The sequence below is a fragment of the Carassius gibelio genome, chromosome B15 (assembly GCF_023724105.1).
Source record: "Carassius gibelio isolate Cgi1373 ecotype wild population from Czech Republic chromosome B15, carGib1.2-hapl.c, whole genome shotgun sequence".
Taxonomy (NCBI): Eukaryota; Metazoa; Chordata; class Actinopteri; order Cypriniformes; family Cyprinidae; genus Carassius; species Carassius gibelio.
In genome coordinates, this window is record NC_068410.1 from 22,347,797 (window position 1) to 22,419,885 (window position 72,089).

Sequence of the window (72,089 nt, forward strand, 5' to 3'; positions counted from 1 at the left end):
GACAATGTTCTTAAAACCAAGGAGATGACTTGATTTGAAAACTTCAGTATAAGAAAACGAGCATGCGTGGGTATTGAGTGTGTTGAACAGTATAAGTATCTGTGTACAGAATAGGATAATAAATGTTATTTTTCTCCAAATACCAGTGTTGAGTAAGAAGGGGCAGCAAAGATCGTACCGTTTGTGGAAACTAAGGTCCGTTAATGTGGACAAAATACTGATGTGCACGTTCTACAGATCCTATATGGAGTCACTTATCTTTTTCACTGTGGTGCTTGTCTAATTCCCGAAATGTGAAAAAGAGTTGTCTTGAGCGGTTTGTAACACAGAAGTAAAATAACACGGAGCAAGCAGAAGCCTACGTTTCTATGAAGTTGTCACATACTAGTAAAGACAAATAAAACTTCTATTTCAATCTGTTTAACTTTAGCTCATTAAACTGGTTAACATGTGTCTACAGTGTAGACAAGGTGACATGCATTGACATTAATTCAGCCTAGTTAAGCTAAATATATATTATTTGCATCTAACTCACAAATTACTCTATTCAAATTTACATTGTTCGAACCATCAACAAGTGAGTCATTATTCCAGAGGATAGTAAAACCATGTTACCACCAATTAAACAATTTAAGCAGCAGTATTTTTCTTAAAAAATATTATTGTACTAGCAAGAACTTCTCTCCGGTGGTATCATGGGACAGTTAAGGGTCCAATTGATACACACTCGAGAATAACTGGAAGTAGTGGACCATCTGGGTACTTTCCACTAAATGTTTTCTAATACCACTGCTCCTACAACTCCTAACTGTTACCATAACTTCACATGGCAGAAATAGTAAGGTTAGTACGTGGTTTCAAATTCACCGGTGTAAAGTGCATTAAAAGTTTTTTTTTTTTTTGTTAGAACCCAGTGATGAAGCGGCCTGATTATTGATGAGCGTTTTAAAATTAAGAGATTAAAAATATATTATCATGAATTTGATTAATGCAATTCATCTGGACTTTAAAAAAAATAAAGTAGTAAATCTATTCGGAGGTTTGGCCTCCATAAATGCATTTTTATTTTTAAACTCCTTGATTAGGCAATTACTTTAAAAACCCCCATCAGAAGCTTGTTCATCTTTCAGCTCAGATCAGCGACAGAGAAGCAGCAGTGTGACACATCTGAATATTTATTTGAATAGGTACAGAGCCTGTAGTCTATGGCCAACAGGATAGGCATACCATCTATTTTCTCTTCTTTTGAAACTACATATTTGCAAACAAGGAATGATGCTAGGGAGGGTGGGCTGTAAATAAAACAATGAGGTTATGCAAAACAGAGAGCTCTACAGTCAACTAAAATTAAGAAACGAAAGGATCGATGGTAAACCTAAACAGCGCTTTCAGACCGTTACCTGTGCGTGCTTTAGGATGAAGGACCGCACAGTCCGCCAGAGACACGCTCAACACTGAACACCAATATCTACAAATGAAGATGGACTCTGTATTTGCACTACAAGTAGGAGTTTGAGTTTTGTCCATCTCGCTAATGTTCACACACCTCCAACGCTGCAATGTGCAAAACGGTGGAGAATTGCTTGTCGGTCAGGAACGGTGAGGGGCAGAAATGAAAAAAAAAAAAGTCACAAACATTACAGTAGGTACTTTAAAAATAAAAGGAGGAAAAACTAATACTTACAAAACTAAAACCCACTAAAAGGAGGTATGCTGCAGTTTAGCACATGCTGTGGATCCGTCTGAAACGCCTCCCCACATGATCACGCACGGCTCAAAGCCATCGCATTTATTCCCCAGAACAGAGAAGCGGGAAACTCATCATGACAGCAGTGCAGTTAATGTACAATAGCCCGGGTCTGTGCAAAGGTACAACAGTGCACTGTGTGTATTACATGTATTTACACCAGCACTGAAAAATAAAAGCTGAAACTGGGAAGGCCAAAAGAAAAAGAAAAAACACTGGGACAACACGCACGTCCTTGAAGACGCAACAGCCAAAGCTCAGTCCAGTGTCATCAACACTAAACAGTTAAAAGAAAAGGGAGAATTAAAGTCATGACATTGTCTTCTTTAGATCACTGATGTCCACTCGTTCCACCGCAGGTGATTTATTTGAATTATTAATTTAGCCTCCTCTTCCAGGCTATTCCACTATTTCCCATTGAATTGGTCACCTTCCACACGCTCTTGACTCGCTGCGTCCGTTACATTCAGTCCTGCGTTTCTTCAGTCAGTCAAGCACACACACACACACACACACACACACACACACAGACAGACCAAAGACTGCGGCGTGAAGGAGAGGGCTCTGGCCTGCTGGGTTTGTTCTCCAGCACATCAGATGAACGCACACACACACTTCAGAAGTGTGTTCCCGTCTCTTGGTTGTTGGTGAGGTTCTCCTTTAGTGTTCTTCCTCTGATTATTCGCGCGAGATGTCTTGGTTATTCCCATTGGTTGGGTTTGGTTGTGTTGAAAAGACACGCGTTGGGTTTAGATGGTGGTGTTTGAAACGCAGTAGTCAGCCACTCACTCTCACTCACATCCACTCAAAGCCGTCTCAAACGCCGTCTGGACGCTTCCTCCAGAAGCAGCTCCACTCAGTTTCTCTCGGATTAGATGCAGCTGGATCCCATCAGCCAAGCACAACGGATCTAATATCTCTCACACTCTCTCGCGCTCTCTCTCGCTCTCTCTAATTATTTTTAATGTTGAACAGAGTGCTGCATCACAAACAAATCTCCAGACTTCCCCGTCGGGTCTAGAACTGGAACCCCTCTGCTGGCACGTTGGTAGAAGAGTTGAAGCTGTACGTTCCTCCTTGGATCGCTTCGGGGACCAGGTTGGAGTCCTCGTCAATCTGAAAGAAAGGAAAGGGCGAGCGGACGCAAGAATGAGAATCAACGAGAGCTGCGTATGACTTCAAGAACAAAATTGAAGAGGTAAAAAAAACTAAACATTGATACACACACACACACACGTACTCATTGCTCAGCAGGAAAAACAAACTTACATCATCAGATGAGAAGAACTGATCGATTATTTCATAAGCCAGTTTGTAGATGTCCTCATTCTCATGGTTCTGCAGTTGCTCGATTTTCTCCAAACCTGAGCAAACAAAAGATAACAATCATCCTCAAATACACTTGTCACAGGAAGATACACAAACAAGGCATAAGAGTTTAGGAGCTCATATTTAACGGTTGCCGTTATACATTTCAACAATGAAATGCCCTCATTAGAGAGCAAAGAAATCAGACTTTAATGGTGAATGTGTGTTCATTATAATCAGTAATGTACCAAGTGAGAGGGGTTTCTGTTTAAATCATTTAGTCCTCTTTAACCTCACCACTTTCATAATTTGATCTCAAGCGCTCATTCAGAACCTCCTCCACTCATTCATCCACTGAAACGTCAAAAATGTGTCACTACACATAAGATTGTGAACCCCTGACATGTCCCAGACATCTAGTGAGTTTAGAGTGTGATGTTGGATTACGGTTCATCACTCAAACACTGGCTCTGCTCACCTCCACACTCCTCGATCAGGTTGGCGATGGTCTCCGCTTCATCATCAGCCATCTTGAGGATATTACTGAGTCCGTCCAGGACCACCTGCACCACCTGAGCGTCTTTGACCGTCAGCAGGTTACAGAAGGGAGGAACCACCTGCTGCTGGATCAGGTACGCCACCTACAGGACCAGAGCAACACCTGAACACTGCCTCTCTTTAACGTGTGTGTGTGTGTGTGTGAGAGTGAATAACGCACCTGCTCCTTTCTGCCGCTGATGGTCAGGTTACTGATGGCCCACGCCGCCTCCTTCTGAGTGCCGAAATCTCCCTGAGAGACACAGCACCGATTTAAACATCAAACCAGTGATTATTCCTCATTCTCTGCCAGTGATTACACAACTACACTGCTACTGGTCTACACTTCCAGTCAAACGCTTTTACAGAAGTCTCTTCTACTCACCACGCCTGCAGTTATTTGAGCCAAAACACAGAAAGAGCTGTAATATTGTGAAATATTTCACTATTTCAAATAACTGCTTTCTGTGTGAATCTCTGTTAAACTCATTTATTCCTGTGATTTCAAAGTTGATATTTTTCTGCATCATTCCTCCAGTCGTCAGTGTCACCTGATCTTCAGAAAGCAGAATAATATGCATTTTCTTTATTATTACCACTTTTTCCCAGGAGTCTTTGTAGAATAATAAGATTCTTAAAGATCAGCATCTATCTGAAAAAGCTTGTTATAAACATTCAAAAGATTGGTTTTGTATTTTTCTTTTTTTGTAGAAAGAAATTATAGAAATGAGAAAGACAATTTATGTTACAAGATGTATAATCCAAATAAATAATGTTCTGAAAATAAATCTACTCCGCTGTTTAACAATCAGAAATGTTTCTTGAGCAGTAAATCATCATATTATTGTGATTTCTGAAGATCATGTGACACTGAAGACCGGAGGAATGATGCTGAAAATACAGGAATAAAATACTTTTTATAACATATGCAAATAGAAAACAGTTATTTTCAATAGTAAAAATAGTTCACAATATTAATGCATTGGCAAATAAGTGCAGACTTGGTAAGCAGAAGAGACTTCTTTAAAACCATTAATCTTTTGACTGGCCGTGTACACGTGATATCATCTGCACCCCGTGTGCTCAAGATGTCACGGTGTTAAATACTCTGAAGTCGCAGAAGAGAGCTCCAGACACGCACCTTATCCAGCAGCAGAATAATCATGGGCACTAGATTGGCATCGATGACGGCCTGAACCTGCTGCTGGTTTCCTGCCGTGATGTTGGACAGGAACCACACGGCCTCCTGCGGGAACAAAACACTCAGACTCATTACTGCAGCACCAGTCTCTGTGTGAGCGGCCTGCTTCACATCATTCATTCCCATCACACACACACACACACACACCCCTAAACATGTTCAGCATTCACTCACGCCAGAGACACACCTCAGCGGTCATCAAATCCAAACTCCTAAGGCTCAAACCAGAACTCATTACAATCTCTCTCTGGGTAAGTCTCACTGACATCTAGTGGTGAGCTGGAGAACTGCACAGAGTGGCTATATTTATAGTATACCCATACGTTGTGAATATTATTGTTACTTTGTTTTATGCACAAGAACAGCAAGATGAAATGCAGTCTGTAGAGCAGTAGGAACATGGCAGGGTAAGACCATGTAAAGGCACCTGTGGTGTATGTAAGAAAGAAACTGCTCATTCTAAAGGTAATAAAACATAACTGTTCATTCTGTAGGGTCTGTAGATTATATTGCATTTATACACTGCATCTTTATAAGTTTACTCAAGACAAACCCATTAGTTAGAGACTGAGGGGTGAAATGTGAGCGGAGGACACTGTGAGGGTCACATGAGCACTGGTTACCTTGTTGATCTTCTCTTTGGGGTGTGTGAGGAGCGCTTGGAAGTGCCCCAGAGCGTCACAGTTGAGCACCACCTGCGTCTGTTCATCTGTGCCCGTCACTATGTTCCCCACCGCTCGCAGAGCAGCCGTCTAGAGACACACAGCTAACATTAGAGAGGCTACACATCACGCTGAACACTTCAATGAGTGCACATCACGCTCCTCTGTACCTGAACTTTGACCTCCTGGTGGCTCAGTAAGGGCACGAGGTACGGCACAATCCCCGAGTCGATGACCATCTGGATCTGCTCATTGCCAGCGTCTGTGAGATAAGACAGCGCCCAGACGGTGTCCACCAGGATCTGCACAGAACACAGGTCAACCCATCCACACGTGTGACACGGAGCGGTGCATGTACACACGGAGCAAGAGCAGCACTTACGTTCACATCAGTGTGGTGGATGAGCACGCACAGCGCAGGGAGAATCTGTGTCAACACACACACACACACACACACACACACCATCACACAAGAGACTGTTAGTGTCTGTGCAGACAGGGCAAGAGGTCACACCGGGTCACATGACTCACAGACGGGTCACTCTCATACCTCCTGGATGGTCTCCATGGGCGGGGGGGGGTCCTTGTGCCGGCACAGGTTCACCATGACCCAAGTGACGTTGCGGAGGAAGGTGATGGGTATGGAGGGGCTGATGAAGGCCAGGAGGGGCTTGACCACCCCCAGGCTGATGACGTAGTCTCTGCACTGAGGACCATCACCTGTAACAGCACAGAGGTCACTCATCTGACAACGAACACCACCAGAGAAACAGGAGCGAGCCACTCACCGATGATGTTCCCTAAAGCCCAGACGGCCTGCTCACACACGTTCTGATGCGGAGAGTGCAGGAGCCGCAGGAACAGAGGAACCGCATCTACACACACACACACACACTGACAGGTCAGACTGATACTTACAGACACACTAAACACATCATCAGGGGTGCACAACCACAACAACACAACACACTTGGGAAGTTGCTCGTCTGCATTCAACAATGCACAATCACATTTTCAACACAGTGTAAGATTTACATTCAAAAGCAAGAATCTAGACTGTGCACTGCTGCTTTCAGTTTGGCCAAAAACACTGTACGGCCAATGTGATGCACTGATATATAAACATTAAATCCCCTAGGAAAACATCCAACTCATATCTATTCATTCAAAAAAAGATTTGAATGTAGTTACAAACCAAGTTAAGTTGATTTTAGTTTACTAATCGGGTGAAATACAGAAATCTTGGGTCCACAGATGTGGTGAAGCTCGTGCATGTGTCCTAAACTCTGCATTTACAGCAGAGACAGTCACAACAGTACAAGAACAACAGATGCTAAAACACTGGTGTGCTACAGCGCATGGACTCGGACTCAGAGCAGAGAGGTGTACGTACTGGACTGCACCACGGCCTGAGTCTGCTCTGATGTGCCTGAAGCGATGTTGGTCAAGGCCCAGGCCGCCTCGAACTGCAGAGAAGGACTACAGCACAGAGACGACAAAACACTGCCATCAGGACAATACAGGAGCATCTAACAATCACATTTCCTAAACTCCATGATGTGATTAACTGCTAAAGCTTTTAAAATCACAGTATCAACAAGAGATTGAAATTTAGTCTATAACAGTACAATAAAGCAAAGCACAATTTACACAGATTAAAGAGCAAAATAATTATAGACCAATAGCATCACTTGACAATAAGACCTCGAGTTAACCGTAGTTAATGCATTAACATTCACAATGAGCAATAGATTCATTCAGTTTAAAAACAAGTCTTTGCTCATGTTAGTTCATTAAATAACGTGATTGCAACATGTTATTAAACACTGAAATAACCTGAGATTACTGAATGTCTCGAAGGAGTTTTCACTGGCAGTTTGTTAACTAATGAATTAACGAATGAGGCCCTAATGTAAAGTGTGTCTAAAGAATGAAGAACCAAAACACTTTAAAAAAATAGCCTATTAAGTCTAAATATTAAGTATTTGTCACTCTGATGAACTCCTTCGAATGTGATGAATAATTATTCTCTGTATTCTGAAGTGCCCACGATAACAATATTGTGCTTTATCGTGATCGATCTCATCCCTGACTAGCAGCACGTCACAGGTCTTACTTGTCGTCTCGGTCCAGACAGTGCACCAGGATGGGCAGGATCCCAGACTTGATCAGGTCGTCTATGGGAGGGTTGCGGTCACTCGACAGCAGCTTCCTGTGAGACGAGGTCAACAGGATGTGTCTCAGGTCACACACACGAGCAGGGAACATCATGATGACTGAGCTGGTACTCACCTGGCGGCCTGGACGGCGCTGAGCTGGACGCCCTGGTTATCACTGGTGGCATTCTACAGCATTCAGACCAGACACCTCGTTAATATACAGACTAACATCGTGTGTCATCAACACTGCTGGAGTGAATCTCATCTCATCAAACACACACGTCAGCGATATAGCATATTCTGATTTCTGAAGATCATGTGACACTGAAGACCGGAGGAATGATGCTGATTCACTTATTAAAAGGATTTTCTACTTTTAAAAAGCATTAGTTGCTTCCTACTTTTATTTAAACAACTTACCTGCACTATTGCTTCAAGAGAAGAGTTTTGCTATTTTTAAAAAAGAGAGAGAGAAGAATTATTAGAGTAAAAAGTGGAAACTCAACTCACTTGCTGAAGCGGTTCATAAACATTAGATTCAAGAGAACAGCTCTTACACTCCTGAGATCTCCGTCTGCGTCAGAGTCCTCACAGATATCCTCATGAGGCACGTTCCTGCGCTTCAGCAGGTGCTCGTCTCTCTTATTCTGCACAACACACCAGTGTTAGAGTACATCAGTGTTACAGAGCTCATCCTGAACCAGTGTGAACGGATCTCACCTTCCTGAGTTCAACCACCACTTCAGTCCGCTGCCTCCTCATCGTCTGCACAGAACAAACCATCATTAATACAGCTCTGGGGTCACACCATCACTGATACAGCTCTGGGGTCACACCATCACTGACACAGCTCTGGGGTCACACCATCACTGACACAGCTCTGGGGTCACACCATCACCTCAAACACATCTGTGTGAGGGGCTTTAGTGACCCACCCAACACACACCTAGACATTAAAGACTTACTGCTGATCATTTGACCCAATTACAATAATGATTAAAAGTGTTACGCATGTATTATATAACACTTAAATTGAGTTGGTGAACGCCTGGAAAATACAAGACTATTAAAACCCACATAACGTTCATTAGCATCATTCTGTCGATCAGTACTCTTGATTATTGAGTCGCACACAGACGTTTAGACGAGAGTCGCGGTGTGTTGCTGTGTGTAAGGCGCTGTTTGGTGTAAAAGTGATGCATCTGAAGTGATCTGGAGACAATCATCACATCAGGAGACACAGAGTTACGCTGTCTGCCACATTAGCACAAACACGATGTCCAGCAGGCCAGCACTGAGCTCATGCTAACACTCACTCGATGGCCACTGCGAGGACTCAGACGCGATAACCACACAAACTGAGTCCAGAATCACACATCACAAGCGACCCGAGTGTTTCCCGGAGCTCGCGCTAATGACTGTTAATGAACAAACACTTTAATGAAGAGCTGCGACGCGCGCTAGCTCGATGCTAACGGCTCGGCTAGCCGCGCGGCTAACACCTTCCCCATCACACATTCGACTGATATATCTGATCTAATGTCGTTTAAATGCTTATATCGGACAGGATACCACTGGTGGCGTGATGTGAGCGCTCGAGAGAGTTTAATCTCTCGGTTATTTGAGAAGCGGCGGTGGATCTGCTCGACGTCACGCGCGCTTTACCTCCAGATCGCGCCCTTTATTCTTGAAGTTCTTCAGCCGCTGCTTGTCCAGCTTCTCGCTGTCGCTCATGTTTGCACTCATGTCTCTGTGCTGATGTCGTGTGAAATCGAGATGTGCTGGTATTTCTCCGGAGCTGAACGTGTTCGCTCGGCTCTTGTAGACACCGGAAAGTGTTATGCTAATGAGGCGCGGTGTATGCTGGGATTGCCGGTGGAGCGGCGCCGCCTCGCGGGGAACTGTAACACATTAGATCATATTTGGCTCGAGAAAGACAATTCGTTGATGATCTTTAAACGTATTTATTATTTTTAATTTTATTATTATTATTATTATTAGAGGTGGTGGAATGTGTCCGGCAGGTGGCGCTCTATCTATCTATCTATCTATCTATCTATCTATCTATCTATCTATCTATCTATCTATCTATCTATCTATCTATCTATCTATCCATTCATCCATCTGCTGTTTCCAGCAAGCAAATCTATAAAATGTAACACTGGAGACAAGGACTTTCATCAATATATATTTTTATTACAGTTTTATGTTTTTGTCTTTCACTAATTACATGTTCCCCTTTCAACAGTTTCATTAACGCAACAAAACAAATACAAACTGTACTTAACCATTCTTCAACATATAACAGCATTTTAAAGAAAAGTATTTTTTCAGTCATGTAGTCATGTAAGAGTAAGATGCATCATTTACATGTTCACCTGGAGTTAATATTTAATATAAACATTCGTATTGTTAGTTTTGTCTCAGAAAGACATCAATCGATTGAGTTTCGATGTGCATATGACACGTGCAGACACTGTAACACAAATGCAGGACAACACAACACTTCTGGCAAATAAATTCATCATAAGAGCATTTTAATTCAAATAAGGCAACATACTTGGATTCAAATCTTCCATTAATCATATTGAATCATAAGACTGTAAATCAGATATACCTGAAATATTATCAAGGTGTTTTTCTGCAGACAATCATCACCATTTAACTTTAGCTCATTATAAATGTATCTGTATTAACAGAAAATAACCGTTTTTGAACAGTTTTTTATGAAAGAGCTGCATAAAGATTAATTTTTATGTTCCATAGGGGAGCTGTTCCTTCAATGAGGAAGTAATTGCTTAGATTTGTAATATTCAATTTAAATACAAATAGTTGCTTCTCCAAAAAATTAAATTTTATCTTATGTTAAACTTATGCATAATGATATTCACTCATTCATTAAAACATGTTTTCATTCCCTAATCACACGTGAGAGCTGATTCTTCTTCACTGGCCGGGGGCCTTGGAGCCTCTCTTACTGAACTTGACCACCATCACGGTGATGTTGTCCGGACAGCCGCGGGAAAACGCCTGAAGGACGATGCTCTTTGCACCGAAGTGCGGTTCATCCAGATGCGCTTTAATGAAATGCACGGCTTCCTCGTTGCTGAAGGCGTCCCAGAGTCCATCTGACGCTAGGATCATGAACTGAGGCTGTAGTTTGTCCAGGTCAAAGGTCAGCACGTCGGGGTCAGGGATCAGCACGTTCAGGTTCTTCAGTGGGTAGTCACCGAGTGACCGTGACATGGCCAGAACGCCCTGCACTCGCCACGAGCCATTAAAACTGATGAAGCCACCTACAGCAGAGAAACTCATTACTTTCAGCAGGACAATCACTTCAAGTCATTTAAGAAATACACTCTTTTCTCTCTTTTCCACACAAACACCCACACAGAAATACAAACACCCACACAAACAAACACCCACACATAAACACAAACACCTACTCACAAACATAAACACAAACACCCACACACAAACACCTACACACACAAACACAAACACCTACACACAAACATAAACACAAACACCCACACAGAAATACAAGCACCCACACATAAACACAAACACCTACACACAAACATAAACACAAACACCCATACAGAAACACAAACACCTACACACAAACATAAACACAAACTCCTACACACAAACACCCACACAGAAATACAAACACCCACACAGAAACGCAAACACCTACACCCACACACACAAACATAAACACCCACACAGAAACACAAACACCTACACACAAACATAAACACCCACACAGAAACACAAACACCTACACACAAACAGAAATACAAACACCCACACAGAAACACAAACACCTACACACAAACATAAACACCCACACAGAAACACAAACACCTACACACAAACATAAACACAAATACAAACAGAAATACAAACACCCACACAGAAACACAAACACCTACACACAAACATAAACACAAACACCCACACAAAAACACAAACACCCACACAGAAATACAAACACCCACAAAGAAATACAAACACACAAACATACACAAATACAGACACAAACACCCACACACAAACACCAACACAGAAATACAAACATACACAAATACAGACACACAAACACCCACACAGAAATACAAACACACAAACACCCACACACAGACATACACACACAAACATACACAAATACAAACACACAAACACCCATACATACACAAATAGAAACACAAACACACACACACAAACACATACAAACACACACACACACACACACACAAAAAACATACAAACACACACACTCTTACATAAACCTGCAAATAATCTTTGTTATAATAATAATCTTAATAATCTTCAGCTTCATCATTCACATCAAAAAAAAAAAAAAAAAAAAAACTATTATTTGCTCATAAAATAAGTTTATGAAAAAAAAGCTGTTTTGACCTATGTAATGTTATTCTAATAAACCAGTGACAATTCTCAGGGTATCTGCAGGATTTTTTAAATCACCTGCACAAATAAAGATGAATACTGTATGAGTGGGGTAAAGCAATGTCTGTGGTAACATACTGAGCTGTAAAATTACTGTAGAAAGCATGAATTACAGATACAGGTTTCACAAGGGCATGTTTCTTAAATGATAAACTTCACACTTCAGACTTTTTTAAGAAAAGGAATGAGTCAAAAGTATCAATTATTATCAATCAATTATTATATTAATTAACATATAAATATATGTTTTTGTTTTGCTCCTTTATATTTGTATAATGTGTTGATTTTCGCTGTGGTCTGAACAAAAAGAGCAGACAGGTTTATTGAAAATACCAGCAGGTGGCACTAGGGATGCACCGAAACTAAAATACTCGCTCGAAGCCGAACAAAATGAAGCACTGGGCCCAAGGACAAACACCCATCAGGGTTTTTGGCATTATTTGCCCACGTATTTTGCCCATTTTTTTCACCGTTGCATAATTTAAACAGCCAATAGTGTACAAATAAATGCATCCTTGCTGAGCAGAAGAGATTGCTTTTAAAAGCATTAGAAAACATTACAGATCCCAATTTGCACACTATCTGTGAATGTTATAATACATGTATTAAAAGAGCTGTTGCAACTATTATTATTATGGTCTTACCTTTTATATTACAACAGGAAAATTACAATACTAACATTTATGAATGTTGATGGAGGTGTTGCTTTTTGTGTTGTGTAGCCGTGGCCTTCATTTTGATCAAACTAATCTTAAGATTAAGACTTAAGTTTTTTAAGTTCCAATTTCAATAGCTCAGCAGCCAAACTAATGTAGGGTTCAAGCTTTAACAATAAGAATAAATACACAAATCGCACTAGCAGAGATGAAACAGACGAGCTGCTCACCTGCTTTCTTGATTCTCCTCCGCTCTTTGAGGTTGTAGGGTTTGTGGTCATGTGACAGCGGGACAACATTACCGTCTTTATCACACAGAACCGCCCTGGAATCCCCAACATTAGCCACAGTCAGCTCCTTCTCAGACAGCAGAGCCACCAGACACGTGGTGCCTGACCGAGACACAAGCCAGCTCAAATCAGTTTAAAACACTCTTAACCAGACCATAGTTACACTTTTACGGATTACTTGATTACATATGATTTACACGACAGCTGTACATCTACTGATTCTCCCTAATTCCTCTTGTAATGTTCCTTTCTAAAATAGTCAACGGTTTATACACACTCAGAAACTCTTCCAGGTTTGTGGAGGTTCACACAGAGATCAGTCAGTAATCATGTGGCTACACTGCATTTGATCACTGGACATACACAAATCATTTCAGGCTTAATAACTGTTCAACATTGCATCGATTAGAAATGAACACATTGTCTTTATTTGAATTAGCAACCAGTAGGTTTTTTAACCACGTCTTTAGAAGGCTTTCAAACACATTAAAATGCACAAATTCATTCAATTAAACTTTTTTAGCATCTGATCTTCTTCTTATATATTTTATTAAGTGGCTTATTTTAATTTAACATTTTTATGATTTAATTAGCTTTTCATTAAACTCATAAACCCCCTGTTCCTTCACAAACCCGTTTGAGAAACCTTGACATTAAATTATGTTTAAATGCACTTAATGTTGTTAATAACAATGAAAGCATATATTTTCTCTATCTATGTATTTTTATATCAATATGGTTCAATATTATTCTATTTAAATCAATGCAATAAACGAGATTTGTCCAAAGTAATCTAAAAGTAGTTTGATTACATTACCTAAAATGTGTATTTTATTACATTACTAGCTGCAGTTTTTGTCATGTGATTTGGAATCAGTAACTGATTACAATTAGTAAGTGTCTGGTTCGAGCAGTGCTGCTCACAGTATGTAGTGAATGGGTGCCGTCAGATTGAGAGTCCAATCAGCAGATAAAAACATCTTGTGAAGCCTAAAGCTGCGTGTTCGTAAGAAACACATCCGTCATTAAGGGTGTGTTTACACTTGGCGTTAAGAAACAGTTGACAAGTGCTTTTTAAGTAAATAAACAAGCTGTCAGTGTGTAGTTACAAAGCCAAGTTGCTATGACAACAGCTGCAACAGTAGCCTAGCGCTGCAGAAATGTCCAGAAGGAGGAAGTTGGCTTTTGAAGTTAAGAGTCTGTAACACACTGGAGGAAGTGTTATTCTGGATTATAGACTCTATGTGTTTGAGTTAAAATCATCTTAATGCTGGATGTGTTTCAGGTTTTGTCTTCTCCAGATGTTCACTGATGGACTGGAGTGCTGTGGATTATTGGGATGTTTTTATCAGCTTTCATTCTGACGGCACCCATTCACTGCAGAGCATCCATTGATGACACACTGATGCAGAGCTACATTTCTACAAATCTGATGAAGAAAAAAATGTTGCAAGGCCCGAGGGTGAGCACATTGTAATGTTCCCTCAGTGTCGTGCTCAGCTCCGAGGTCTAATGCTTGTAGACTAAATAAATCTTCATCAGACCACAGGTTCACTGCTGTGAGCTCTCACCGGCTTCATCGAAGGAGGCCGACAGTTTCTCCAGGATCTCTTTGTCCATGTCCAGTATCTGCTGTTTGAGGATGGACTGGCGGGTCAGAGCGCTGTTCTCCTTCTGCGTCTCGTACCGCTGGAGCTGCTGCTGTAACATGACGGGGAGATGTGCCTTGGCATACTCTGCTGCCGCCTGACACACAAACACACAACAGAGACGTTTATTCAGCCACTCGACAGAGTCTGACTCTTCAGATCATGTGTGTATGTGCTTCACTGACAGGAGCTAGTTCACGTGTCTTGGTGTAAACAGGCCTAAAGGACACAGATGGTTCGAAGAGAAGTATTTTAATCTGGATATAAACTCTGGTAAAAATCAGCGAGTAGCCCGGATGCTTCCTGCGCTCTGACGAACCTCAGAGGAATATTAATTACACGCACATCATTAGTGGCCTTAGAGCGCTAGAGATGATCAGATGAAGAGATGCACATTAGATGCAACCGCTGCACGTTTATCAATCTCCAGTTATAGATGACAGCTGTGTGGAGGTTTTACCATATTTAGCTCACTTCTGGGTACAGATTGGTCTTCGAAGTATGGTTAAACAGACGCACACAAACACAGAGATGAGTCAAAATGTCCTGATAATTTACTGACCCCTTCCCATCTGATGCTCATGTCGTTTAACATACTAAACACCGTCCGATGAGAAGCATTTTTCACACTACACTTGCTTTACACCATCTACCACCAAACGAATGACACAGCAGTCCAAGGACAGACGGAAACCCAGTGAACGAAGAAAATTAACTCGTTTCACTACACTATCAATATTTTACTACATGTTGCTTTGCTGGCCGTGAATGCATGCAATCCACGATGAATCCTAAACCATATATGTGCTTCCTTTAAGTTTCCTCCAGAGAAACTGTAATTGGCACGGTCTGCTTTATTTGTTCCCTTTGCTCTGCTGGAGCTTGAATGCTTCGGTTCTTTATGTGTTTCGTTTACACACGTTTTTAACCAAAATAAAGCCTTATAACGTCAGCTTGTTCAGAAATCGTGACAAAAAAATATTCATATAAAATATTCAAATATAGTTTTTTTTTTTTTATATGAGCCCAAATGTTCGAATGCAATATATTTTTGAAAAATGCACATCCCTAGTGTAAACATATCATCTCGCCTCATTCTCGTGAACCCGAAACCCTTTTACGTAACACCCCAGTTGTTTTTATGAATTGCACAGAATGGTTTACTGGTTATAATGGGACCTGTACTGTTGGTCTCTGCTGGTAATTGTTCTGCAGTCGGTGGCTTGTTTAAACCACAGATTCTTAAAGGAATTGGCCCAAAACACACCGCAGGAAACATCTGTGTGTAAGGTATTTGTAGTGGAAAGCGTCAGGCTTTCTGTGATGCTTTCTATTGTTGTTTTCAGCAGGATAGTTCCTCACACTTGCGTTTAACTCAACTGATTCATCTGGTTTTTAACCTGACAAAAGCATTCATTACTAACGAACCATTCATTACCACATATGAGTAACAGTGAGAGACTTTCTATTTTTGGGTGAACTAACCGCTCAGATGTTTCAAATCACAAAGCACTTCAGCCTTCTGCATGTGTTATGGATTTTGATCAAAGAATGTCAGTCCCCTCTGACTTAACCAAAATATTCTGTCCATATGATCGTGGATCTTAGTCCCGACATGTGCTGAAGGGGGCTTTCCTTTCATCCAATGACAATCTGATTTAAAACGGACCGCACAACTGTCAGCAATCACACACACACACACACACACCTGCAGTGTTTCAGGACATGCATGCATCAGTGCTGTATGGAGTGTGTAACATCAGCTTTATGAGAAAATCACTAGATCTTACTGTAGTGGAAAAGTGCGAGCTGAACTAGACTCTACTCTGATTTGAGTTATTCCCAACTAGGCAACACTTAGCTTGCACACAGATCGAAAGAAGTTCATTAATGTTCTTCAGGTTTATTCCACAGTGTGTGTGTGAGAGCGTTTTATTAAATGGACAGAAACCATCTGCAGCAGTCTGGAGAATAGCATCAGTGTCCAAACATGTGCTGAGCAGAAGCAGTTCTTCACCTTTAGAGGAGCACAGATGTGTGCATGAAAAATACCATCATTCAGTTTGAGAGCAGACGTCTGATGCCACTGGGTGCCACCAACCTGTTACCAGCAACCAGCAGCTGCACTACTTTAACCACAACTAATGTAAGAGCCGTTCAGGAGAGAGACGGAAACTGTGAGCGGAAATCAGTGCATTAAAGAGGAAACTGAGAGAACAGTGAGAGGTCATGTCCAAGGCAAGTTTGAGTGTGCTGTTAACAATCGAGTGCACTCAGATGCACTCTCTCTCGTCTCCTCACATACTGACGCTCGGTCAGGACCCCTTGGACTCGCTTTTTGACCTGCAGGGTCCTTTCATTTGTTTGCCTTGATATAATAGTTTGCATGCATTTGTAAAAAAAACTAAAAAACAAACAAACAGAAGTCATGTTCTATAAAGTTCTACTTTCATTGGAGCACCTAACCTTACCCCTACCCTAAACCTACCCACTTTTTTTTTTGCACAAACTGACCATTAAAAAGCAGTATAAAGGTATTACAAACAAGTCGTGATGCATTCCAAATCTTCTGAAGCCATACGAGTAAAAGATAAGGCTTAACACAATTAATTAGTTAAGAGAAGATAAGGCATTATACTATTTTAACGCAGTTAATGCACTGGCCCCGCCCCCAGACTTTTACATCATCATACAGTTCATACAGTTGATGTTGACAGAGGCTAACAGGCTAACAACCCCATTAATGGAAAGTATTATGCCCTAAAATTCAAGATATTAGGGCTAAAAAAAATTTTGTCTCATAATTATATCATATGATAAGGGTTACTTATCACACAAGCAGCGAGAGCAATATTACGAGTGTTGTTCATGTCTGCAAAAGTGATTTTATAACAGTTCTGTCACAGTGCTTCTGTGTGGAGACGAGGATCGCCGAGACGAAGGAGAACAGTCTTAATTAAGTTAATATTGTTTTATATTTTAAACACAATATTCTTTGGCAACAGAAAACATTACCTAAAGCCACAGCAGAATTGTTGAGCATCTCAGAGCAGTTTCGCATTTTGAACAAATTGGGTGAATCAATTATTCAAAGGTTAATTCATAACGTGAGCCGTTTAACCAGATCTTGAATGAATCAGCTGTTTGAACGATTCAATGAATAACTCATATAGACATTTATTACTGCCACCTGCTTAGTTTCTTATTTAAAAGGGATTAAAAGGGATAGTTCACCCAAAATGTTTTAATTATGTCATAATTTCCTCAAACCTGAAGGACTTACTTTACTTTCTTTTGTGGAACATGAAAGAAGGTATTTTAAAGACTGTTTTGGTTTCCGATGGCTTTCATTGCAAAAACGAAACAATACATTCTCAATTTATCTTCTTTTACGTCTTTTTATGCTGTTGTAACCTAAACATATGTGTGTAAAAGTTTTATGTAGAATCAAATCAAATATTTCTTTCTGAGGCTACTATTTGTAATGTCTATTAATACTTTCTAATTTAAACACAAAATAGCTTTAAATAATCTTTTGAGGGTATAATTTAATAATGAAGATAACATTCCCAGTGCTTTTTGCGTCAGTATATTGATCCCAAAGGTTTCTTATTTAAAGCAATGGAGGACTCTGCGCAATGAAAATGAATACTAAAGGGTCCTGAGTTTGAAGTGAGAATGAAGCTATGTTTCCATCCACCTACTTTTATGCGCATTTTGGATGATCGCATTAACAAAACAACAAAACCGCTGGATGGAAATGTCAAGAAAGTGGCAATTTTGTTCTCTTTGAATCATTGGATTGAGGCTAACACAATAACTTTTGCTATAAAATTAGAAGGACACAATTCCCAAGAATATCATTATATGCTCACACATTAAGATTTGTACTCATGGAAATTACTAAAGTAGGTCATTAGAAGGGGGTGCCAATACTTTTGGCAATATAGGCTAATGTATGTCTAAACAGCCATTTACTAAATAAATTAAGCCAACTTATGATTCATTTGGTTTCTCTAGCCAATGTTTTTTTTTTTATACTTTTTTTTTAATGAAAATACATGTATTAACATATACAAAAGTAAAGGTATCGACAAAAAAACGAAACAAATGATTGTATTATCATCAACACACAACTTCCATTTGGAAAATCCCCCGTTTGACATGCAGACGTTCACTAAATGCTCACACAAATGCTCAACCACATACTCTCACACATGCATACATTAGCACTTATCTAACGCTCACCCAGACGCTCGCCCACACCTCATCAAGAGCTCACATGTGCTCCTCTTAACACATGCACTCATCCAATGGTTCACACTTACGCTCACCCACACATTCATCCATACTCTTGAGTCATGAGGTCTGAAATTACATGCACGATTGTGCAGTTTTACTCTCTTTTGTGTATAATGCACTCCATCCAGGGTTCTTACAGAAACTGCTAAATCAAATTCCAGGACTTTCAAGCACTACTTTTTGGTTTTCAAGGACTAAAATCAGAGATCTTACCTATCAAACGATTTTGTTATTATTTTTCAAATCCTAATAAACTAATAGCAGTAAATGGCACAAATAAAGTGCAGCACAAAAGCATGCAACGACTGTGGCAACTTTAACATTTGAAAGGATATTATGGCAAAGTTATCGCTTTCCTTATTCAACTGATTTTTGTTTTCATGAAAATTATTGACCTGAAAAATGAAAGTTGTATCATACACTTGGGAAATTATGAGCTGTATCACCACTTATCAACACTTGGGAGTGTGACAATACACTTAGCAACACACACACTTGGTTCACTAGAAGGAGACAATATTTTAATACTATTTTTAAATGACAAACTATTTCTTTTAATCACACATCAAAACAATGCAGTTGTATTTAAAATATTTTAACTAATCTAGGACTGTAACTAATAATTGTTTTGGTAATCAAGTAATCTAATGATTATTTAGACAATCGAGTAATCACATATTTAACAAATACCTGCAGACGGTGCCAAAAGTCCTGGCCATGCCTCACTTTACAGTGGGATTCAAGGACGTTTAAATCCATGTCATTTTAATATTTGACCACATTCAAACTCAGAGCGAGGGTTTGCACATTTATTTCAAAGGGGTCATGTGATGTGATTTAGATTGTTCCTTTCTCTCTGGAGTGTTACGAGCTCTTGGTGCACGAAGAAGATCTGTAAAGTTGCAAAGACTAAAGTCTCAATCCAAAGAGATATTCTTTATCAAGTCAAGACTCATCCACGCCCCCTGAAACACCTCGTTTAGACACGCCCCCAACATCTCTACATCACTGTGTGGGAAGATTTGTGTACTGCTGCTCAAATGTTCACGGCAAAGAAAGAAGTAATGTGGTTTCAGTAACACAGTTAGAGTTGAAGCAGTCGTGTCAGAGAGATGTGTGTGTATCTAGGAGAAGCAAAGGCACTTAATTTGGTCTTCCTAAAGTAAATGCATTTAGAAATCTAATGATTACTTACAACAGAACAGCAACACATTTTATGGACGAACGTTTCGTGAACCTCAGAGAGAAGGAAATTCGGACTTCACTTCGACAATCAGCTGCTTCTGAATCAGCTACTAGAAGTGTGTTTTGTTATTCGTTTAAGTGTTTCCTTATTGAATGTTCAAATGGAGAGTTTTGCACATCGTGCATGCGCGTGTGTGTGTGTGTGTGAGAGAGAGAGAGAGAGAGAGAGTCACACAGTCTTAAACTAGAGTCAGCTGTCTTAACCGTCCGTGTCTTGTGTATTACAAACACATACGAGCTTCATCACTGTGTCTGTCTCGACTCTGTTCCTCTTTCAGCTTGAACTGATGGTAAAACGAAGGACATTTTTAACTGTCTTTACATTTACTTTGAAAGATGAAGCTCGTGATTATGGAAAGGGGCGTTACATTTCCGACGAGTGCTTGTGGTGTTCGGCCAATCACAATGCACTGAGTCAGTTGGCCAATCAGAGCAGAGTGTGCTTGTAGGAAGGAGGGACTTTGTAGAAAACTATGTGTTTGAGAGAGACGGGGAATAGAGGACCTACAATAATGTACAGTATTTGAAAAATAAGGTTTTTTGAACATTAAAACATGGCAACATATTCTGTTACACCAAATACACCAAATAATGATCTTTAAAAAAGCATCATATGACCCCTTTAAAATCGCGATGTACAACTAATCGCATACTTAGAAAAATGTTGATGAGGTGTTGGCATAGGTTTATAAATGATTACGTCACAGATCTAGTGAGATAGTATGCAGTGTTTTCCTAGATGAATGTTAAGCAACACAAGCTCACAGTATACGCAGAGGAAGAGTTTGAGATGGAGATGCGCTCCACACTTGTAAATGATAATGACTGTGCTTTCATAACGCATCAAGAGAATCATCTACAGATCATCCTAGACAGATTCTTCTTTGGCTTAACTATCAGCCTCATCAAGACAAAAGTTTTATACCAGCCTGCACCAGAAGTTTTTATCGATCTTGCATGATACATCTATAAAACACTGCACATCATTACAATAGACTTACTGCAAGGATTAAGATAAATGCTAATTTATTTGCTGTTTAAAAAATACAATATAATAAAAAATGCAGGTCCTCAACTAGAATTTACACTTTAGGTTTTATTATTTTGTCTTTTTTCTATACGTTGCAAAACTGTGCTTGTGAAGTGTTTTTTGCCTATGCCTAAGAAATTTCACGAATTTTTTTTTACGTGTTTTACAAATTATATGTGATTAGACCATGCACCTTATTATTATTGGTTTGGTTGGTTATTGGTTGGCGCTCACAGACTGTTTTAGATACACACTGATCATCAGTTGACGAGTGTCTGTGTGTTATTAATGTCATATAGAGATCTGATAGCATAGTTGTTCATCACAGTACTATATTTACCATGATAGAAATAAACTCAAATTCCCCATTTAATGTATAGATGAAATATGCTGTGCTAATAATACATACAGCATAACACTTGCTATTCTCATTAAGAGCTGTGCTTGATGGAAAAGGGAAGTAGTATGACATAATGGCAATTGTGTTTCTATTTAAGCATTAGCAGACACTTGTGAAACAACATTTGTTGAAAACTATTCTACAGCCTTAAGAACTTGAACGTGCACCAAATGAGACAGACACAAAATCAGTTCTGTATGTGAAAAATTCTGCTGTAATGTCTACAAATAATGACCAAAGTGTGTGTGTGTGTGAAATCCAAACAGCTGTCATTTTCTCTTAAATATGTACAGCACAAGCATAATGCTTAATGTAATATAACTTCCAAACATTTCCAAATAAATAATGGAACAATGTTTAGTACTGGTGTAATATATTATTGGGGAAAATTTGACTCTTAAAAACTGTTATCTCATGTTCATTCAAACAGGAGACCTTGTGCTGATGTCAATGCAAGCATTACATTTGATGGAAACCTAATATTTCAATAATCAACAGTATTCGAGACTAAACTGTCAGTGAATCTTTTATAAACGAAGGCCTTTTTTGTCAAAAATCATTAGGATATTAAGTAAAGATCATGTTCCATGAAGATATTTTGTAAATTTCCTACTGTTCATATATCAAAACTTAATTGTTGATTAGTAATATGCATTGCTAAGAACTTCATTTGAACAACTTTAAAGATATTTAAATATTATTTTCTCAATATTTAGATTTTGTTTTTAGATATAGTTGTATCTCAGACATATATTGTCCTCCTAACAAACCAGACATCAATGGAGAGATGATTTATTCAGCTTTCAGATGACAAAAATGAACCCTTATGACTGATATTGTGGTTCAGACTCACAAATGTCCCAGGGTACACTTTTTACTAACAGTGCTCTTATTTTTGCACACTCATTTTGTGCTTGATACACACAAAACATTATTCTTATCCTAACCCTCACCTTGAATATGAACTAAAAAGTGCTTTTAACATACTTTCTCTGCATTAAAAAAAAAAAAAAAAAAATATATATATATATATATATATATATATATATATATATATATATATGTTTTTTGTTAAATAGAGAGAAAGTATGTTAAAAGCACATTTTAGTTCATATTCACAGAATCATTTTTACTATAGGCTAAGTACAAAATTTGAGCGCAGATGCACAGACAGACAGATGCATGCACAGACAGACAGACAGACAGATGCATGCACAGACAGACAGACAGACAGATGCATGCACAGACAGACAGACAGACAGACAGATGCATGCACAGACAGACAGACAGACAGACAGATGCATGCACAGACAGACAGACAGACATACAGATGCATGCAAAGACAGACAGACAGATGCATGCAAAGACAGACAGACAGATGCATGCACAGACAGACAGATGCATGCACAGACAGACAGACAGATGCATGCAGACAGACAGACAGACAGATGCATGCACAGACAGATGCATTTACAGACAAACAGACAGATGCATGCACAGACAGATACATTTACAGACAGACAGACAGATGCATGCACAGACAGACAGACAGATGCATGCACAAACAGACAGATGCATGCACAGACAGACAGACAGACAGACAGACAGACAGACAGATGCATGCACAGACAGACAGACAGACAGATGCATGCACAGACAGACAGACAGACAGATGCATGCACAGACAGACAGACAGACAGATGCATGCACAGACAGACAGACAGACAGATGCATGCACAGACAGACAGACAGATGCATGCACAGACAGACAGACAGACAGATGCATGCACAGACAGACAGACAGATGCATGCACAGACAGACAGACAGACAGACAGATGCATGCACAGACAGACAGACAGATGCATGCACAGACAGACAGACAGACAGACAGATGCATGCACAGACAGATGCATTTACAGACAAACAGACAGATGCATGCACAGACAGATACATTTACAGACAGACAGACAGATGCATGCACAGACAGACAGACAGACAGACATGTTCACCTCTCCTCCATGCCCATCGAAGACGCCGTAGATGTTGGTGTGGCTCTGGTTGAGTGCGTCTGTGAGGATGTTGAACCTGTCCTCCATGTGATCCCTCCTGCCCTGGATGGAGTACACCGCTGCGCCGCTGCTCTTGTGCTGCCACGTCTTGGAGAACTCTTCATGCAGCACCCCCTCGCTGTGCATCATCTCCGCCACCCTGCCCTTCATCATGCTGACGGCGTCTCGGCTGGAGCGCAGGATGGTCTTCACCTCGAGGACGCTCCAGAACACCAGACTGCCCCCGAGGAGCAGCAGAGTCTGCGGCCGCAGCAGCACACCGCGCGCGCTCCGAGCCAGAAGAGCCAGCGGACTCATGCTGCCTCTCTCTCTCTCACACACACACACACTATATCTCACACTGAACTAATGACGACAGCGCATCACACACAGACGCTCCTGCTCTTCTCCACTGCGCTAATGACGCGTGCACTCATCAGAACCCTGTTCATGTCAAGACTTGTCCCTCCAAAATGATTAGTGCATGCAAGTTTGCTTTCTTTTTAAAACAATATCCAGATACAACGCTTGTTTCCCTTCAAAAATGGTAAATAAAGACCGTGTTTACTCCTCCGACGCGGCAGCGCGGGCAGGTGTTCTGTATAGCGGGTGCGCGCATTCCGCATGCTCGCGGCTCGGTGCAGCGCGCGCGCTTGTGTCAAGGTTGCCAAGTCTGCGGTTTTCCTGCGAATAGAGCTTTATCGCAGAGGAATTGATTTCCGGAAGTGTGCGTCGAAGCAGTGCATCGATTCTTCCGGTTATGTATATTTTTTCGATATGCTGCAATCACCTAGTTAAATAAAAGTCTGTTAAAATGAGCATCTGCAGGATGATTTGACAGATATTCTGATGATTTCAGCACACAGTGCTGCAGTGTGTAGAATAAGATCAGAAATAACATATTTATTCATTGGTATTCAATTTAAAACATTTTTCTGCCATTTTCAGTCATTTCACTGTTTCTAATTCATGTATTATGCCAAAATAATTAGTTAAAATGTTTGTTCAAAACAACATTGTAAAATTGCTTTAAGGCAACACGCATTCATTCATCTATTTTAATACTGCTCTTATTCTCTATATTGCTCTTACACAAATTCAACACTGTGTGTGTAGTAAAACTATGGCAATACAAATGGAAATAAGTATGCAGAATAGATCAAATAAACATGGTTAGTACATATTTACTATAGTAAAACCATAGTTAAATGTTGTAAGGGTGTTATCAGATATTTAAAAAATATAAACGGTATGAAATATGATCAGGAAGAAAAACACAGTTAATGAGATGATCTTGACTGCAGCAGGTTAGTTGAGAAATAAATGTGTTTATTATTCAGAAAGCACATCTGGACGGGAAATGTGTTAATAAGAACATTTCAGCTGTTGATATGAGATGTAGATGTATCTAAACACTGTGTCTCTTACCAGATATAGGAAGTGTAACGCTGTATCTGGCTTATTAACAGTGTTGGGAAGGTTACTTTGGAAATGTAACAGGTTACAGATTAGTACTGCCTTTTACTTTGAGATCGATCTGAAGTTTAATGCAGATATAAAATCATACTAATGCTGTTTTTGTAAACAAATCTTCGCATAACAACAGGAAACTCAGTGGTAGAGCATTACGTTAGCAGCACAAAAGGTCATAGGTTCAATTCCCAGGGAACACATATACTGTTAAGGAAATTAATAATAACTTATAGCCTGAATGCACTGTAAGAAGCTTTGGATAAAAGCATCTGCTAAATGCATAAATGTAAATACACATCAACCCAAATAGGGTCATCTGATGAGCATGTGTCTTATTCTGTGTACTAAACTCCAGACATATTGGTGTCTTTTTGTATATGATATTTAACCCCTGCAATACCATTTTTTACACCGCAAACATCATTGGGCTAGTTTTGAGTAACAATTAGGGTTTTTGTTGTGTAAACCTGGCAACCCTGTGTGCTGAATTAGAGGGAGGACAGACAGTGAGACAGAACAGCTGCAGTCTCACACTTACACACACAAGACCATGGGCTCACATGTGTTTCTTTCAATTATAACGAAATAAATAAGCAAACTTACAAATAAAAAAATGACATGAAATATTGTATTGATTTGCAGCTATTTAACCAATGTGAGAAAGGGGTGATATGAAACAGCTTATGAGGAATCACTAGCTGGAACAACAGTCAGTTTTATTACTCGCATTTACTCTCAGGCGCATGCCGGGCAGCTATAGGGGTCCTGTCATTCCGACATCGTGTCGTGACGTCACCGGCGGGCGTCGGTCTCAGCGCAGACACATGTGCTGTGTTCGTGTAACGTTCATCAAAAGTTATTAATCATATTGAAGTGGTTATCGCCGATTCTCCAGCACAGTGAGTACTGGTCTAGTGTTTCTATATACTGACACACACCTCACTAAACAGCGCTGAGGTGACCTGATCGTTAGTACCGTGCTACAGTCACGTGTCAGATGATAATACACACATTACTTTCATCCATATAATAACGCCAGTCATAAAAAACACACATCAGAAGATACACGGAGAATCCAAGAAGCACTACTCTCTTCTGTTAGACTTTCCCGGGAGTTTTTGGGTTTTAAAATCAAATGTATCGCTGTCGAACGATTAATCGCATCCCAAATACCTTTTTTTTGTTCACATTGTGTGTGTGTATTTAATATATAAACTCAGCATATTTTTCTTAAATATACTGTGTGTGTTAGTTTAAATATGCATCATAAACATACACAGTACTCACACATGTGTTACACAAACAAACTTTTATTTGGGATGTGATTAATCGCATTATTGACAGTTGAGTTATGATCTGTGGTGTGTTGTTGTAGTCATGGAGTACATGCAAGCCCCCCCATCAAGCAGCCAAGGCCACATGTGAGTATTACAGTGTGTTTCAGAGGTTCTTCTCCTCTCATTCTGAATGAGCTGCTTTGATTGAGATGTTTGGGTCATTGTGAATCACTCGTTCTGCTTTTCTCTGGGCTTGCAGACTCTGCTGCATGTGTGGCATCGCCATTCCTCCAAACCCAGCCAACATGTGCGTCTCCTGCTTGAGGAACAAAGTGGACATCTCCGAAGGGATTCCCAAACAAGTCACCGTGCACTTCTGCAGACAGTGTGAACGGTACGGTCTGCTGGAGTCACCCGAATCAACTTATCAGCCCAAGAGTGTAAACTATGACCATGACTGAGACGGTGAGAGTGGAGTTAGGGCTGGAGCACAGCTGAGAAACAAGAGCTTAACTCAGAACTGATAATGACATTTGATTCCAAAGCCATTGTCATGAAGAAGTAAATTTGTAATTTTTATGGTTGATCAATAGGTGGGACCATTTATCCTTTAGATATGCATGTGCAAAAAAAAAAAGAGGTTGCATGATTATATGGTGTCACGGCTTTGCAGTAAAAATTTTTTCGTTTTAATGGAAGTCAATGGGGCAAAAACAGCCACGAACAGTAAATGAGGGAGAAAAAATTAAAATCTAATTCTGCACAAAAACTAACAATGCATCAAAGCCAATCTGGTTACTAATCTTTGACATGCCCAAGACTGTGATAAAAGGTAAAAAAATATCCAGCCAAAATCACTTTTTGTATTGAAAATATGTAATTTTGTGTGTTTTTTCCCCCCAAATCAGTGACATAATTTATGAACTTGGTAATTAAAGAGTTAAAATCTTTGATTTTATTTAAACATTTGGTTGTTTTGATCAGGGCTGAGGCTGATTAATAGATTTATGCAAAAAAGTTTGAAAAAATATTTATCTGAAACATTTTTACAGCATTTTAATTTAGTGGATGTTTTCATCCACGAGCATAACTAAAGGGTAGTGAATTTGCCCACAGTGTAGTGTTATGTTTTTGAAAAATTTCAAAGCACTTTCCCAAAATATGTGTCAAAATAAGATTTGTCACCAAAAATCATTCCATTAGCTGAAACACAGAGAAAGTTGTGGCCAAAAGAGGTATGAATGCTAATACTCCATGCCGTTATCTAGCTCTAAAGCATGTGTGTGTGTCGAAGAGGTGTAGATGAGTGTTTTCTGGTGTGTGTAGGTACCTGCAGCCTCCAGGGACGTGGCTCCAGTGCGCTCTGGAGTCCAGGGAGCTTCTGGCTCTGTGTCTTAAGAAACTCAAGGCTTCCATGACCAAGGTTAGTATCTCACATCATCATCATCATCATCATCATCACATCACGTGGAGGACGGCTGATGCTGAGCTCACCGTGCGTTTCGTTTATCACCCTCAAGGTCAGACTGATCGACGCTGGCTTCTTGTGGACGGAGCCGCACTCGAAGAGGATCAAGATGAAGCTGAGCATCCAGAAGGAGGTAGTGTAGGAGATCTGTAGAGCGAGGTGACTCCAGATGGACCGTGTTTCAGTGAGACTCGTGTGTGTGTGTGTGTGTGTGTAGGTGATGAACGGAGCCATCCTGCAGCAGGTGTTCGTGGTGGAGTTCGTCATTCAGCCTCAGATGTGTGACGACTGTCATCGAGTGGAGGCCAAGGACTTCTGGAAGGCAGTCGTGCAAGTCAGACAGAAGGTACACGCAGGAGACACAAGCCTGGAGCAGAACACCGCTACAGTATTCATCTTATACTACTGGGTCATTGAATGCTTCAATCTGATTGGCTGAATGTTCTGAGGTGTAAGAAAAAGTAGTTCCAGGCAGCTCTTGACCACATTACAGTTCATATCACTCCGCCAAATGATTTGAGTTATTTCAAAGCCTTACAGCCTACAACAACAACACTAGCCAAACAATTCAATATAGTAGACAATAGGATAAAAACGTGTCCATGTTTTTGCCACAAAATTACGTTTTATGTAAAGAAAGCACAGACTGAATCTCTCTCTCTCTCTCTCTCTCTCTCTCTCTCTCTCTCTCTCTCTCTCTCTCTCTCTCTCTCTCTCAGTTTGCACACATGCTAACAAACACACTGATGTTATTAGCCCTATGATTTTCTCAGTAAGAATTCAACGGCCCATTTTCAGTTATTCCTTACATATTCAATCCTAAAATATTTAATCTTAATGTTAAGTTGCATTGAATTAAAAGCATAGTAAGAGTTAGAATCACTTGTAATTTATTGTGACATTTGTCATTATGCTAATTAGGTCTTAAAGTGACAGCAGCCTAATATACCTGCTGGATCAATGTATGTTTAATTTACACAGCGGTTTGTTTTATATTGAATTTGAGAGGTTTTAATTTCTATAGTATGTACAATTTGCTCTTTTTATTTTTGCCCATTGGTCAGTAAGAATTTTTTACGCATGTAAAAACACAATAAAATGTAATATGCTCCCTTATGTATTTTAATATGTACACGTAGGAATAAGCATGTTTGTATTTTTTACATAAATATCGTTACACCTCATGACAATGAAAATGACAATCTCAACAATTTAGACATTTCTCCAAAATCTTAGTATAAAAGTAGAAAGGTTTTGCTCTGAGACACACAACAGTTCTGCTGGAACTATTCTCATCAGCTAAACCCATTTCTGTTTTCGCTTTCAGACAGAATCATTCACATTTACCTTCTGTGTTCATTATTTAAAGTGTTTCTGTTTCTCCGTGGCTTCAGCGTTGTATTGTTTACTTCTCCTTTCTTCAGACTGTCCACAAAAAGACCTTCTACTACCTGGAGCAGCTGATCCTGAAGCACAAGCTGCATCAGAGCACAGTGCGCATCAAGGAGATTCATGGTACCTTTCCCTCCGTGTTTGTCTGAAGCTGTGTTATGAGTTCTGGTCATGGTCTGACCCATCTGTGGCGTTCTTCCTTTCTAATATCTCTGACAGAGGGCATTGATTTTTACTACGCCTCTAAGCAGCACGCTCAGAAGATGGTGGATTTCCTGCAGTGCACCGTTCCCTGCAGGTCTGAAAAGAGCTGAGAAACTGCACACATACACCATGCACTTAGTTTAGTTCAGGGTACGGTTGATGGGAAGCATGAGAAAGAGCTAATCAAAGCCCTGTTGTGATGAGTGTTTATTACACTTCAGGTCGAAGGCGTCTCAGCGCTTGATCTCTCATGATGTTCACACCAATACCTACAACTACAAGAGCACCTTCTCGGTGGAGATCGTTCCTGTGTGCAAGGTGAACCTCCTTTAGTCATTCATGATGACTGTTTTATTGGCTTTTATTTTCATTATCTGTTGATGCATGTTGTGCCGGCTGCATGTTATAATGTTACACATACGTTTCTTTTCTCACTTCACCTGAGCCGTTAGCATCTGTGTTTATATGGATACTTGCAGAGACGTAAATTTACACACAGTTGTGAACCGGATTCGGTGTATATATAAGGATCAGTACACTAAACATCACACATCCTGCGATGTGTAATAATATGGATGCTGAAACGATGTATCGTGTAGCTCTGCCGTCAGAAGAACAGGATAATCATTGGGACCCATGGATTGAGTTCACATGTAATGCATAGCTTCAGAGAATAACAATCCCGTATGTACCTTGTGTGTATCTGGCAGGATAACGTGGTGTGTCTGTCTCCACGGCTCGCCCAGAGTCTGGGAAACATGGGTCAGGTGTGTGTCTGCATCCGGGTCACCAGCTCCATACACCTGATCGACCCCAACACCCTGCAGAGTGAGTTACTGAACCGAACCTGAATGCATTTATTCACTTAGGGCATGCTGAAAATGACAAATAAATCAAATAAAAAAAGCTATTTAGACCAATACCATTAAGATACTTGTGTTTTTGAATATATAAAGCAGTGTCCATGATCCAGAGTCTGGCAGTAAGTGTTAGGAGCTCATTTTTACTCCACCCCATATCCTGAAGAGTCTGTCTTACAGAGATCGACTAAAACTGAGCTCCTGAAACTTTGGAAGATAACTTCTTCAAACTGTGGTACAAGTAATTGGGTCACATATTGGAAATGCATTTTCTGAGCCGATAATAATCAGAAATGTTTCTTGAGCAGTAAATCATCATATTATTGTGATTTCTGAAGATCATGTGACACTGAAGACTGGAGGAATGATGCTGAAAATACAGCAGAGCATCACAGAAATACATTACACTTTAACACAGATTCACACAGAAAACAGATGATTTAACCTGAAATAGGCTAGTCTAACTCTTCTTCTGTATTTCTTAACAAATAAAATCTTATCGACTCTAAACGGTTGAAGGATAAGTGTGTGTATAATACATTAATATAGTCATATCCTGCTTAAAACCTGTTGTCCATGATAATGTCCAGGTCTTTAGAGGATGTGACTTTATTTACTGTAGTGTGTGCTTGATTTCAGTCGCTGAGGTGGAGGGGAACACATTCTGGCGTCACCCGTTCAGCAGTCTGTGCAGCCCTCGGCAGCTGGAGGAGTTCATCGTGATGGACATCGACATCATCAGAGGTCAGAGGTTAGGAGCCGGCGCCGGGCTCAGATCCAATAAGGTAAAACTTCTACAAACTCTAATAAACAAGCAGCAATGAGTACTAAAGTGAAGTGGAAGTGTTGTTGTTTTTAAATCTTGGTAACTGCTTAATGTTAATTTTGTTCCAACTTCACAGATTGCACAGTTGTTCTCTAAATGATTAGTCAGCTATACTGTGTTCAGGATACTCTGTATCATTAGGCATCATGTTCATAACCCTATCAGATGCATTTCATATGGATGCATCTCCTTCGCTAAGAGACACTCCAGTACATGGAGGCCCAGAAGGGCTTGGGATCATCTGAACACAGAATGATGTATTTCAGTGTAACCTGAGCGCCTGGGTTATCTCTGGATTGTCTTACACCGTCGTGCATCAGCCCTGTTCTGCTTCTCATGTACTACACACACTTACCCTAACAGGACAAATGGATTTGTTACATTATAACTGAAGTACAGAGTTATGAGATGCATTATGGTCATATTTTCTTGACCTGGTAAGGACTAGCTGCTGTATTTTGGACGACCTGTAGCTTGTTTATTGATGAAGCAGGACAACCACCTAGAAGTGCATTACAATAGTCCAGTCTAGAGGTCATGAATGCATGAACTAGCTTTTCTGCATCAGAGCTTGCATCGTAGCTTGGCAATGTTTCTAAGATGGAAGAATGAGGTTTTTGTAACATGATTTTCAAAAGACAAGTTGCTGTCTAATATAACGCCCAGATTTCTGACTGTAGAGGAAGTAACAGTACATCCGTCCAGTTTTTTTATTGTTTGTGGTCCAATAAGTAATATCTCGTTGAGATATATTGCTGAGTATCATCAGCATAACAGTGGAAACTAATTCCGTATTTTCTAATAATATTACCAATGTATATTGAAAATAGCAGAGGAACTAGGACAGATCCTTGTGGCACTCCATATTTTACTGGCAATAATTGAGATGACTCCCCAAATAAAGTGAGAATGATCTCTTCGTGTTTGTGTTTGCAGCACACGTTGGCTGAGGTTTGGGTTCAGAAGACGTCAGAGATGGACTCCAGGCATCAGTATCACTGCAGAACGTTCCTGGGTCACCTGCTGAACATCGGAGATCTGGTGCTGGGGTCAGTTCACATGCCTCACTTCACTGATTTAATGCAGAAAACGGGGAATAAGTTGATTGTAACATGCTTGTCTTTTTGTTGTTTTTTTTACACCTTAGTTTTGATTTTGCCAATGCCAATATCAATGATGAGTTCCTCAATAAGATGAACCCTCACCATGTTCCTGATGTGGTAAGACTCATGATTACAACTCATCTGCATGTAAATGATGTGCAGGACATTTAAAAAATACAGTGGCCCCAAAAAGTGTTTAGGCACTCAAACAATTCTCCATGCTGTTGGATAAGATTACAAATATAATATGCAAAGGAACACTGCATAATCTTTAAACTTACTTTAAAAAAAAACTTATAAACTTACTTTCAGAGGTAGTTTTGCAGTGGTATTTTTTTTTTTTTTTTTTTTGTCCTGTCCACTACAGTAAGTTTTGGGTCAGAAATTATAGCCTTGAAGCAGCAAAGATGCATTTCATTGATCAAAAGTGACAGTAAAGACATTTAAATTGTTACCAAAAATTTGCCATCACGGGGAACAAAAACAATGTTACATTAGAAAACACCTTATTTTAAATTATAATTATTTTAGAAGAGAATAGACGACTTTCAAAAACATTAAAAAAATGTATCAACCCCAAATATTTGAATGATAGTTAATCAGTCACTCAATCTGTATAAAAAGAAAAAAAAAAAAAAACTACATACTTGATATACGAAGATAACATTTACATTGTCAGAATTTGGCAGAACTACGCTTTTATTGAAAGCAACTTGCATTCAACATACAAATACCATGACTGTGACATTGCTAGCTACAGGAATATGTTGAACTTGAATGATGATATTAATAATAATACCAGGTGCTGATTAAGAAGAGTTATGACCGCATGAAGCGGGTGAAGAACCGCGTGTGGAAGCTGAAGGAGCTGGAGCGAGAGAGAGAAGCTACAGACACCGATGATGAGAGGTGAACACAGATCTCACATTCACCCATCTAACTCCTTTCACTATAATGCAAAACAAATTAATAAATCATAGCTGTATTTGTTGAATGCTAATCTGAAAGGGGGAAAAAATACAAAAAGCTCTTCACTACAACAGATAAAAAGTGCAGTGAGGTGAATTTAATCGTAATTGAGAAAAATGACAATGACAAGACCATGAGAACTTGGAAGCATTGGAGTCAGTTCATAGCGTTAATAAGTCTGCATGTTCTCCATGTGTCTGTGAATGAATGGTGTGGCTTCATCTGATACACAAGCAACTTCATCTTCAGAGCTGCTCAGAGAGCATTAAATCCTAAAACGCAGAATCCCAAAAATGTTGATCTTTTTATGCTTAATATTTCTTCTATATCTGGAGTATATATATGACCACACATTGTGATCTCGGGTTAAAAAAAGAGCGTGCATGTAAATGTTCATGTTAGCTAATGCATTAACAAATGAGAACGTACTGTGAATTGTTGTGTACTGTATATAAAAAGCAAAACACTGACTGCGCTTGTCTGAATAACTTTAGTAGCTTTAATAAGACTGGAAGCTCTCTTTATGTTGCTTTGCTTTTCATTTTATAACTGGATCTGGTCTTTATGAATATTTAAAATGCCATGTATCCTTAAATTATAATTAGCTTTAATATTTTAATTCACTTGTTTAGTAGAATAGAATAAAAGGGTGTCGAAAGCAATTAGTTTCTCCTGTGATATTAAAAACAATAATCAAGAATCATAAAAATTCACTAGTATTTATGTACTTTAGCATAAAACAACTTTAACTTGAATTGAAACGTCAGTCATCGTTATCCTATCAGATTTAGGTTTTGTTGCCTGTTTGATGATGATGATGATGATGATGATGATGATGATGATATTTTCTTTTATAGACAATACAATGAATTCCTGGAGGACCTGGAGGAAGATGAGCTGCTGAGGAAGAACGTCAACATCTTCAGAGGTGAAGAACACACCAGAACTGATCACGCATCTCTTGAATTAATATTCTCCATGAACTCATCCCAGAATCATTTTTCCCTGTACAGATGCTTCAAAGGTCCCTGTGGAGAGCGAGACGGATGACGAGGGCGCTCCCAGGATCTCTCTGGAGGAGATGATGGAGGATCTGAGTCTGAGTGACGCCACCGGTGGAGCAGGGGCCGATATGATGACTGATTAATGAACAGCACTGTAGGAGAAAACACACGCACCATTCATTCTCATGCTTCCTGGTATGCTGGTGCAGTGATGCAGTGCTATAATAAACAAGATATTTAAACCCTGCCCCTATATTACAAATAAAGAGCGATTGGTTGACTCAGAAGGGAAAATGCTGTCATTTACTCATCCTCAGATCTCATAAACACTGAATTATGTACATTTAGGATATATTTTAGTGCAGACTTCTTAAAGATCAACTTTTGTTTTGACGTCCTTTTGATTCACCATTGACTGGTATTTCAACACCAATGGCTGCTGCACCTTTAATACTCTTAAAGTTTTTCTCTGCCTGATTGTTGAACTAAATTTGGATCACGACTAGTTTCAAAGTTATTTAATTCCTTCGACGGCGTTATTGAACGTAGTCTCTATGTGAGTTTCATTACCCATTTAGGGAATGTCAGAAACGTATTTTTCCCCACTGGTCAAATTTAAACTCTAGTAGAGATGTTAATATTCAACCAAAATAAAAATTAAACAAATTTAATTGTGTGTTAGTGCATCATAACTTGTTTGTTTTAATATAACTCATGTATGAAGGCTATGTTTTGGCTATAACAGCTAAAATAGACAGATTATAGCTTTTATTGATTTTTATTTTATTTTATTGAATATTTTATATACAGTGTGTGTGTGTGTATATATATATATATATACACACACACACACACACACACACACACACACACACACACAATTATGGATGAGCACCACTGAAATTTAAGGGTTAAGTAATTTTTTGCTTTGTTTCCAAGTTATTTTTAAGATGTTTGGTGTATGATTGAAGTACTTTATCATATCAGCCAAAATTGCTTTGAGAGAAAAATAGAAACTATAAAGGGCTAACTTGTATTTGTGTACACTCAATAAATACAAAATACTGTGCTTTTGTAAAATAAAGCGTTTTCAGCTATTTTGGGTTTCTTGTTAGTATTAATTAAGTGAAACATTTTTTGTGTAAGCTCTTTTATTTATTTATATATATATATATATATACAGTATTGTTCAAAATAATAGCAGTACAATGTGACTAACCAGAATAATCAAGGTTTTTTGTATATTTTTTTATTGCTACGTGGCAAACAAGTTACCAGTAGGTTCAGTAGATTCTCAGAAAACAAATGAGACCCAGCATTCATGATATGCACGCTCTTAAGGCTGTGCAATTGGGCAATTAGTTGAATTAGTTGAAAGGGGTGTGTTCAAAAAAATAGCAGTGTGGCATTCAATCACTGAGGTCATCAATTTTGTGAAGAAACAGGTGTGAATCAGGTGGCCCCTATTTAAGGGTGAAGCCAACACTTGTTGAACATGCATTTGAAAGCTGAGGAAAATGGGTCGTTCAAGACATTGTTCAGAAGAACAGCGTACTTTGATTAAAAAGTTGATTAGAGAGGGGAAAACCTATAAAGAGGTGCAAAAAATGATAGGCTGTTCAGCTAAAATGATCTCCAATGCCTTAAAATGGAGAGCAAAACCAGAGAGACGTGGAAGAAAATGGAAGACAACCATCAAAATGGATAGAAGAATAACCAGAATGGCAAAGGCTCAGCCAATGATCACCTCCAGGATGATCAAAGACAGTCTGGAGTTACCTGTAAGTACTGTGACAGTTAGAAGACGTCTGTGTGAAGCTAATCTATTTTCAAGAATCCCCCGCAAAGTCCCTCTGTTAAAAAAAAGGCATGTGCAGAAGAGGTTACAATTTGCCAAAGAACACATCAACTGGCCTAAAGAGAAATGGAGGAACATTTTGTGGACTGATGAGAGTAAAATTGTTCTTTTTGGGTCCAAGGGCCACAGGCAGTTTGTGAGACGACCCCCAAACTCTGAATTCAAGCCACAGTACACAGTGAAGACAGTGAAGCATGGAGGTGCAAGCATCATGATATGGGCATGTTTCTCCTACTATGGTGTTGGGCCTATTTATCGCATACCAGGGATCATGGATCAGTTTGCATATGTTAAAATACTTGAAGAGGTCATGTTGCCCTATGCTGAAGAGGACATGCCCTTGAAATGGTTGTTTCAACAAGACAATGACCCAAAACACACTAGTAAACGGGCAAAGTCTTGGTTCCAAACCAACAAAATTAATGTTATGGAGTGGCCAGCCCAATCTCCAGACCTTAATCCAATTGAGAACTTGTGGGGTGATATCAAAAATGCTGTTTCTGAAGCAAAACCAAGAAATGTGAATGAATTGTGGAATGTTGTTAAAGAATCATGGAGTGGAATAACAGCTGAGAGGTGCCACAAGTTGGTTGACTCCATGCCACACAGATGTCAAGCAGTTTTAAAAAACTGTGGTCATACAACTAAATATTAGTTTAGTGATTCACAGGATTGCTAAATCCCAGAAAAAAAAAATGTTTGTACAAAATAGTTTTGAGTTTGTACAGTCAAAGGTAGACACTGCTATTTTTTTGAACACACCCCTTCAATTAATTGCCCAATTGCACAGCCTTAAGAGCGTGCATATCATGAATGCTGGGTCTCATTTGTTTTCTGACAATCTACTGAACCTACTGGTAACTTGTTTGCCACGTAGCAATAAAAAATATACTAAAAACCTTGATTATTCTGGTTAGTCACATTGTACTGCTATTATTTTGAACAATACTGTATATATAATTTTATCCTGGCTCTCTCTGTTCATAGAAGCGATGCAGGTGAGTGACGATGTGTGAAAACTAACCACTTTTGAGAATATACTATACCCAAAATATAATTTACTCTATAGTTCAACTACTCCCTCATAAATCCCTTAATCAGGTCTGGATTCCAGGATCCCTGCATCCCAGGCTAAAGACTGTTTCCCAAGATACTCTTCATCTAATAACTAATATGTTTAGCTATATTGATCAAGAATGGGTCTAGAAGTAAAAACTAGTGTGTCAGACTGTCAAAGCTGGCAGCACTACACTGAAAGATTGAAACCCAAATGTAAGAAGCCAGCTGATGACCTGTATTATAAGTTCAGTAAGGTCTGCACTGAAAAGTTAGCAAGCATAGAAATGTATAAGCAGAGACCTCATTCATTAAGGAGTATATAAAGGACTTTCTCTGTGTCAGTTCTCATTCATTTGGCTGGTAACTCACAGCACACCTGTGTGCAGGAGAGGTTACACTAGTGTCATCAGATCTGATATTACACAGAAACAAATAAACCTTCTTATCCCATTTACCCCATCTGTGCCAAATCTGGGGGCTACCTTTTCCAAAGGGTCTCATTTTAACTGTTACTTCAAAATAAAAAATACTTTTTTAACAAATGCAATGTTTGGTAATTCAGGGAACAAGACACAGGTCTGTAATGGTAACTATGTGACTGATTTATTTGCCCTGTTCAGCTCTGCTAATGTCTGAGACTCGTGTCATATATGGATTTTTATTAACCAGGTTTTCGTTCCCTGCGGGTAACACCACTCCCTATGTGTTCAAATTCCTTCGCTCCAGGACCTAATGAATTGCAGAGATTTATCTTTGGCAAAAACACCTTACTTTGATGGCTTTTACAGAGTTATTTATTACATTGAGAACATGTAATTGATGACAGTTACACCTTTTCACCGGTCTGCTTCATTATGAAGGTTTATTTAAATTGTTCAGTCATTGTTCATTTTTTAGCAACTGAAGAATGATGAAGCACTTCAAAAGAAATGTCAATTTTATGGATAATGAAGTTCAGTTAATCTACCTGATGGCCTCAAAGCACCTTTTTTGTTATTGTGGTGCGCTCCATACCCTTCAGTGTTTTACTCATTAAACACATTCCTTCAAAAGCTTGCCTTGAGTAAACACTGAAAGAGCAGCACCGAGTGGGCGGTAATGCTATGTGTTTATTCCCTGTAGTCGGTCAGATGAATAGACAAGAGTTCAGGGCATGAATTCAGCTCATTGTAATTTTATTTACAACAGGAAAGAACTGGATATAACAGCATATATGTCTGGGTGTGTTTAACCCAGTAGGGTTTGCATTTGTTCAGTCATTCATTGTAGCTGCTAATAATTTTTTCAGGTGAAAGGGCCAACTGAACATTGCCATACATTACCATTCTGAAATAATTATTCATAACCACCCATTTTCAAAAATAGTGTATAAAGATTCACATTTCAGTAAAAAAAAACAGTCAGGCCAAATTTGACCTTTGTTGTGCATTGCATTTGTTCAGCGTATAGTTGTAACAACAGACGATGAACCTCTTCCAACTGACCGTCAGATGAATGTCAGAGAATTGGTCTCCCCTCCTAAGGGTATGACTTGGCACAGCCTCAAACTGATTGCCCCAAGCTCAATGTATTTCCCCATGTCTGTATGAAAACCGAACTCAGACCATGGTAATGCTGTGTGTGGAATGGACAAAAGCGATTTAAGCTACACATGTCCAGGTTCAGGGGGTCCCATGTGCTTGTTTTCCATGTGAACAGTCAAATAGCAGCTCAGCAAGATTGTATGGTGTAAGCACATGAATCTAGAGATTGGTCTTTACACTGTATGCGATTCATTCATGAAAGTGATAACTGGTATTTTAAAAAAAAACCCTTGCTGAAATTACACAGTATATGCCCAGCTTAAGCTCATATGTGATTTATGTTTCCTTTGGTTCCTGTGTTTTCTCACTGGTCTTTGTTTTCATGTTTACTCAGTGAATTTGCTCACCTGTTGTTGTTTTGTGGTTTGTTGATATTGTGGACTTTGTGTTTCAGAGTGTTTTTGGTCATCCAAGTCTTGACTGTTGGAAAATATTCATCTTGTTGCATGGGGCAAGGATTTTCACAAAGTTGGACCTGCGTTACTTGCCATTTTGTCTGGAATTGGGAGGGTGATCAATTTTTCTCCAAGGAGTACTTTGACTATTTGGCAGTTCTTTCTCAAAAATCCTCCTCATAATGGTCCGTCTCTCTGTTGTAGCTTGGGACAATGTGATTTCACTCTCTTGCTTCTGCCTGTTTCCAGGAATGGCAAGCCGGACACCTTGTCCCAGTGCTTTGCTGCCCCGGGCGATGTTCCCTGTTCCCTGTTCCCTCAGAGCCGTGTAGTGGGGCGTGAGGTTGTGTGGGGTGTGGAGAGCCCTGTTAGACGAGCCTTTAGTGGGGTAGAAGTCCACCACAAACATTTGGTGGATATTCATCATTTTGTGGGCACATACTCTTAAATGCAAGTTTGAGAGTATGTGTAACAGAGAGTAAATGCAAGTGCAACAGTGCTATGTGTCGGCGCCAACCGATGGGAATCCAAACCCCTCTGTGGTGTGTCAAGCTTTGCACTGGGATTTATTTTATTCTTCTTTGCAGATCCTCTCACGCTCTGTCAGGTTTGATGGGAACTATTGGTGGACAGCCGTGTCTCTAATGAAATGTTTGATTGGGTTCAAGTCCGCATATAAGGAGCAACACTACTTATTGCTATCGTAAAGTGGTGTGCCATTCTCAGGCTACACCAGGGGCCAGTTCTTTACTGGCTATTAAGTTATGCTGCGTTCACGTTAATTGAAATGATCATAAATACGAGTTTCCTAATTAGACAATTGGACATAAATGGCCTCGCAAGTCATATTTACTACCAGGAAACTAAAAGATCATTTTGATACCAGAGTTTCAGAGTTGGGCGGAGCTGTTTCTAGACAGATTTCTCAGGCAGCATAACAGTTATAACTTATAACTTATATAACTTATACAATAAAAAACAATAAAAACAACTTTGGTCATAATTAAGTGAATGTTTAAATACTACAATCATTTCTTGCTAGAAGTAAAAAGTGGAAAAAGTTGGTCAAAAACATGCATTTACACACAAACTGACCATCAGCCGCAACATGATGGAACAAATGAGTTGTGACTGTAATCATAACATAGTTCTGGTATTAATCATGTTTTTGTTGTGAAGGCTGATGTGTGACATGTGACACCAGTTCTGTTAAAAACAACTCTATTTCAACAAACTGGGTGAAAAGTGAAGAAGAAAAAAGAGGAAGGTAAACTATATATACTTCGGTGGATATATTATGTGTGCTGATTCACACAGGCAAGATCTCGCTGCAAAAAGAAAAGCATGTCCTATGAGAAAGAATGCTTTGGAAAGAATTCCGATCCAGCTTTGAGGTGTGCTGAAGTCTTTAGAAAGCCTGCTGGGAAAACCGGATTGGAGCGGCATTAGATAAGCCTTCTAGACACCAATAACTTTGGACATGGAAAACTAGTCTGGCTGCTTTCCTACTTCTACTTTAGGCCACAGAATTTTACATACTAAAAGTTATAGAAAGTACAGAAAATGGGACAAGTATTTAAATGTATTTATTTCTGAAAAATACACTATTATTCACATGAAACGTGTCACTTTACACTACTTGCCTTTTTGTTACATAATACATAATTTAAAGCATGTGGTATCACTACCAAGAAAACCAAAGATACATTTATTTTGGTAACTCCAGTCATAATTACATAAGGCCAAAGGAAATCCAAAATCTTTGGAATTGATCTAAATGTGTGATCAACTGAGCTGGGAGAACTGCATTCTTTAGTGGCTGCAACATTGACCACAGGTATTTAACAAACACATGATCAATGTGTGAATGACGCTTGTTCTAGATCTGCAGGGCACAGATTGCATGCAAACATTTGTGTGCATGCAATTATATATCAGCAGCAGTGACTAAAGGAATGGAAGACAGTCCAGCCGCCACCAGAATCAGCAGTTTATAATGAAGTGCAGCGATCTGAATTCAGAAATAAACATGCAGAGCAGTCACACTGCATAGGGGATCACAAAACACCCAGAATAAAAGAAATCAGTATGCAATAATAAAAAACTACTTTTAATTTGCACTGGAGCAAACAATATCTAATTTGGAGTTAGAATCATTATCCAGTGAAGATGAGGACATTGATTGCAAAGTAGTGTCCACATGTGATAAGTGTTATTGTGCAAAAAACTCCCGTGGGAATCCATCCAAATCCTTGCATACAAAATCCCACGACGCCGAGGGAAACCAGGCAAACGTGGAAGACTTGAAACATGGCTTTGACAACACCTCATTACAACTGGCTTGTCTTTTCCTGAGTAGAAAATGAACAAGGGTTTTGAAGCCAGTAATCAACCGTTCACCGTGAGTTCATGAGGGCCACTGTGCTCTCGGGCTGCCCTCGGACCAGCTCAGAGAAGAACTCCAGCGCCAGCCGCACGTGGATAGGTACAAACACATAGGAGGTGTAAATGACCATGGCCACCATAGTACAGAGGACAGTGTTGAAGATGGACTTCTCCCACGGCTCCAGCACATAGATGCCTGTGATGAGCAGGTACTGATAGTACAGCCAGCACACATGCTCTCTCATGCTCTTCATATCCATGGAGGACGACACAGCCGTGCTACGAGCTGCTGGGGGAAGACAACAGCGTGAGGCGCTTCTTACATCCTGACAATGGACACGACCACAACAGATGTGTGATAATGGTGTTTAGGAGTGGTGTATGTCTTTAAAGAGCCTATCAAACAATGGCACATGAAGTTATGACGTGAATGAGTGACTCTGCCGCATTCAGATGGCTTGTGTATTCCAGTATTTATTTTTAGGGCCGTCATCCTTTACTACTGATAACAGTTATATCATGTGTAACAAAATAAACATTAATGATACACTCTGACGTTCTAGAAGCAGTTATGACAACTGGACAGTCGGCAGATATGTTTGAAGTATCACATCAGAAAAATGTGACGTCAACGCCAAACTGTGATTTAAAGTCCCTTAATTCGCAAGTGGTTTTATGATTGATTTCTGTATTCCTGTCTTACATCCGCGTTTATTTTTTTCACCTGCTCGCTCTTGAGGCGCAAGTCATTTATATGATATATGAAAATTATTATATTCAATGACTTCTACTTTTCTGAGTGATATTTAGTGCTAGTGTATCAGAAAGTGACAATTTTGTTCTCTTTGACTCGTTGGATGGAAACGGGACATATTTGCAAATGTTTTATGTGATATTCCAATTTTGTGCATAAGTTAAATTCGCAACTTTGGATGGAAACCCAACTAGTGAGAACTGAATCCAAGTCTTTTAGTGAGCGCTGTGGTAATATTACATTACTGGTGGTTTATTTTTCCCCAGTGGTAAGCACATCAGGGATCATCTGATCTTTGTAAGGCAAAGTGTGCGTGAAGAGAGTGCTGGGATGAAACGAGCTACGTTTAAATGTGCTAATCGCTCAAGGGCAATGTATAAAGCCCTGCAGGAACACGTCTGCTCGCTCGCTCTCTGAGAGCTCATGTCAACAAGGAAAACATTTACACTCCTGCTCAGAAAATTCAGACTAATACAACTGGGTTGCATAGTTGGACTTAATATTGCATCCTTATGTAAACTATTTATCACATAACAATATAGTATATCTATACTATACTGTCTCGCTGCATAAAGTGAAAAAAAGGTAGTTCGCAAATAATAATTTTATTTATTTTTAAACTCTTTTAAACTCTTTTTAAACAACCCTATTTCTGATTTAAATGAAACTGGTTAACTGAGATATTAGGTTGTCCAGTAAATCATTGTACAGGACTGGATTCAGTATCCCTGCAGCTATAGATGTGATAAGTTTGTGTGGCATGAAGTCAAGATGACACCCAGAAAGCATAAACAAAACTGATTATACATAACAACGGACATCAGGCAGCAATGTCAACTGTCAAGCCATAATTCATATCCAGGCAACAGCAGAGACATTAATCATATTTCACCTGGATCCTTTTGTTGCACTGGTTGTTAACAGGACAGTCTAAATAAAACATCCTCAAGTAGAGGATACCGATGTGAATGTGCACATGCATGATAACAGTTCAACCGTGCATGAGAAAGAAGTATTCATAATGTTATGTCCATTACAGTTATTGTTGTTATTCTTCATCAAAAGCAGCATGCATCAGAGAAACCATGCAGTAATGTGATGAGAGTCATGTAAAGTCACTCACCTCCGCGGGTCACGCTGCAGTGAAGAGTGGATGTGATGTGAGTGTGTGTGTGTGTGTGTGTGTGTGTCTGTGTGGTGGACGTGGATCGCTGCAGAAGCTGCTCTGCCAGTTAAATACACGCACCACTCCCACTTCTCCGATTCACTCTCACCTGTGTGTGTGTGTGTGTGCGTCTGTGTGCGTGCATGCATACGTATAAAGGACTAGAATGGCAAAAGAAAAGATCAAACGTATTTTAAAGCTCCTGTTTTTTTTTTTCTCTCTGTACATGTAAGCATCTCTCTCTCTCTCTCGCTCTGTGTCTCTCTCTCTCTCCGCAGAGATGATGCTGTAGCCGCAGTACAGTACTCTGTGATGTCACCCTGCCGCATGGATGTTTTACAGCAGTCAGCTCATTCCCACATTTTAATAAATTCACAAACAAACTGCATACTAATATGTAACGTTTCTGAACCATGCACACACACACACACACACACACACGTTTGTTTTTGTGAAAAGTGGGTTCATCCCATAGGCGTAATGGTTTTAATACTGTACAAACTGTACCCAGACAGCAAGCAGTTTCGGCCCAGGACTGGCCCACATCTGGCCCACATGGATTTCATGCGGGCCAGATGTGGGCCGGATCTGGGCCAACACTATGTTGCTGTCTGGGTATATTCTATGGCCCTACACCAACCCTACACCTAACCCTAACCCTCACAGGAAACTTTCTGCATTTTTACTTTTTCAAAAAAACAAAAAACAAAAACTAATTCTGTATGATTTATGAGCGTTTTGAAAAATTGTGACCAAAAACAAGTGCACACACACACACACACACAAAAACATTTTGTGGAGTAATTCATTAAAATGAGATTTACAGTGTGGCATTCCTAGAAAAATATATACTATATATCCAATTCCCATGTTTTACAATCTTACAATGACAATGATTTGTGTGACATTTTTTCAGTTGTTTTATCTTAATTCAATATTTGTTTTGTCTGGTTTTAAAACACATTTAAAGGGGTCGTATGATGCTTTTTTAAAGATCTTTATACTGTGTATTTGGTGTAACAGAATTTGTTGACATGTTTTAATGTTCAAAAAACATTATTTTTCAAATACTGTACATTATTGTAGTTTCTCTGCCCCGTCTCTCTCAAACACATAGTTTTCTACAAAGTCCCTCCTTCTGACAAGCGCAGTCTGCTCTGATTGGGCAACTGACCCAGTGCATTGTGATTGACCGAACACCGCAAGCACTCGTCTGAAATGTAACGCCCCTTTCCATAATCTTCAGCTACATCTTTCAAAATAAATGTAAAGACAGTTAATAATGTCCTTAATTTTACCATCAGTTCACGAGTTCACACTTACATATAATTAGCTGAGGTATGGTATGCATATTTGGCGTGCTGTCCGGGGAAGGGCTCTGAGCTCGGGTATGGCCCGAACCTAGAGTTCCTCCCCCTTCCGCATCTATTAATAAAGTGAACTCAAAGTCAGGAGATGGGGTGGAGGAAGGATGCTGATAAACTGTCAATGGATAAAGGTAAGTCAGCGATATTTATACTATGGGATTGATTACTTGATTATGGTCCACCTGTGTTGATTAGGCTAAGTATCTGACGCGCTCCTCCCGAATCTTGTTAATAAAACATCATTTCACGATTTCACGCTTACATATAATTAGCTGAGGTATGGTATGCATATTTGGCGTGCTGTCCAGGGAAGGGTTCCGAGCTGGCTGAAGGATGAAAAAGGTTGTCTAGCCGGGAGGCTCTGACTGAGCTTAGCTCACGGCATCGAACGGGTAAGCCTCGCTGGCCTAAAGACGGAAAAGGTAAAGTTGTTTAGCTGGGAGGCTCTCACCTAAATCCTATAGGAGTCCTGAATCCATGCTTTGAAAGGGTAAACCTCTCCGTACGTAAGACGGAACGACAAGAAAGGTAGCTGGGGGCTTTCACCTGCGTCTGAAGGGAGTGTGGGCTCCTGGCAACGAACAGGTAAGCCTTGCTGGCCGCAGAATGGAAAAGGTGAGGTTGTCTGGCCAGGAGGCTCTCGTCAGCATCAGATGGGAGCTCGAGCTCCTGGCATCGAAGAGAGAAGCCTTGTCAACCATAGGACAGAAAAGGTAAGGTTATCTAGCACAGAGGCTATGGCCGGCATCCGGTGGGAGTTTTTTTTTTTTTTTTTTGCGACACCAGATGTGTAGTCTCTCCGACCATCAGAGGGAAAATTAAGATTGTTTTATCTGCAAAGCACCCGTTGGTGTTCGGCGAAAGCTTAATTTGCAGTATTGGATGGGTACGAGTAAGAGAAAGATTCTTTATTCTTGTCAGAGCTTACTATTTGCCATTTTAACAATGCAGGCGCACGAAAAAGAGCCTATGGAATCACCAATAATCGAAAAATATACTTTCAGACGTATTGATAAACTGGCATTAAATATAAAATACAGCTAGTCCAAAATGCCGCAGCAAGTGGTTTCTTACTAGAACCAGGAAGTATGACCATATTAACCCGGTCCTGTCAACACTGCACTGGCTCCCTATCAAACATTGTATAGATTTTAAAATCTTGCTTATTACTTATAAAGCCCTGAATGGTTTAGCACCTCAGTATTTGAATGAGCTCTTGTTACATTATAATCCTCCACATCCGCTGTGTTCTCCACACTCAAAACAATTCGATAATACCTAGAATATCAAAATCAACTGCGGGCGGCAGATCCTTTTCCTATTTGACGCCTAAACTCTGGAATAACCTACCTAACATTGTTTGGGAGGCAGACACACTCTTGCAGTTTAAATCTAGATTAGAGACCCATCTCTTTAACCTGGCTTACACATAACACACCAATATACTTCAAATATCCAAATCCTTTTTTTAGGCTGCATTAATTAGGTAAACCGGAACCGGGAACACTTCCCATAACACCTGATGTGCTTGCTACATCATTAGAAGAATGGCATCTACGCTAATATTGTCACAGTGTCTGGTTTGTGTTCCCTGGGTAACCACTAGATGTCCTCCTTCCCCACGGTCTCTGTCACTTCCTGAACCACATTCCCCACTATTTCTGTCTTCGCATTGCACTCAGCGGTGTTGATGTTTCCCGTTCCCCAGCCAGGATGGTGGAGCGGAGAGCTAAATATTTAAAGTTGACCGCCCTCCGCCAAGAGGGCAATGAGGTGGGTGCCATGGCACAGGTGTTCTGGTCCCTGGCCGAGGGCATGGGATATAATGATGTGGCCCTAAAGGACTATTTTAATAGCGGGCTGGATGACCCGGTTCCTCAAGAGGAAATGGCTCATTTGGACACATTTGAGTTCTGGGAATTTGTGTGCCACTTGCAGCATTGGCTTCCGAGGTATGCCCCAGCCACTCCTGTCGCTTCCGGTGGGATGACCGCCAGCCCAGCGCCACTGCACAAGAAGTCTGCCAGCCCAGGGTCACAGCACAAGGTGGTCATCAGCCCAGCGCCACTGCCCAGGATGGCCGCCAGCCCAGCGCCACTGCCCAGAATGGCCGTTGACCCAGCGCCACTGCCCAGAATGGCCGCAAGCCCAGCGCCATTGCATAAGATGCCCGCCACCCCAGCACCATGAGGCAAGATGGCTGCCAGCTCAGTGCCACAGCACAAGATGGCCGCAAGCCCAGCGCCACTGCCCAGGATGGCCGCCGGTCCAGTGCCACTGCCCAAAATGGCCACCAGTCCAGAGTCATGGCAGAAGATGGCTGCTTGCCCAACGCCTCTGAACAGGATGACAGCCACAGCTGACCTTCCAGAGTTGAGTCAGGTTCCCGTGGACCCTCCAGAGTCGAGTCAGGTTCCTGTTGACCCTCCAGAGTTGAGTCAGTTTCCTGTTGTCCCTCCAGAGTCGAGTCAGGTTCCAGTTGACCCTCCAGAGTCGAGTCAGGTTACAGTTGACCCTCCAGAGTTGAGTCAGTTTCCGGTTGTCCCTCCAGAGTCGAGTCAGGTTACAGTTGACCCTCCAGAGTCGAGTCAGGTTCCAGTGGACCCTCCAGAGTCGAGTCAGGTTCCAGTTGACCCTCTAGAGTCGGGTCACGTTGCGGTTGACCCTCCAGAGTCGAGTCAGGTTCTGGTTGACCCTCCAGAGTCGAGTCAGGTTCCGGTTGACCCTCCAGAGTCGAGTTAGGTGCTCATGGACCCTCCAGAGTCAGGGTTAGTCACCATTGACCTTGCAGAGACAGAACTAGTCACCGTTGACCCTCCAGAGTCAGGGCTAGTCACCGTTGACCCTCCAGAGTCAGGGCTAGTCAACGTTGACCCTCCAGAGTCAGGGCTAGTCAACGTTGACCTTCCAGAGTCAAGTCAAGTCACTGGTGATCTTCAAGGACAGAGTCAAGTCACCGGGGTTCTTCATGGGAGAATTAAAGTCACCATTGATCTTCATGATCAAAGGCAAGTCACCATTGACCTTCATGAACAAATGCAAGTCACCAATGATCTTCATGAACAAATGCAAGTCACCAGTGATCTTCATGAACAAATGCAAGTCACCAATGATCTCCATGAACAAATGCAAGTCACCAATGATCTTAATGAGCAGAGTCAGGGCACCAATGATCTTCAGGAGCAGAGTCAAGTCAGCATTGATCTTCTGGAATCCAGTCTAAACACCATGGGATTACCAGAGCCTCTCCATGTCTCCTGAACTACTGGAGCCTCTCCTCGTCTCAGCTGGATTACCAGAGTCTCTCCATGCCTCTGTGGAACTTCCAGAGCCTCGTCATGTCTCAGCTGATCTACCAGAGTCTTTCCTCGCCTCTGTGGAACTTCCAGAGCCTCGTCACGTATCAGTCAAACTCTCTGAGCGCCCCACTGATCCTGTCGTGGCCACAGAGGCTACCCTTAACTTGTTCATGTTCTTTGTTTCAGACTTGCCCAACCAGAATTGCTCTCCTGCCAGTCCGATTCCACTGTGGTGGTCTTCTGCGCCGCCCCCGTTGGGCTTCGGTCTCGACCACACAGATGTGGTGGTCTTCTGCTTCGCCCTGGGGGGCTTATGTCCCGACCACACGGATATGGTGGTCTTCTGCTCCGCCTTGGGGTCCTGCCCGGTCGGCGCTGTCCTGGGTTCCTGAACGCCCTGACCCACCCTGATCTCCTATTGTGTTGTTGTTGTTTTTTTGGTTGTTTGTTCACATCTGTCCCTGTTCCCCTCTGTGAGCCTGGCCCTCTGTCCCTGCCCCTGATCCTCCGCCGGTCCACCTCCCTCCTGTTCTCCCTGTTTTGTGTTGCACTGCTGGTCTCTGTTCCCCGCCTTACATGTTCCTCTTGTCTCTGGTTTCCCCATAAATATATATTTTTTTTATCTGGCCCTCTGGCCCTCCCCCTGAGCCTCCACCTGTCCACCTCCCTCCTGGTCTTGTTTTGTCAGTCATGTCTTGGAGCATCTGGTAGGCGTTCCGTAGTGAGGGGGTATTGTCACAGTGTCTGGTTTGTGTTCCCTGAGTAACCACTAGATGTCCTCCTTCCCCACGGTGTCTGTCACTTCCTGAACCACATTCCCCACTATTTCTGTCTTCGCATTGCACTCAGCTGTCACTAATCATTAATCATTGCACTCAGTCAATTCCCCTTTAGAGTTTGTCATCTCCCTGTGTATTTATACCCGGTCTGTCTTAGTATGTGGCACGGAGTCCTTGTTTGATTATCACATCCGTTTCGAGTCTTGTTCTTGCCTTGTGTCCTTGTTGGTTTATGTTGTCTGGATTGATTCTTTGGTTTTGACCCCTGCATGGACTGTTTACGCTTTGGATTACCCCTAATAAATGACATACCCGAATTTGGATCTCTCTCCGTGTGTTCCTGTATCCCGGCCATTACAAATATCAGTCTGTTTCTCTCTTATTCCGAGGTCACCGTAGCCACCAGATACAGTCAGTATCCAGATCAGAGGGTCACTGCAGTCACCCGGATACAGTACATATCCAGACCAGATGGTGGATCAGCACCTAGAAAGGACCTCTACATCCCTGAAAGACAATGGAGACCAGGACAACTAGAGCCCCAGATACAGATCCCCAGTAAAGACCTGGTCTCAGACGACCACCAGGACAAGGCCACAGGAAACAGATGATTATTCTGCACAATCTGATTTTGCTGCAGACTGGAATTGCTGGTTTCGTCTGGTCAGAGGAGAACTGGCCCCCGAACTGAGCCTGGTTTCTCCCAAGGTTTTTTTCTCCATTCTGTCACCGATGGAGTTTCGGTTCCTTGCCACTGTCACCTCTGGCTTGCTTAGTTGGGGTCACTTCATTTACAGTAATATCATTGACTTGATTGCAAATGATTGCACAGATATTATTTAAACTGAACAGAGATGACATCACTGAATTCAATGATGAACTGCCTTTAACTGTCATTTTGCATTATTGACACATTGTTTCCCTAATGACTGTTGTTCAGTTGCTTTGACACAATATTTTTTGTTTAAAGCGCTCCATAAATAAAAGTGACTTGACTTGATACTTTAGTCTTTGTAACTTTACTGATGTTCTTTATGCACCGAGAGCTTGTAACACTCCAAAAAAAAAGGAAAAACTGAAATCACATCATATGACCCCTTTAAGACATTTAGGACTACCACCGTTTGAAAACATATAAGATAACTGCAGAAAAGGTCTGCAAATGATTTTATCACTATATAATCAATGCCAATTTACATCATTTTGTGTCATTAGTATAGAATTATTTTCATACACAAATTTTGGTTACCTTTATGTAGCTCTGTGTATCTTTTAATTAAATTCTTAGGAAAATGCAATCAATCAATCAATGCAAACCAAAGCATCAATCCATTGGCTCAAGTTCAGCCAGTTAAGTCAGTCATTTGTTCAACAGTCATTAGCTGTTCACTGATTTGTAACTACATCTAAATAAACACTCAAGGAAAGAATATATATATATATATATATATATATATATATATATATATATATATATATATATATACACCCTTAAATGGGTGGTGAAATGCTCGTTTTCACTCAATATCCTGTTAATCTTGAGTACCTATAGAGTAGTACTGCATCCTTCATAACTCCAAAAAGTCTTTAGTTTTATTATATTCATAAGAGAAAGATAGTCTGTACCGATTTTTCCCGGAAAAACACGACCGACTGGAGGCATGACGTGTGGGGGGAGCTAAAGAATCACGAGCGGCAGTATGCTTTTTCTTTGAGAGCGTTTGGAAGCTGTGACACCGTGAGGAAAAAACCAACCAAAACAAACCATGACTAACAGTCAGATTCAGCGTATATTTATAATCCAGAATCAGATCCCGAGGCTGAAACTGAAAGAGAGCAGCAGCAGCAACGACTCGCTCCGAGCGGGGCTCGAACCCGGGTCTCCGGCATGGGAGGGGGCGCACTAACAAGGAGGCAGAGATATTTGAAGCAGTTTTACTCACCGCCTGTGGTTCCAACACACGATCGTGACCCTTTTTCCTTGGGATTGCATCATCCTTAAGAAATAAACGATACGAAAATCCGTCGTCAAACTGGGCCTTGTTTGTAAAACAAGCATCTTCGAAATGCAGGGAACAAACACAAACACTGGCACGACTCCGTTGATATTCTGTAAAAATAAACTCCATCCACTGGTCCCTTAATGCTGTTTCTTTTGGTAATCTGTGCAGGGTTGTCTTGTCCTGGCAACCAAAAACACACTCCTTTTGTGACATTTCGCGATGCTCTTGCTTTGATCAGTGAAGTCTGTTGTGCTCTCAGTGCTCTGCTATACGGGAGCGCGCGCTCTTCCGGCAGAAGTGCCTCAGGACCCATATAAGGAAATTCCGCTCCATCTAACGTCACACAGAGCCATACTCGAAAAAAACTTTCCGAAACTTGTGACAAACTGGAAGGAGTATTTTTGGAACAGAAGTACTCCTTCAAACGTACAACTTAATTTTTGAAACTTTGTCCATGTTTAGCATGGGAATCCAACTCTTTAACAGTGTAAAAAACTCAGTATGCATGAAATAGCATTTCACCCCCCCTTTAAGTGTATACTCATCCTCACAAGGATTCATGGAATGAAAACACACTTCCCTCTAGTGGAGAAATATGAAGCATTGCACAGAAAAATATCATGGAAAAGTTTTTGATGATATTTATGAGGCCAAAAGGTCTTTCTTAGGAGATTTGGAAGTGTTGTGTATCCTTGTCACTATTAACAGAAACAGTGAATTTAGTCAAATACACAGGAGGTAGATTGTGGAAGGTCTTTAAAACAAGTATGAGGATCTTATAAATGATTCTAAGTGGAACTGGCAACCGTTCACCTGTTCCCCACAGAGCTAGTAGAAATGGCAGAGAGTCTGGGGGAAAGTGAGAAAGAGGGAAAGAGAAGCACGAGCAGGTGAATAGAGTGCACAGTGTTTTGTGGGCTTGGGTCAGGTTTCTGGGTCAGTTCTGGTAATGGTTCAGTCTGGGTGACTGTAACTGTGAAGCACTGGGCCAGAACCGTAGTACACCCCCCTGCTCTACTCTAAACTCCACGAGCGGAAGACATCCAGACACATATCTGCTGCCTTCAGTCGTCAGTGTTTGAGCTCGATCCGAGGGACAAGGCTGAAGACACGGACACGAGACGAGCCTGCTGTCTGGTAAACACACTTACTGATGCTTTTCATTGACTTGATCTCTCAGCTGCACTGGACTAGAACAAAATAAGATAATCTTTCCTGGATGTACTGGCAGTTCATCTGTATACATAATATTTGTGACCTTGGAGCACAAAAGCAGTCTTAAGTGTCTGGGTTATATATGTAGAAATAGACAACAATATATTGTTTGGGTCAAAATTATAAATTTATCTTTTAAGCCAAAAATCATTAGGATATTAAGTAAATATCATGTTCCATGAAGATATTTAGTAAATCTCCTACCGTAAATATATCATAACTTAATTTTTGATTTGTAATATTCATTGCTAAGAACTTCATCTGAACAACTTTAAAGATCATTTTCTCAATATTTAGATTTCTTTGCTCCCTCAGATTCCAGATTTTCTAATAGTTGTATCTCAGACAAATATTGTCCTCTGAACAAACCACACATCAATGGAGAGATCATTTAATCAGTAATTTATTATCTAAATTTTTATAAAACGGACCCTGATGATTAGTTTTTTACTCCAGGAATACATCTGCTTTAGTAAATCTAGGTTCATTTCTAAATTATTTTAATAAGCTTTTGCAAAATTTCAAAAATGTAAATGTTTTCTGAATTAAGGAGATTGCGAATACCATTTTCCAAGAGCTTTTGCCAGAATGTAATTTGCATGGTTTGGGGTGTTTTATGTATTCACATTTTATCATGTATTTTAACCAAATCATTCTAAAATCTTTTTTTATATATTTTGGTTGATAAAGTACTTTTTCATTTTCATTAAACATTTGTAAACGTGCTTTTATAATTGTTAATTTATACATGCTTTAATGACTTTATATTCATGCAATATTTTTTTAAAGGACAAACGGTGAGCAGTTATTGCACAAACTTTTTTTCTATTTTCCCTTGCTTTTTACACAACCATCATTTTCTATAACCCTGTGAATCAAAAAGCCTTCTAGTCTGTCTTGGGAATTTGAAGGGGAAAAAAGCAAAAGGTGAATAGTCCAAAAGCCTCTCTATTCCTGACAAGGTCACAGTGCTCTCCATTAAAGGCTTACCAGCAGAGCACAGCCTCAGCCGTTACCAGAGACTCCTCCAGCTCAGGTGACACTCCAGCCCCATGCTCCTCAAATCCCCTCAAACAGGAGCAAACATGCTTAGATGCCATGCATTCATGACATGATGCATTGATAAAATGAATGCTCGTCTCTTCATTTGCAATTTTAAACCTCTCGATCTGAAGACCATTATAACTCAAGAGCATCTATTTCTGCTCGCTCTGTTGCTCCTGAGTGTGGAGTAGTGCACCAGGGGCCCTGGGGCTGTATTGTGATACCGGCTCCGTGTCCTATGGTTTACCCTGTCTCGCTCCCACAAGGCTCTTCGGGAACAGGGGCAGGAGTAAAGTGAGCACTATAGCTGGGTTTGTCTTGAATAGTGGAGTGACACCAGCAGGTCAAGGTGGAGTATGACCCTCCTAAAGCAGCCCTTCCTCTCATGTTTCAGACGGCCTTGCTGTGCTCCGCAAACCTCAGTCTATAGCCTATGCTCCAGTCTGAAACATTAGACAGACTGAGTTTTCTTTATGCTTTTTCCAGCTTCATTGATTCCAGAGGTTCTTGGGTGGGATGAGAGAGAGAGGTGTACAGCAGCTTTTGCTCTCTTTCTTTACAATAAATGACATTAGCATTGACACTTTTGAAAGTAGGAAATTTAGGTTATTAAATTTAAAAAGGGTCCTACTTTATATAAGGTGGCCTTAACTACTATTTACTTGCATTTAAACAAATCATTTGGTACAATGCACTTATTGTGTGCATACATGTTTTTACATTGTACTTCTATTTCTTAAAAAAACCTATGTAATTATATCTGTGATTACATTTATATTTACACTGTTAACCCACTGTGAAACCTACCCATACCACCAAACCTTTCCCTAACTTTACCCTCAATAGCAGCAGAAGTGTTTCGCAATACAATATGACCACAATAGGTGCATTGTACTTATTTTTTTTAATGTAAGCACATAGTAGTGAAGGCCACCTTATATAAAGTGTGGCATTTTAATTTTATATATATTTATATACATTTTAATATATATTTAAATAGAAAACAGTAAATAAATATATAAATCTATTTTGAATAATATTTAATTTAAAAAAATGCACGCTTGGTGAGCAGAAGAGACTTCTTAAAAGAACATTACAAATCTTGCTGTTAAAATCTTTTGGCTGCAAGTTTACTTTATTTGGAGCCATTGTATTTAGTCCACACAGCATGCATTTTTGTGTGCCACTATGCTGCTTTCTAACAGTTTTTCCAGAGTACACAACATTTGCTATACTGACATCTTTACTTTTTAAGACACTTAGTTTTAAGAAGCCGTCTCTGTGAACACACACTCACACAGAACTTAGCCAGTCGCTGGCTGCCAGTAGCCTTCATTTTACCTCAAAAGCAGCTTCATTAGATAAACCATTTCCCTCCAGAAAACAGCTGAGGCTGAAGTGAGCTGCTGAGATTATCGCTGCTCTTTTGGACAAAAGCTTTTTTGGAGTGACACCAAACAGATTGGATTGAGACTCTGATTTCCTGACTGAGGCTGTTGCAGTCAGCTGGTCTCAGCGAACGCTCTAGAATCAAGCATCACTGTCAGATTCAGAGAGGAAAATTATCTACCCGCACTATGGCTGTACACAACTGATAATGAAATGATAAAGTGCTCTTAAACAGACATCTAAAAAGCCGTACTGTACTATGAATCATGTACTACAAATGTACCATTAAATGATCCCATGAAACTCATACTGTATAAGTGTCCTGAAGGCATTTATGATGGTGAAGACAAACTTAAAATGTTGTTTATTGCAAATTTAAGGGAATTGATTTTAAAACCGAAATTTTAAATTGGGTCTTTTGGGAAAAAAAGGTTGTGTTAAGAATTGTTGCTGTTTGGGTCATTTTTGATTCATTTTCATTTTCAAGGTTAAGTTTTTGTGTAATTTGTGTTCAAGACATTTTAAAAGGTAACACAAAAGGGATCAAAACATCTTTGATGTTGAAAAGACATCAAAGTGACTTCAAAATTGACCTCAAAAACAGGTCAAATATGCAAATAAACCTGACATCAAAAACTTATGACATTAATTTGATGTAAACTGAAAGTCAAACAAGGCCTACACATATATTAAACCAATTTCAGAGTCAGATTCACTTACCCTTTTTTACCCAAGTACCACTGAAAGAAATAACTGTTTAAACTGAATTTAAAATGATGTTACAGCATCTTGATCAAGTCCTGACTAATATTTTACATCAAATTGATACCAAGGTGCCCACTGGGCTGTAGCGGTGTAATCAATGTTTTCTGAAGTGATACAATCACTCTATATGATGCATAGACTGATAAATTAACAAATTAAAACATTTATAAATTATTGTATACAGAATCAAATATTTTTACAAACCAGTAACATCAAACTTCATTGGTTCTTGCATGTCACACGTGGTTCTTGAGTTCACATCATGACACAAGCACAAATGGCATTTAAAGGCGCAATATGTAATTTTTTCTGCTTTAAAAATAGCAGAAATCACTATATCTATATTATATATATTTTTTAGTTGTGTACTTACATTATCCCGACGGTTTCCACGAACTTTCAAATTCGGAGAAAATTATAGTTTAATTAGAAGACACGGCACGTTTCTTTATTTCCGTTTTGTCGCCCGTCTATGACGTCATATAAACTTTGACCCCTCTAGTTTATCTAACTTCCTGCGGAACCGCCAAATACATAGGTGAACAGAAACAAAGATGAGACGAAGAAGAAAAAGTAGTAGCCTTGATCGAGACTATTATATTTTATATTTATATTGTTTATATTCGTATTTAAACCTCAATCAATAACTTAGTTATGGATCATGATTATGCTTTGCCTGCACGTTCTGTGAAGCACAAACGCACGGGTGAAATAAATGACCCGAGAAGGATTTGGGACAAGATAAGAAACAAGACACGGGGAAATATTGGAGTTGTATTTCCAAGATAGAGAGAGCTTCATGACAAGCTGAAACTACAGAGAGATGCCGAACTCGCTTGCATTCTGATACACAGGTATGCATCCATTCAGCTAACTGTATCTATCCGTATATTTTGTGAAACGATGATGTCTTGTGTAAAACGCATTACATCTAAATTTGTTCTATATCTAGCTGGATAAAGTGGCTTCAAATGCAGTTCACTATCTTGTTCGATATCATAGTATAAACGTAATTAAAATTATTAACGAAAGGCGACCGTTTTTTTAACATGTATTACTAATAAGTAGATGGAATATTGATTTGATAGGAGTCTCATAATTCATATATCTCTCCGTTCAAAAAGACGTGATTGTCAAAATACTAAGTTAGAATGAGTGAAGAATAATAGCGAGCGACAGAGCGCATGTTCATATGAACAACAACTCCCATGAGCCTACGCTCTTTCCCGACGTCATCAAAGTACGTCTTATGTTATTATTTTGATTGAGTGACCCCTGGTGGCCAAAAATCCCATACTGTACGTTTAATGTTTGTTAACATATCGCTATATCTTTATCTATACATGAGTTTATCAATAATTTTAATGTTTATTTAGCATGGAATTCAACACTTTCCCCGTTGCCAGCCAACACAAGCATTTTTGTTGATTTTCACTCAAATTTCATGGCCCCTGGAATATTTTGTTGTATGAATATCTGAATTTGAATATCTGTTTTATTCTAGCTTCAATCATTCTTTTTTAATCAGCAATTAGGTAGGTTATATAAACCTGCAACATTCAAAGCAAAAAGCTTAGAAATTTATTTTTTTTTTATTTTTTTTATCAAATACTACCTCTGGATCATATTCAGTACAATGACCAAAGCAAAGATGCAGTTGATGGCTTGCAGAATCCTTTACCTCTTCCTGGATCCACATTTCACTCAGTAGATTCAGGCAGTACTCATTTATATGGGCTTAGTGTTGACAGAGACAATTTATAAGAGACATGCCACTTCCTCAATCCTCAATACAACTATATAAGGAAAACCCGTAACGGCAAAGATAGCGGTTGTGTGCACATGTCCCGCCCCTCCCGCTGGGAAGCCAATCCTCTGCTTTTAAACAGTCAAGTCGGGAAACATTTAAGCCTATCGTCTGGTTCCATTGACGTATGCGAACAGTTGAGGAACCCTTGCGCATGCATAGTAAAGGTATAACCTGTGGGGAAAAGGGTGTTTTAAACCTTATTTTGGGGCAAAGTCATCAACCTTTTTCAGCGATTTTTATTATATTTTACTGCTGTTTCTATACATGTAGTTTTTATATCCCGGTGACCAGTAAAAGTGCAGTTCTGACTCTATGCCCATTCATTTAGATAGGAGCTGGTCTTGTTAGTCTGAAATAGCTGCCCGGACGCGTTGCCAAGATGGCGGCCGAGTGGCACGACTTGCCTGAAAGGACTTTGGTGTTGATGATCACATTATTTTTCATAATGCATATGCTTACATATGAGATCACTCATTTCTGTGTCTTCCCTGTCTGTGTTCATGATCGGAACATTCTAGACCCATTCAGGAGATGCATAATAGCACCCCTGAGTGTATAACTGAGAATATAAAATTCAATTAAACAAATCCTTCTTCCACCACTTCTTATGCATTAAGGTTGAACAAATTACAAGGTGATGTTTGGTCCAGTCAGGCCTCTAAAATCTTATTCACTCTTTCCCTACAGACAGAAAATGGGGATGATCGTTGAACACGCTCTCTTCATAACTGTGATAGCACTGACCTTTATAACCCCGTGTGACACCTTCAAGCCCACTCAGAGGCCAAAGTACCAGTACACCAAGAAACCCCCTCGAGAGCTGGTCCAAACCACTGTTTATGTAGGCAAGCCTACGGTCACCGCACGGATTGTGGACTTCACCAAAACAAGAGAGCGCTTCCCTGCACATGTCACAGAGAGCACTACAGTTCCTGCTGACAGCTATATAGACTACCCCACAGACACCACCGCATCTTCCACCACGGCCAAAGACAATTACACACTAGACTACAATGAATGCTACTTCAACGTCTGTGAGTGCTGCCCTCCAGAGAAAGGCCCACAAGGCTTCAAAGGAGATATAGGACTGCAAGGTCAGCCGAGTGAAGTCATACATTCTGTATGTTCTTATAATAAATCAGGGCCAGATTTACTAAATGTGCCAAATTAGGGTGAGACTGATGGGAGTTGAAGGTTCTGGGGGTGATCTACTGATTCATGCCACCAGCTCTTGTCCAGTCACCTTTATTTATATAGCGCTTTTAACAATACAGATTGTGTCAAAGCAACTTTACAGTATTGAACAGGAAAATAGTCTGTAATAATTTGAAAGGACAACAGTAAACACTAAATTTTCAGTTTAAGTCTGTTCATTATTGAATCAGTGATGTTTTAGTGAGCTCATATCCATATTGACCAAAGCAAACTACCAAGAAGATTGCCAATTAGTGGAGGGTCGCAAAACAAGCAGAGATGATGATAATCGGATGCTTGTAATAAAGATAAAAGACATTAAAAGATCTCAGCAGAGGAGAATTAAACAACTTCACAAACAGCTTTACCATATTCACTTATTACTAACCAGATGGCTTTCTGTAAGACATCTAAACAAGTTTTTATTGAGAAATAAAAGGAGTTTAAATCCAATGTTTGTTTCACTTGAAGTCACTGTCATGGTTATTAGTGTTTCCATTTATAGGGCTTTGCTGGTTGCTATTGATGGTTTGTTTATCAATTATTTTGTTATCTGGGTATTCTATAAGGTCAGCCACAAAAGTAAGTGTGCTCATGCCTTTCCATCGCTAATGTTTCACTCCATGTCTTTAGTAAATCCAGACAGTAGACTTTTAATTATAAAACAGGGTTTGCTTTGGTACAACCTGGCCCTTAGAGTGTTATTTACTGTAGGTATGATGGGGAAAACCTGTTTTCTGTCATGTTGTTAAATGCCATATTGTAGGTCCACCTGGAGAAAAAGGAGCAGCTGGACCCAAAGGTATACCTGGCCCAACAGGGCCAAAGGGCTTTTCAGGATCCAAAGGGGATAAAGGTACATTCTTGAGCAGGAGATTATATATGGACACTATCCCGATTATTTTTAAATGTAAACTTTTTGATAACATGCATGTTTGAGATTTCCTATTGTTTTCAACAGGAGAGAAAGGTGATCAAGGAAACATAGGACTGAGTGGATCTCCAGGCATCCAGGGAAAGGCTGGAATGAAAGGTGAACACAGTTAACCAATAGGTCCCTGCCAATTTTATACCCAATAAAGATGAATAAATGCAGTATATTTGTACTAAACAGGTGAGATGGGTATTAAAGGTGAGAAGGGTGCAACTGGACTGCAAGGATTCAAAGGTTCGAAAGGAGAAAAAGGAGATCCAAATTTGAATGTGTCAAAGGGTGACCAGGGAGAGCCAGGCAAAGATGGACCACCGGGAACCCAAGGCATGACTGGTGATAAGGGTGAAAAGGGTGATAGAGGAGAGTGTGGTTTACTTGGAGAGGGGGGCCAGAAAGGTGAGCCAGGTGATCCTGGACCTGCAGGTGTGCGTGGAGACCCTGGTCCATCTGGGCAACACGGCATGCACGGGACTCCAGGAAACGCTGGAGAACGCGGGGAACCAGGAGTTCCCGGAGCAAAGGGTGAACCAGGAGCACGGGGACCAGCAGGAGTCAAAGGCATGCGAGGTCTGAGAGGAATGAAGGGTGACCGTGGCCCCCAAGGGAAACATGGAGACCGAGGCCTACAGGGAATGAAGGGCTCAATGGGTCAAAGTGGATCGAGAGTACGGTCTGCTTTCAGCGTCGGCTTATATCCAAGCAAGTCTTTTCCCCAATCAGGATTTCCGGTTCACTTCGACAAGGTCTTCTACAATGAAGAAAACCATTACGACACAGTCACAAGCAAGTTCAATTGCACCTATTCAGGAGTTTATGTGTTCTCCTACCAGATCACGGTAAGAAACAAGCCCCTGCGTGCTTCACTGGTGGTGAATGGAGTGCGTAAGGTACGTTCGAGAGACACCCTACAGGGTCAAGACATTGACCAGGCATCCAATCTAGTGATCCTGAAGCTGGATGTAGGAGACCAGGTGTGGGTAGAGACGCTGAGAGACTGGAACGGTGTCTACTCCAGCAGCGAGGATGACAGCACCTTCTCTGGGTTCTTGCTCTATCCTGACTAACACCTTCTTCATGGCTAAATCTTGAACTGAACTTTACATGATATGGACATGAGAGAAATGTATGACCAATTACAGTAGATGTAGTGTTTTTATCGTAGAGAGACAGAAGTGTACTGTTTAAACAAGTTTTAAAACAAGTATTCCATTCTGTTAACCACATCAGATAGGCTAATTTGATTTCAAATTTAAATTTGGACCAAAAAAAAAAAAAACATTGAAACTACATATTCATAAAATTGTCATACAGTTTATGGTATGTGTCTTGAGAGCACTGTGCATTTCTTTTTATCGACTGTTTTGAACCTTCAGTACGTTTTAAAACTTTCTAATGAGGATATAGTGGTTTTAATTAGAGGACAAGTATTTGTTTTTTATTATTTAGCTTTTTTCATAACCATTTTTTATTTACCACCCAGATATCAAACGGTTTGACAAAAAAAGTGTGATTTGAATCATTCTGACAATGTTTTCGTCATGTGCTATTTAAGCTTCTTGTTGATTTGTTACATATCAATAAGCCTCTATGACATTTAGACAGGTATATTGAATTTTCCACTCAACACATTATTTTTCAAACAGGCATCATTCCATAAACAGTACATCATTTATAAAGTAAACAAAATAAACATAAATCATTAGATCATAAGTTATATATTGTATGAAATACAAATCACAATGTAGGCTTTGGGATGATGGGTTTCTGAGCACTAAAGTAATAAAATCAAGCAGAAAATGTCACTTTGATTAATGTTCCACTTTCCTCACAACAAAGTGAAAATGTACAATGTTGGCAAACAAAATTATGGTTGCACTTTAGGGACCAATTCTCACTTTTAACAAGAATAACATTTTGCCTGTTTATTCGTACTTTACACAAGTTCATCTGCCCATCCAGTCCTGATGGTTAAAGGAACACTCCGACTTTTTGGGACTTTAGCTTATTCACAGTATCCCCCAGAGTTAGATAAGTCCATACATACCTTTTTCATTTCTGTGCGTTCTTCTGTGTGTTATTTGACGCACCCACCGTTAGCCTAGCTTAGCACAAAGACTGGATGTAAATGGATAATGGTAGCACAGTAATCCCAATAATTGACAAAATAATGCAAACATTTTCTTATTTACATGTTGTGATCTGTATAGTCACAGAGTGTACAAATAACAAGGCTATATGAGATAGAGACCATTTTTAATCGTATGAATACTGGGAACTATATTCTCACTAGGCGTAGGAGCACAGTTAACGTTACTTGGGCGGAGTGGCTACTTGGGCGGAGTGATAAGCGCAGCACATGAGACGCGCCGTGGTGAGGAGCAGAGTGTTCGCTCAGAGTTGGAGTAATAGAGTCAGCAATTACTAGATAGTAAATTTATAGTGTACAATCATGGGTGTTCGCTGTATTGTAAAGAGCTGCGACAATAAACAGGGGAGACCAGGTAATATTATGATGTTTCATAGAATTCTAACCAAAATCGCTGACCTGTTGAATCGATGGCTACTTGTTCTGACAATTGCTCAAAGTCAGCCATGATCACGAGTCACGTCTAGCTAGTTAGTCACGTTTGTTTTGTTGACAGAACCATCAATAGGGCGTCTCGTGTGCTGCGCGAATCACTCCGCCCAAGTAGCCACTCCGCCCAAGTAACGTTAGCTGTGCTCCTACGCCTAGTGAGAATATAGTTCCCAGTATTCATATGATTAAAAATGACTTGTTATTTGTACACGCTGTGACTATACAGATCACAACATGTAAATAGGAAAATGTTTGCATTATTTTGTCATTTATTGGGATAACTATGCTACCATTATCCATTTACATCCAGTCTCTGTGCTAAGCTAGGCTAGTGGTGGGTGCGTCTAATAACACTTGAAATGAAAAAGGTATGTATGGACTTATCTAACTCTGGGGGATACTGTGAATAAGCTAAAGTCCTAAAAAGTCGGAGTGTTCCTTTAATGGTAAATTATTTTGGCTTTCTGTTCTTATTGGGGGCTCGAACACTATTAGTTAATCGTGAGAACTGGACCTTAAAATAAATTGTGACCAAAGCCAAAATATTTTATCTGAATCTTGCTCTAATGCATCATCATCAGGAACCTGGCTTATGGATTAATTATACTTAAAAATGACCTAAAAATGAAGCATTTTGGAACACAAAGACAGAAATGAAATTTGATTTCTCCCAATTTAAAGTCCTTTTCCAAAGACTAATGAGACATTTAAGGCAAAATGAGGAAGCTCATTTGATTTTTGAAACAGAGAGATACAATTTTTATATTGTAGCTACTTACATTATGAAGTCAACATAAAACATAACAGGTCCAGATCCATAATTCTCACTTTGCCTTTGCAGGTACAGTTTAGTATATGTCCCAGCATCTTGTTTTCCAACCTAATGTTATGTGTGTGTTGGAGGATGAGGCAGGTGCCTGCCAAGTGTTGTTTTTATGATGTAGTATCCTATGATAAGGCCTTTCCCATTTACATACAGCTGTGTGTTACACCCAACAAAACAATGACCTGCCCAGGGTCAGTTAGAATTTGTTGAAGCATCGAAAATACATTTTGGTCCAAAAATAACAAAAACTACGACTTTATTCAGCATTCTCTTCTCTTCTGGGTCTGTTGTGAGCGCGTTCAAGTGTAGTGATGTCAGGTTCATGAACGAATCATTCGATTTAACCAGAGCCAGATAATGAACAAAAGACTGACTCGTTCTCAAGTCAAGAACCAGTTGCATTGGTTTTCGGATCCCCAGTAGATCTTTCGGACAGTTCGAGTCAATAAACCGGTTGAAGAAAATGGTTCATCGGTTCTTTTGCGCTCAACGTAATGGCATCATTTGCGATGATTGCCCTTGATTCAAGCCTTCGGTTTACCTGCGCTCATAACATTTAGCACAGAATCAGTTCAGTTCAGACGCTCTGTGTGTCGGTTTGCTTCACGCTGAATCACACATGCGCAGTATCATCAGCTCCTCGGTTCTCGAATTGGACGTGTCTGACAGTAACGGTTCTTGACTCGAGAACGAGTCAATCTTTTGTTCGTTATCTGGCTCGGCTCATTGTTCATGTGGACTAGGTGGATTAATGCGTATTGGAGATGCAAACTGTTTCAAACGATTCAGTTCGAATCAGTGAACTGGTTCAAGAAGAACTGGTTAAAACAAATGATTCATTTGCGAACCGGATATCACTACACTGCAGTGAACATGCTCACAACAGACACGGAAGAGAAGACAATGCTGAATAAAGTCGTTTTTTTTTGTTTGTTTGGACCAAAATTTATTTTCGATGCTTCAAAATATTCTAACTGACCCTCTGATGTCACATGGACTACTTTGATGATGTTTTTCTTACCTTTCTGGACATGGACAGTAGACCGTACACACAGCTTCAATGGAGAGACTGAGAGCTCTCAAACTTAATCTAAAATATCTTAAACTGTGTTCTGGAGATAAATGGAGGTATTATGGGTTTGGAAAGACATGAGGGTGAGTCATTAATGACATAATGTTCCTTTTTGGGTGAACTATCCCTTTAATTGTTGCACTCAATGTAAATCGAGATTGTTTGTGTAACCAACTATGTAAAAGCAGAAATAAGAAATATTTTCATTTTACCCACACTCGAGGTCTTTCCTCAGAACAGTCACATGAGTTGGAATAGACTGGGCAGAGTACAATTTATGACGCTGCATCCCTGAGGTAAACGCCATCATATCAAGAGTCAAAATAACTAAAACCAGCTGTTTACTACTACAACACTGAATGCGAACCTCTGTTGCTCCAGAACTGTTTTGAAAGTGACAGGTCAGTATGATTGTATGTTCTGTAACTGAAGGTGTAGCAGGTGTCTACAAGAGCACCCATCCTCCAGGGTGAAAAACCAGCACAACAAAGAAATTCAGCTTTATGCATATATTCAATAAAAGTAAGAATGACTCGCCCTCATGAATGCTGGGATATTTATCCAAGGGTAAGATGTGGTTAATCTCCTTACACTATTTCATTAGGTCAACATGTTCATGTTCAATTAAGATATTTTATAGATTTCCTACTGTATATATATATATATATATATATATATATATATATATATATATATATATATATATATATATATATATATAAACTAGTAATATGCATTGCTAAGAACTTTATTTGGACAACTTTAAAGATGATTTTCTCAATATTTAGATTTTTTTTTTTTTTTTTTGCAGATTCCAGATTTTCAAATAGTTGTATCTTGAAAAAATATTGTCCTCCTAACAAACCAAACATCTAATATAGGGCTGCAACACACGATTATTTTGATAATCGATTATTCTAAAGATTATTAGAATGATTAATCGACTAATCGTCGATTATTTCACTGATTAATCAATAGAATTTGATTATTCAACTCTTGCAATTAGTAATACTGTAATATGTTTGGATAAACCATTTTATTCATAATATACACTACCAGTCAAACATTTTTGAACAGTAACATTGTTTTTAAAGAAGTATCTTTTGCATGTATGTGATCCAAAGTACAGCAAACACATTAAAAAAATTACTATTTAAAATAACTTTTTTTTTTATTTAAATATATTTTAAAATGTAATTTATTCCTGTGATTTCAAGGCTGAATTTTTTAGCATCATTACTCCAGTCACATAATCCTTCAGAAATCATTCTAATATACTGATTTGCTGCTCCAAAAAACATTTATTATTATTATTATTATTATTATTATTATTATTATCATCATGTTGAAAACAGCTGAATGTAATTTTTTCAGGTTTCTTTGATGAATAGAAAGTTCAGAAGATCAGCATTTATCTGAACAATAATCCCCACCACCCCAATAAAAAAAAAAAAAAAATTATATTGCGTATAATGTTACAAAAGCTTTTTATTTCAGATAAATTCTGATCTCTGGATCTTTATATTCAAAGAATCCTGAAAAAAATGTACTCAACTGTTTTAAATATTGATAATAATAATAATAATAATAATAATAATAATAATAATAATAATAATAATAATAAATGTTTCTTAAGCAGCAAATCAGCATATTAGAATGATTTCTGAAGCATCATGTGACACTGAAGACTGGAGAAAATTCAGGAATTTATCACAGGAATAAATCACATTTTAAAATAAATTTAAATAGAAAGCAGTTATTTAAAATTGTAAAAAATATTGCAAAATATTACTGCTTTTGATGTATTTTGGATCACATAAATTCAGGCTTGTTAAGCAGAAGAGTCTTCTTTAAAAAAAGAAAAAAAAATGTACGTTACCATTCAAAAGCTTTTGACTGGTAATCTCTCTTAAAATACCTTACTGGGTTATGATAATCAAATCAGTCCTGAGCTAGATTTAGCTTTGATCTCTGCAAACCAAACTATCACTTTAATCAAATATTTAATAATAATATGAATAATAATGTTTAATACGTAAAGCTGCTTGATTTAAGGTATTGCATAAAATACTATTGACATGCTTCGTTTTTTGTTGTTGTTTATTTCGTTATTGAGAGGAAAGCGAGCGTCATATATTTTCATATCCAAACGGCATTTAGTTTGGCTCGGGTGCATTTCCATAGACAGGAAAAGAAATGGACACAGCGACCCCATTGGAACTCAACTGAGACAAATGAAGCCCAGTTTTAGCGTTTTTTAGCACTTCTGTTTCTGACGCGCAGACTCAAACGAAGCTTGACGACGTCAGCAACCTGTCTGACAGATGTAAATCTTCTAGTAGCTGTGCGTGCAAACTGCCATCGTTAATCTTGCAGAGACGGTGAGCTTGAGCGGGGAGTTCTTTGTCGTGAGTGAGCAAGAGTAAGTATTCTGATTAATTATTTTGTATAGTATTTTAAAATGTAACGCCAGTACGCCATATTAAGTTAATTGCCTGCGAGCTTCTCCACCTGTCTGTACGGTAATGCGACAGAGAGCCGAGTGGTTATGACGCAATCGTTAGCCTATTTTTTTACAAAAACTGTTTATACGGGGCCATAATGTAACATAGAAGGTAATGGAGCCCTTTATACTTTGTCGTGTATCTTTAGAAATAAATAATGGACAAACGTAGTCTTTAAACGCTTCAGATGTAAAGTTATTCGCTGTCAAAGTGACGCCAAAATGAATGGGAGTCAATGGGAATGCTAACGCAAGTGAAGTTCTGCTAAAAGATGGCAGCCCCCACCCGACTTCAACTTCCGGTCGATTTCCTTGCCCCCTGTGCATTTCTCTAAAGCAGCGCTGAGTGCTGTTTCTCTTCTTCTCTTGAATTGCATCGAGGAGAGCTGAATTACAGTATTGCGCTACAGCGCCACACTGGTCAAACCACATTATTGCAGGCTCTAAATTAGGTCAAATAAAAATCAAACAACTACTCGACAACAAAAATATTTGTTGATAATGTCGACTAATCATTTCAGCCCTAACCTAATATAATCAATGTGCTATATTAGAAACTACAAATCACGATTTAAAGCAATAAATTTATTCTGCAACGCTTGTGGCAATGCTAGGCTGTGGGACAAATTCATAAAAAACATATTTTCTAAAAAAGATGTTTGTGATCGGCTACAATGCCCAGAGCTGCGAATTTTTACATAATAGGAGTAGATCTTAATATGCATATTGTCATGGATAGTTTATCTTGGCAGTAGTAGAAGTAAAAACAGTAGTAAAAAACTTGTAGCATTGATTCCATACACAAAAATGTTACCCAATCATAGCAGTGGCTGTTTACATTTAAGCCTCTTTAAATAAGTGCAGAAAATGTACTTATATTTTTTATATATTTTTGGTATTTTGGTGCTGAACGTATTAATAGTATCTTAACAGGTTGACAGAACGACGGAAAAGCCACTGCTTACCAAGCCTTTTATTTATTTATTTTTACCAAAACTCATTTTAATAGTTTGTGGAAACAAATTAAACACCAGTGCTTTCAGTAGACTTTTTAAACTGTTTAAATAATAAATATTTCTGGCTTCATACCCAGATCATTTACAGTAGATAACTAGATGGAGTTACAAACTGTTCATAATGGGATACCACATACCACAACAAAACTGTAGCTTTGCATGCATAAGCAATATTTTACATAGTACAAAAGGTCAAAAAGTGTTTAAAATAATTAACTCACTAAATCACTAAATCAGTTTGTCTTTCATTCTGTAACAGCATTTCTTCAAAGTTAAATATGATAAAAAGAAATACATTTTTAAATAGTACCATGTTAAAAATTAATTTGTTATACTAAGTTAAATCTTGTTTACTAATGTGCTGGTGTCCATTAAACCACAAGCTCATCTGTAGCATAACTACTGTTCAAATCCTATCAAAACAATGATCCCAGTAAAGATGACTTCACACCGGATTGGGAGTGGCTCAACTATACTATTAACAGAGCTGCTTTACCAATCTTATTTATCAGCTTTATCAACACCGGTTCTGTCCTTATTTTTAATTCTCAATACAAAAGACCACTAATGCCAATAATAATGGCCAGAAAACTTGAGGAAGTTGAGTTGAAACTCTTAAGTTGAGGCAAAACTGAAATAAATTATGCATTTTCATAATTCAGTGAGCTGCATAAAGCAATGAAATCAGTGCAAGAAACAATAAGTTGAAACTAGTTAGAATTAATCCCCACCATCTGTCTAAATTCACACTCCAATTAAAAATAACAGGAATTTTTTGAAAGGAAGAAGAGAAGAGAATCTATATCATTTTATCTTTAATGAAAACATTCCCAATATAACCAATATAAATTATGCTTATTTTTTAAAACTTATGATGGCATTGTAACATTATTTTCAAAATGGCATAAAACATATCTCTTGTTCTTTGTAGTTCTCATTCTCAGTAGTGATTCTCAGTAATGTAATACACTTTTTTTTACATTTATATTTACTCAAATTAAAGAGCCATTAAGATGAAAATTATAAGCTTCCTATCACTGTTTATAAGTCATGTACATTAGGTTTAAATCCATCCAAGGTTAAAAAACATTGTCATTTTGTCAAAATATCATTTTAAAATTACCTCAATTCTCAGAGATCCCCAAACGGTTCGCGCGAAGCTGTTCAAAAGATTCAGTTTCCTTAAACCCCACCTTTCGATTGCATACTGTGTTCTGATTGGTCAACTGACATAGTCAGCTTTGATTGGTTGTTCCGCACACAACTTCACGGTAAACTATGCGTTAGCATCTGTTTGGGGTGAATTATGTCTTATTCCTCTCATCGCGAAGCAAACAGTAAAATAAAAAACTTGAACAGTCTCGCTGCTTTTTCTTCTGTGTGTGTGTATTCAAGCCGCGCGCTTCAGTTTGAATTTGAATCTTGGTCACATTAGATATAGTGAAGGGAGACGTGAAAAACAGACATCGCGTTGTTTTTATATGGATTACTTTATCACAGAATATCTGTTAGCAGCACTTGTTTAGTTTTAAAGTAGACATGTCAAGCTTTCTATAGATATCTCTCTCATGTCTCTTCTTTGAGTATTCACTGAGTTACACTTCATTTTAATGACGTGTTTGTAAATGAAGATCAGCGCAGACAGGCTGCAGACAGCACACATACTGATAAGACGCTCGGGAGAAAACAGACACATAACTTCATAATCATACTTCGCGTTGTGATTCGGAGATGCTCGTTGGTCTAAATAAAGTTGATAGTGAACCCTCTTTTATGGCCAAACGCTTTAAAAATCCCGCTGTACTCACCAAGATTAGAAAAGCAGTCATCAGTGAAATGTTGTGAACACAACAAAAGGGATTTGTTGTACTGCTCTGGTATTGTGGTGAAAATGAATTTTAGCCATTGGTTCTTCTGATCTTCATTCTTTGACAGTGAAAATAAAACAAACTCGCCTTTACAATTAAAAACACACTGTCTCCTCGACATGATGCTCTCACACCTAACAGAGCGTCTGTGTGGGGGGTGGGGCAGGTCAGAGGTCAGTTTCTCCCAAGACGGTAGGCGGAGATTATTATGCAAAGTGTTCTAGTGACGTACATAGAGATGGGCAAAAGATTTGAAATCTATATCGACTCGTTTCAGCGATTCAGAGTCGACTCCTTACTTTAGAAGCCAATAACTTTATAAGTTGTGTACTTTTTGGTTTAATTACTTTGCACATTGTTTACACTGATGGACAGCTACATCATACACTGTAATACAGGTCATTTTTGATTTCCCATCTATGTGGCTCTTTAATTACAGTGCAGTTAATACCTCCATGATGACATATAAATACATTGTAATATAATTTTAAATACATTGTAATATAATATAATTTATAAATTTTTGTTTTTTTTACACTACCATGAAAAATTGTGATGGTCCTAAAACTAGAATTCAAATTATTTTCTTATTATTTGCTTCCATTTTGGAGTAATACAAACCTATAATCGCTGATCATCACACCCGAAGTGTGAATGCATTCAGTCCCATTACAGGAACAGAGCCCATCATGTGTTGGAGGTGTGAGTCCGAACAGGAGGCTCTTCCAACAAGCCCAGCACGGAGAGCTCCTGACCGTCGCTCCACTCGATCAGGTCTGTTTCCTCCGCTGTCCTTGGCTCTCTAAAGCCGTTCTGTGAGCTGTGGCCAGATGAAGCGGCCTTGGGACCCGGCGGAGACGATGCACCGGACATGTCCAAGAACAAAAAAAGAAAGAAGGAAATGCCCAACACCATAGAGATTACTTTTAAAATAAAGAACGCCAACACGAAAGTTAATAATTAAAACAAATTTTTTTACTTTCATTAAACATGTTTAATCAAACATGAGAAAGGAGGTTAAATACAGCCAAAATATCTAAAAATACTTAAATCAAGAAAGGATTTTCTAGACGACTGAAAATTATTTCTCGTTTTCAGAAAAAAAACCAAGTCAAACTTATTTGGAACAAGCTAAATAATCTTTTTTGTGTTTGAAATAACATTATTTTGCTTACCCCACTGTCACATTATTTAGCAGAAATTAATATTTTCCAATGAGTTTAAAATTTATTTTTAACTTTTATGGTAATTTTTACCTTAAAACCCTTTTTTATTTTTCTAAAAGTGTGCATTATCATTTGAGTAAAATTTGTATATTTTATCAGTCAATTATAATAAGACATTGGGCTGTTATCAAGCAAATTAAAAATATCAACAAAATTCATCTTTACAATGCAGAGTGTGATAAAACGAGAACCACCACTCGCTTGGGGACGTTGTGAATGTCCGTAAAAGATGTTAAATGATGGCTCAGCCCGCAATAGCACTTATGTGCAAGTGCAATTTATTTACAGTGCCAAAAAAATATACACAGTCCAATGGTGAAAAAAATATATATATAGGTGAACAAAGTACCAAAGAAACAACAAACAGAAAAATAAAGAGGGAATAATCCAAATGAAAAAAGTCAATATACAGGTAAGTATCCACAATATACAGCCATTACAAAAAGATCGCTTGAGGCACCACAGTTGCTCTCTCGCTCCGACTTGGTAAACAAGTGATAAGTTTTATTCTGGCCTGCCCTTATATAGGACAGACTCCACCCCCTTCAAATGGGACTTTTCAAACAGGTAATAACAGATGGTAAAAACCCCACTACTTCAGGCATTTCTACTTTTACACAATTAATTAATACTAAACACAAACTCAAAACACATAAATCAACAAATAAAACATTAAACACAAAAATACTACATTCAACCATTTAATTTATATACACGCAAAAACAAGGTACCCCCTACTAATATAAAACAATGGTTTGGCTGGTTTCCGGTGCGCTGCGGCAGCGCGGCGCCGTCATAAGTGATCGCCGCTCTATCGCTCTGTTTGGCAGCGTCTCACACCGGAACACCGACCATCGCACGCCCAATTCAACATAACAAACACCGATTAGACAAGACGACATCAAACAACGTGCAGTGTGAGTGTGTGAAATGTCCGGGGTTATGAATATTGACGGATGTGGAGGGGGAAAATGAAATAATGTCCAACACATATGTGCCATCGGGAGTGCGTGTGCACCCGCGCTGCCGACGGCGGAACACCAGGAGGGAAATGAGCGTGAGTTATTACAAAGGTAAGTATTTCTGCTTAAGTGTAGGTGTGTGCGTGTGTGTGCCAGTGTTGCCCAGCAGTGACAATTAGGTCAGCTTTGTCACATTACCTTCCCCCTCTCCAAGCGACGCACTGACGGGGAACCGGGACAGGTAGTCGGCGACCACATTTTGTTTGCCAGGGCGATGTCGTATCTTGAAGTTGTACGGTTGCAAGGACAGGTACCATCTTGTAACTCTGGCATTATGATCTTTCATTGACTGGATCCAGGTCAATGCTCTGTGGTCAGTTTCCAGATCGAATTCTCGTCCAAGGAGGTAGTACTGTAAGCTGTCAAGGGCCCACTTGATGGCAAGACATTCCTTCTCTATCGTAGAGTATCGGGTTTCCCTGGGCAACAGCTTGCGACTAAGGTAAACAACTGGCTTTTCTTCTCCTGAACTTCCTTGTGCCAACACTGCACCAATTCCTGTAGCTGAAGCATCCACTTGTACAAGGAACCGTTTTGAGAAATTTGGACTCTGTAGGACTGGGCTGCAACACATCTTTTCTTTCAGAGTGTTAAATGCTGTCTCACAATCCTCAGACCAAGGAACTGGATTGCTTACTGACTTACTCAGTAAGTCCGTCAAGGGTACTGCAATTGAGGCAAAGTTTGGCACAAATC

At 39.5% G+C, this 72,089-nt stretch overlaps 5 protein-coding genes across 6 annotated transcripts; 2 read left to right on the plus strand and 3 right to left on the minus strand.

The window, feature by feature from the left end:
* Positions 1 to 1,157: 1,157 nt before the first annotated feature.
* Positions 1,158 to 9,475, minus strand: LOC127972360 (importin subunit alpha-3-like). Its single transcript, XM_052575809.1, has 17 exons — positions 9,280 to 9,475; positions 8,335 to 8,379; positions 8,172 to 8,261; positions 8,035 to 8,064; positions 7,748 to 7,800; positions 7,572 to 7,667; positions 6,849 to 6,934; positions 6,244 to 6,330; positions 6,006 to 6,175; positions 5,838 to 5,882; positions 5,626 to 5,757; positions 5,417 to 5,545; positions 4,734 to 4,838; positions 3,774 to 3,845; positions 3,534 to 3,696; positions 3,017 to 3,111; positions 1,158 to 2,863 (listed from the first exon to the last, which is right to left on the minus strand). The coding sequence occupies exons 1-17, from the start codon at positions 9,358 to 9,360 to the stop codon at positions 2,765 to 2,767; spliced, it is 1,578 nt and encodes a 525-aa protein (XP_052431769.1). The 5' UTR covers positions 9,361 to 9,475; the 3' UTR covers positions 1,158 to 2,764.
* Positions 9,476 to 9,789: 314 nt separating this feature from the next.
* Positions 9,790 to 24,439, minus strand: LOC127972361 (protein phosphatase 1L). The gene is made up of 4 exons (XM_052575810.1): positions 23,670 to 24,439; positions 14,605 to 14,779; positions 12,974 to 13,135; positions 9,790 to 10,910 (listed from the first exon to the last, which is right to left on the minus strand). The coding sequence occupies exons 1-4, from the start codon at positions 24,024 to 24,026 to the stop codon at positions 10,561 to 10,563; spliced, it is 1,044 nt and encodes a 347-aa protein (XP_052431770.1). The 5' UTR covers positions 24,027 to 24,439; the 3' UTR covers positions 9,790 to 10,560.
* Positions 24,440 to 25,916: 1,477 nt separating this feature from the next.
* On the plus strand, positions 25,917 to 34,955 carry nmd3 (NMD3 ribosome export adaptor). Its single transcript, XM_052576834.1, has 16 exons — positions 25,917 to 26,080; positions 26,557 to 26,602; positions 26,718 to 26,852; positions 27,785 to 27,881; positions 27,979 to 28,059; positions 28,144 to 28,272; positions 29,351 to 29,441; positions 29,538 to 29,616; positions 29,744 to 29,840; positions 30,233 to 30,350; positions 31,022 to 31,167; positions 32,145 to 32,257; positions 32,356 to 32,428; positions 33,114 to 33,220; positions 34,138 to 34,208; positions 34,294 to 34,955. The coding sequence occupies exons 2-16, from the start codon at positions 26,559 to 26,561 to the stop codon at positions 34,425 to 34,427; spliced, it is 1,515 nt and encodes a 504-aa protein (XP_052432794.1). The 5' UTR covers positions 25,917 to 26,080; positions 26,557 to 26,558; the 3' UTR covers positions 34,428 to 34,955.
* Positions 34,956 to 40,813: 5,858 nt separating this feature from the next.
* Positions 40,814 to 43,710, minus strand: LOC127973087 (serine palmitoyltransferase small subunit B-like). Of its 2 annotated transcripts, none has more exons than XM_052577122.1 (2): positions 43,442 to 43,710; positions 40,814 to 41,850 (listed from the first exon to the last, which is right to left on the minus strand). In XM_052577122.1, the coding sequence occupies exon 2, from the start codon at positions 41,822 to 41,824 to the stop codon at positions 41,576 to 41,578; it is 249 nt and encodes an 82-aa protein (XP_052433082.1). In that variant the 5' UTR covers positions 41,825 to 41,850; positions 43,442 to 43,710; the 3' UTR covers positions 40,814 to 41,575. The 2 variants fall into 2 exon arrangements, with proteins under 2 accessions (XP_052433082.1, XP_052433085.1); XM_052577125.1 differs by having other exon boundaries at positions 40,814 to 41,853.
* An 8,058-nt stretch (positions 43,711 to 51,768) lies between these two features.
* On the plus strand, positions 51,769 to 61,067 carry LOC127973079 (inner ear-specific collagen-like). The gene is made up of 5 exons (XM_052577112.1): positions 51,769 to 51,821; positions 57,842 to 58,248; positions 59,115 to 59,204; positions 59,310 to 59,381; positions 59,463 to 61,067. Exons 1-5 carry the CDS (start codon positions 51,769 to 51,771, stop codon positions 60,344 to 60,346), a joined length of 1,506 nt encoding a protein of 501 aa, XP_052433072.1. The 3' UTR covers positions 60,347 to 61,067.
* The last annotated feature ends 11,022 nt before the right edge of the window (positions 61,068 to 72,089 follow it).

Excerpts from the sequence above, each read along its gene's own strand:
- LOC127972361 (XM_052575810.1), bottom strand. The coding sequence starts at position 24,026 with ATGAGTCCGCTGGCTCTTCTGGCTCGGAGCGCGCGCGGTGTGCTGCTG. Across the intron at positions 14,780-23,669 it reads TCGATGGGCATGGAGGAGAG|GCGGCAGCAGAGTATGCCAA; the intron begins GTGAACATGTCT and ends TTTGTGTGTCAG. Across the intron at positions 13,136-14,604 it reads GGCCTCCTTCGATGAAGCCG|GCACCACGTGTCTGGTGGCT; the intron begins GTGAGAGCTCAC and ends TGTCTCGGTCAG.
- LOC127973079 (XM_052577112.1), top strand. The coding sequence starts at position 51,769 with ATGGCAGAGAGTCTGGGGGAAAGTGAGAAAGAGGGAAAGAGAAGCACG. Across the intron at positions 58,249-59,114 it reads AGGAGATATAGGACTGCAAG|GTCCACCTGGAGAAAAAGGA; the intron begins GTCAGCCGAGTG and ends GCCATATTGTAG. Across the intron at positions 59,205-59,309 it reads AGGATCCAAAGGGGATAAAG|GAGAGAAAGGTGATCAAGGA; the intron begins GTACATTCTTGA and ends TGTTTTCAACAG.
- LOC127972360 (XM_052575809.1), bottom strand. The coding sequence starts at position 9,360 with ATGAGTGCAAACATGAGCGACAGCGAGAAGCTGGACAAGCAGCGGCTG. Across the intron at positions 6,935-7,571 it reads TGTCTGGACCGAGACGACAA|TCCTTCTCTGCAGTTCGAGG; the intron begins GTAAGACCTGTG and ends TCTGTGCTGTAG. Across the intron at positions 3,846-4,733 it reads TTATTCTGCTGCTGGATAAG|GGAGATTTCGGCACTCAGAA; the intron begins GTGCGTGTCTGG and ends TGTGTCTCTCAG.
- nmd3 (XM_052576834.1), top strand. The coding sequence starts at position 26,559 with ATGGAGTACATGCAAGCCCCCCCATCAAGCAGCCAAGGCCACAT. Across the intron at positions 26,853-27,784 it reads TTCTGCAGACAGTGTGAACG|GTACCTGCAGCCTCCAGGGA; the intron begins GTACGGTCTGCT and ends TGGTGTGTGTAG. Across the intron at positions 29,841-30,232 it reads AGATCGTTCCTGTGTGCAAG|GATAACGTGGTGTGTCTGTC; the intron begins GTGAACCTCCTT and ends TGTATCTGGCAG.
- LOC127973087 (XM_052577122.1), bottom strand. The coding sequence starts at position 41,824 with ATGGATATGAAGAGCATGAGAGAGCATGTGTGCTGGCTGTACTATCAG.